Source organism: Ovis aries, chromosome X (assembly GCF_016772045.2).
Source record: "Ovis aries strain OAR_USU_Benz2616 breed Rambouillet chromosome X, ARS-UI_Ramb_v3.0, whole genome shotgun sequence".
Classification (NCBI taxonomy): domain Eukaryota; kingdom Metazoa; phylum Chordata; class Mammalia; order Artiodactyla; family Bovidae; genus Ovis; species Ovis aries.
Genome location: NC_056080.1, coordinates 46,561,404 through 46,631,293, shown reverse-complemented (window position 1 = coordinate 46,631,293; position 69,890 = coordinate 46,561,404). Strand labels below are relative to the sequence as shown.

The 69,890-nt window shown below is 42.8% G+C and overlaps 1 protein-coding gene and 1 long non-coding RNA gene across 4 annotated transcripts; both read left to right on the top strand.

Annotated features, from left to right (window-relative positions):
- Positions 1 to 10,077: 10,077 nt before the first annotated feature.
- AMER1 (APC membrane recruitment protein 1) lies at positions 10,078 to 38,906 on the top strand. Of its 3 annotated transcripts, XR_003587309.2 has the most exons (3): positions 10,078 to 10,247; positions 30,859 to 36,209; positions 36,407 to 38,906. XR_003587309.2 is itself a non-coding variant. In XM_004022029.5 (2 exons), the coding sequence occupies exon 2, from the start codon at positions 30,959 to 30,961 to the stop codon at positions 34,313 to 34,315; it is 3,357 nt and encodes a 1,118-aa protein (XP_004022078.1). In that variant the 5' UTR covers positions 10,078 to 10,247; positions 30,859 to 30,958; the 3' UTR covers positions 34,316 to 38,906. The 3 variants fall into 3 exon arrangements, 2 of the variants coding, with proteins under 2 accessions (XP_004022078.1, XP_042098418.1); XM_004022029.5 differs by having other exon boundaries at positions 30,859 to 38,906; XM_042242484.1 differs by lacking the exon at positions 10,078 to 10,247 and adding an exon at positions 10,261 to 10,405 and having other exon boundaries at positions 30,859 to 38,906.
- A 4,834-nt stretch (positions 38,907 to 43,740) lies between these two features.
- On the top strand, positions 43,741 to 59,010 carry LOC132658781 (uncharacterized). The gene is made up of 2 exons (XR_009598796.1): positions 43,741 to 49,135; positions 56,407 to 59,010. It is a non-coding gene; the product is annotated as an uncharacterized LOC132658781 (long non-coding RNA).
- The last annotated feature ends 10,880 nt before the right edge of the window (positions 59,011 to 69,890 follow it).

The following is a 69,890-nucleotide window of genomic DNA, read 5'->3' as shown; positions in this document are numbered from 1 at the left end:
CCTTATGGCAAAAAGTGAAGAGAAACTAAAAAGCCTCTTGATGAAAGTGAAAGAGGAGAGTGAAAAAGTTGTCTTAAAGGTCAACATTCAGAAACCAAAGATCATGGCATCTGGTCCCATCACGTCATGGAAAATAGATGGGGAAACAGTGGAAACAGTGTCAGAATTTATTTTGGGGGGCTCCAAAATCACTGAAGATGGTGACGGCAGCCATGACATTAAAAGACACTTACTCCTTGGAAGAAAAGTTATGATCAACCTAAATAGAATATTCAAAAGCAGAGACATTACTTTGCTGACTAAAGTCCATCTAGTCAAGGCTATGGTTTTTCCAGTAGTCATGTATGAACGTGAGAGTTGGACTGTGAAGAAGTCTGAGCGCCGAAGAATTGATGCTTTTGAACTGTGGTGTTGGAGAAGACTCTTGAGAGTCCCTTGGACTGCAAGGAGATCCAACCAGTCCATTCTGAAGAAGACCAGCCCTGGGTGTTCTTTGGAAGGAATGATGCTAAAGCTGAAACTCCAGTACTTTGGCCACCTCATGCGATGAGTTGACTCATTGTAAAAGACTTTGATGCTGGGAGGGATTGGGGGCAGGAGGAGAAGGGGATGACCAAGGATGAGATCGCTGGATGGCATCACTGACTTGATGGACGTGAATCTGAGTGAACTCCGGGAGTTGGTGATGGACAGGGAGGCCTCGCGTGCTGCGATTCATGGGGTTGCGAAGAGTCGGACATGACTGAGCGACTGAACTGAACTGAATGGCAGTGTTCCCTTTCTGTAGTTTGGCCTGAGGCCAAACTATGGTAGGGGCAACAGCAGTAATAACATCACTGTGATTATCTGAGTCATTAAGATCTTTTTTTGTAGTTTTTCTGTGTATTCTTCCCACCTCTTCTTAATATCTTCTGCTTCTGTTATGTCCATACCATTTCTCTCCTTTATTGAGTCCATCTTTGCATGAAATGTTCCTTTGGTATCTCTAGTTTTCTTGAAGAGATTTCTCATCTTTTCCTTTCTGTTGTTTTCCTCTATTTCTTTGCATTGTTCACTTCAGAAGTTTCTGTGTTTCCGACATCATATTATCCCCTACCTTCTCTCTATTTGCTCCTCTCTCCTGTCTTCACTTCCTTCCTTGACTATATTTTATCCTGTGTTCATTCAATAATTTCAATCTCTCACCTAATAACACACTAACTTTGGATCAAGCCATTGTCTTCTTCTAAGCCTGGTTTGATGTACACTATAGAAGAAATTTTAAAAGGTCTTTATCTGCTTTCACATTCTCTGCAGTAACTATTTCAAACTTTGTCCAGTAATAGCAGGTTTCCTCGAATCTCCCCAGCTACCTCTCACTTGAGGGACTTTGCCTCCCACTTACCAGAACAGGTAGAGGTCATAGATGTGCTATCATCAACTTTCTATAACAACACATTCTATTGCATCTACATAGCCTTCCCTCTTGTCTTAGTCTTTCTTCCAAGCCAAGTGTATCTCCAGGGGCTCTGGATCCCATCCTCAACCTCATCCAGGGCCTCCCACTCATCAATTATCCTGTTTCCTATATCTTCACCTTGATTGGTTTTTCTTCCTCAGCTTATAAGCAAGCTCATACTCTTTTATAAAAAGAAACCTGAAACTCAGGGCCCCCTTTAGCTACCATCTCTTTGCAGTCACACTTCTAGAGCAAGGACACTGCATATATTCTACCTTTTATTTCAGACCAAACTCTTGACATTCCATTGCAGTCTGGCATACACCCTTACACCTGCTCCAAACTGGCCTTGCCCACATCACCAGTGACTACTCAGATCCATACCCAATGACATCTTTACTACTTTTATCTTTCTGTGCCTCTGGGCATCTGACAAATACATTCTTGGTAGAAATAGATTTAAGGGACTAGATCTGATAGAGTGCTTGATGAACTATGGATGGAGTTCCATGACATTGTACAGGAGACAGGGATCAAGACCATCCCCATGGAAAAGAAATGCAAAAAAGTAAAATGGCTGTCTGGGGAGGCCTTACAAATAGCTGTAAAAAGAAGAGAAGCAAAAAGCAAAGGAGAAAAGGAAAGATATAAGCATATGAATGCAGAGTTCCAAAGAATAGCAAGAAGAAATAAGAAAGCCTTCCTCAGTGATCAATGTAAAGAAATAGAGGAAAACAACAGAGTGGAAAAGACTAGAGATCTCTTCAAGAAAATTAGAGATACCAGGGGAACATTTCATGCAAAGATCAGCTCAATAAAGGACAGAAATGATATGGACCTAACAGAAGCAGAAGATATTAAGAGGTGGCAAGAATACACAGGAGAACTGTACAAAAAAGATCTTCATGTGCAAGATAATCAAGATGCTGTGACCACTCACCTAGAGCCAGACATCCTGGAATGAGAAGTCAAGTGGGCCTTAGAAAGCATCACTATGAACAAAGCTAATGGAGGTGATGGAATCCAGTTGAGCTATTCCAAATCCTGAAAGATGAGGCTGTGAAATTGCTGCACTCAATATGCCAGCAAACTTGGAATACTCAGCAGTAGCCACAGGACTGGAAAAGGTCAGTTTTCATTCCAATCCCAAAGAAAGGCAATGCCAAAGAATGCTCAAACTACTGCACAATTGCACTCATCTCACATGCTAGTAAAGTAATGCTCAAAATTCTCCAAGCCAGGCTTCAGCAATACATGAAGAATGAACTTCCTGATGTTCAAGCTGGTTTTAGAAAAGGCAGAGGAACCAGAGATCAAATTGCCAATATCTGCTGGATCACTGAAAAAGGGAGAGAGTTTCAGAAAAAACATCTATTTCTGCTTTATTGACTATCCCAAAGCCTTTGACTGTGTGGATCAGAATAAACTGTGGAAAATTCTGAAAGGGATGGGAATACCAGACCATTTGACCTGCCTCTTGAGAAACCTATATGCAGGTCAGGAAGCAACAGTTAGAACTGGACATGGAACAACAGATTGGTTCCAAATAGGAAAAGGAGTACGGCAAGGCTGTATATTGTCACCCTGCTTATTTAACTTATATGCAGAGTACATCATGAGAAATGCTGGGCTAGAAGAACACAAGCTGGAAACAAGATTGCCAGGAGAAATATCAATAACCTCAGATATGCAAATGACACCACCCTTATGGCAGAAAGTGAAGAGGAAATAAAAAGCCTGATGATGAAAATGAAAGAGGAGAGTGAAAAAGTTGGCTTAAAGCTCAACATTCAGAAAACGAAGATCATGGCATCCGGTCCCATCACTTCATGGGAAATAGATGGGAAACAGTAGAAACAGTGTCAGACTTTATTTTTTTGGGCTCCAAAATCACTGCAGATGGTGACTGCAGCCATGAAATTAACAGACGCTTACTCCTTGGAATAAAAGTTATGACCAACCTAGATAGCATATTGGAAAGCAGAGACAATAGTTTGTCAAGGCTATGGTTTTTCCAGTAGTCATGTATGGATATGAGAGTTGGACTGTGAAGAAGGCTGAGCACCAAAGAATTGCTGCTTTTGAACTGTGGTGTTGGAGAAGACTCTTGAGAGTCCCTTGGACTGCAAGGAGATCCAACCAGTCCATTCTGAAGGAGATCAGCCCTGGGTATTGTTTGGAAGGAATGATGCTAAAGCTGAAACTCCAGTTCTTTGGCCACCTCATGCGAAGAGTTGACTCATTGGAAAAGACTTTGATGCTGGGAGGGATTGGGGGCAGGAGGAGAAGGGGACGACAGAGGATGAGATGGCTGGATGGCATCACCGACTCAATGGATGTGAGTTTGAGTGAACTCTGGGAGTTGGTGATGGACAGGGAGGCCTGACATGCTGCAGCATGGGGTCGCAAAGAGTTGGACACGACTGAGCGACTGAACTGTACTGAACTGAATACCATCTTTTATATGATTTCTGGGAGAGTCAGATCTCCTGGCTCTGGTCTCACTTTGCCAGTCCCCTCCTCTCATAGTTTTGTAAGCTCCTATTCCTTATTCTTCTCTCACACCCTTCATCATCAAGTCTGGCCAGTTCTATATTCCAAATACATCTAGAACTCAGTTACTTCTCAGCATGTCTGCTGCTTTTCCTCTGGTCTGAGCCACCGTTACCTCTCAGCTGGATCCCTGTAGGGGCCTCCATTTGGTCTCAATGCTTCCTTCCTTGATGCTACAACTCCCTAGCCATTTTACTAAGACCATGTCACCTTCTCAGCTCAAAATCTGCAAAGCTCCAATTTCATCCACCTCATTAAAACTGACTCAAATGTATTCTTTGTAGTGGCTGAATAATACTCCATTGTGCATATGGACCACAGCTTTCTTATCCATTCTTCTGCTGATGGACATCTAGGTTGCTTCCATGTCCTGGCTATTACACACAGTGCTGCGATGGAACTCATGTACACCTGTGGCGGATTCATGTCAATGTATGGCAAAACCAATACAGTATTGTAAAGTAAAAAATAAAATAAAATAAATTATTTAAAAAATCTGCAAAGTTTAGTCTTTAAATAATGTACAAAGTCATATGCCATCTACCTCCCATGTCCTCTCTGACACCCTCTTCTACCACTTTTCCCCATACTCACTCTGCTCTAGCTATACTGGCTTCCTTGTTGTTCCTCTAACATTCCAACATGTTCCCACCTTAGGATCTTTTTAGTTGTTGTTCCTTCTGCCTGCACCGCTTCTCTTCCACATATTCTCATAGTTTGCTCCCTCAGTTCCCTTGGATCTTGCTTGACTTTCACCTTTTCAATAAATGCTACCTGAACTGCCCTTTTTAAAGCAGTATTATCCCACCAATACTCCTTGTACCCCTTTCCTGCTCTATTTTTCTTCATGTCATTTATTGCCACCTCACATAAAATATACTTTACTTATGTATTTTGTTACTTGTCTGTCAGCCCTCACGGAGCTTTCATTAGCATGATGAGAAATAGACAATAACTTAGAGCGGTAGGATGGGGTGGGAGGTGGAAGGGAGCTTCAAGAGGGAAAGGACATACATATACCTATGGCTGATTCATGTTGGTATATAGCAGAAGTCAACAAAATATTGTAAAGTAATGATCCTCCAAATAAAAATAAATAATTTCAAATGACTATAAAAATAATATACCAGGAAGTGATAAATTCCGTGGGTAAGAATAAAAGGACAATTAATGGATTAGAGAATGAAGGAGGTAGGAATGGGGATTTTCTATTTTATATTTCAAGTATCCAGGGAAAGTTTCACTAATAAGGTGACACTTGAAAGATACCTGAAGAAAATGAGGCACAAACTATGTCAATATTCAGAGGACAAACATTAGGGGCACTCCAAACAGCAAGTGCAAAGTTCCCAGAAGGGAAACTTTAAAATAAATCAAACTCAGGCTGTCCTAAACAGAATCATTACATCCTCTAATCCTATTCCTATATTCTTCAGTTTAGCAGATGGTAACCTCAAGTGCCTTGTCCAAGTCAGATACTACAGGGCATTAGATTGGCTGTGTGCCTCCTCCACTACACTGGCTGCCCTGAGGCCGTAAACTGTGTATAGTTTATCACCATGGATGTGGCACCAAACACATGGTCTGGTGCAGATGAGAGTGATAAAATCATATTTTAATGGTGGGTATTGGCAATTAAGCTCAATAATAGACCTAAAGATGCCTTGTTTGACTATGTTCAGCAAACACATGATTAGCACTAAGTCTGTGCTAAACTCTCTTTTGGGCACAGAGGGTATAAGTATGAAAGAGACCCCCTTCTCTGGGAAATTTGGTGTGTCTGTGCTCAATCAAAAAGAATCTCTGGGTGGGAGAGATAAAATGGTGGAAAAGGACCTTAAGTTCACTCCCTCTAATGAGCACACCAAATCACAACTAACTGCTGAACAACCATCTATAAAAAGACTGGAACCTACTAGAAAAGACATTCTACATCCAAAGACATAAAGAAGAAACCCAATGAGATGGGGGGGGGGGCGGTGGGGAGAACACTTGCAATATAATTAATTCCCCAGGTGGGCAACCCATAAACTAGATATCAATTGTATCACAGAAGTTCTCCCACAGGAGTGAGAGTTCAGAGCCTCATATTAGGCTCCCCACCCTGGGGGCTTGGCATTGAGGGGAGGGGCCCCTAGAGCATTTGGCTTTGAAGGCCAGGAGAGGTTGAGTGCAGGAGCTCCACAGAACTGGGGGAAATAGAAATTCTACTCTTGGAGAGTGCACACAAGGTCTAGGGCTCACCAGGACCCAGGGCAAAATCATGACATCATGGGAGCCTGGACCAGACTTACCTGTGTGTCTTGGAGAGTCTCCAGCTGAGGCAGGGGTAAGCTGTGGCTCACTGTGGGATAAGGAAATTGGAGGCAGAGGTACTTAAGAATATTCATCAGCATGAATTATCCTGGAAATCACCCATGAGCCAATCCTGCTCATGGCACCAACTGTCTCACTGTTCACACTGTGTGTGCTGTTTGCTGAACCCAGGGTAAGCAAGGCTCGAGTTAAGAGGCTGGAAAGAGACCCAAGGAACTGTAGGAATTGCAGACACATTTACTCTTCCCTGACTTCCCTGGCGGCTCAGACGGTAAGGCGTCTGCCTACAATGCAGGAGACCCGGCTTTAATCCCTGGGTTCGGAAGATCTCCTGGAAAAGGAAATGGCAACCCACTCCAGTATTCTTGCCTGGAAAATCCCTTGGACGGAGGAACCTGGTAGGCTACAGTCCATGGGGTCGCAGAGAGTCGGACACGACTGAGTGACTTCATTTTCTTTTATTTTTTCCTGGCTGGCATGGCAGCCATAACACAGTCTCTCTCCTGGCTGATGCGGCAGCCATAGCAGCAGCTACAACATAACCATAATGTAGCTATAACAGAGCCATAACATAATCTCATATAACATAACCATGATGTTGCCCCAGTGTAACCCCAAAGAAGTAGCAGCCAGGGCTTTCATGGTGAAGCTCGTACAGGGGTACTGCACAAAGTAGCTGTAACCAAATGAGTACCTTGTTATGCACATGTGCAGTGCTCTAAGTGATCTCAGCTGTTACATAACTGTGCAAAGTCATTGTTTACAGAACATGGGGCAAGAAGGCATGAGAGCATGGGGTGAGAGAGCCTGACTGGCACCATCTTGCTAATTTTCCCACACCTACCTTTCTAACTTGTTTAACTTGACATAACCATCAAGGCCATCCTCCATGAATCTTTAATGACCCTCCCTCTCCCCCTGGAGAGAAGGAATCTTTTCATCTGCAGTGCTCCAGACCACCTTTGCTAGACCTCTAGTCTGCCTTTCAGCTCCTCTCAGAACTCTATCCCCAATTTCCCCCTTCTCCCAGAATGTTATCACTGTACCCACTTCTCCCAAAGCTTATGACCAGGCCTGTCATAGAGGAGGTGCCCATGGAACATTTGGGGAAGAAAGAAATGAGCACTGTAGTCATGTGAATCAGTCTATGTTTATAGAGTTGCCTCTAAACAGCCTGCACATCTGTTCTCATGGGTTTTTCACCAGAGGAACAAGGTATTGAGTAGCAGAGAGATTATCTCCACTTTGTAGGTGAAGAAACTTAAGGACATATTCTTGCTCTCCACCACCAGCCCCTGTAGTGACCAAACAAGTTGATTGTGTGTCAGCATGTATAACGGGGGCCTGGAGGGCACTCTCTTCGAGAAAGCAGTTTGAGGTATAAGTTTGTGCCATACATTGTTCCTGGGGAGAAGTGGGCTATACAAACAAGGAGCTGTGCCATCCCCCACAACATCCCTTCTACCTTAACGTGCATATATACAATCTTCACCTGAGACTTAGAAATATCAGCACCAAGAAGAAGTCCACCCATCTGGGACCTCTTTATCAGGTCAAAAATTATTTTCATTTTCTGCAATCCCTATTTCTTTTGGGCCCAGCCCAATGTCAAATATTTATCAGTCCCAAATCTGACTGCTGTGGAATATTGTTGGTAGCTGGGTACAGGATATTGAGGACTAGCTCCTCTGACAGGAGCAGTGCATCAGTGCCCCTCACATCAGTGTTATTTCAAGCCTACCACTTTACTACTCTGTACATCTCATCTTCCTGCTCCCACAGCTGAAACTATCCTGGCCTCATGTTTCCCTGGACTCTAGATTTAGAAACTGTCTCCTCCAAATTGTAATCTTTGGTCTACTCCAGAGAATCAAGGTTCTGGGTGAAATGGGAACAGGTGGCAGGCAACCAGAGGCATGAGGCAGTGAAGAAGTTTATGAAGGAGGTACTGGGAAAAAAGACACCTCCAAATCAGGTCCAATAAATGAGAATCAGGGCTTTACAAAACAGGAAATCACAGCTCCAGGGAAACATTACAGTCCAGCCATCTAAATGGGAAACTGAGGCTAGGGAGAAGAAGGCACTCGCCCAACAAAGTTGCACAATGAGACAGCCGCAGTCCCATTCTCTCTGACATTTATTTGGACCTAAGATGAGGAGAGGAGCTATGATGTTAAAATACTGATGTTTGTTGACAAAGTATAGAATGTCATGGAAAATCATGTAATATTATAAAAAAATTGAGTTGAACTGTCAGAGTTGGAAGACTCTATATGCTTGACCAGTTTTACACCCTCCTTGTGGAGATGGTGTAATGGTCTGACCCACAAGAGAAAACGGACTGACTAAGGTCATACAGCAAGTCTGAGGCAGAGCTGGAGCAGATTCCAGCCCTAGCAACTGTGTAACTTCCTTTGGTCCACACACACAGGGGCAGTAGTCCTCCTCTTACCAGTTTAGCAGCTGGATCTTTTCAAGGCAGATAGAACCCAATAGAACAACAGAGAGCACTCCTCCTGCAATGCAAAAAATGGCAGGCATCCTTCTCTAATCCCTCCCCCCTCCTCAACTGTATCACTTCCACCCCTCCTCGCCCCGCTCCCCTGCTTTTTAGACATTCACAGAGTTTTAGGGCTGGGCCTTCTGGATACTCTTGAGCTAGTGGTAGAACTGGATTCTTTGCTGCCTCAGTTCACCTGGCCCTGACAGCCACCAATGCCATTTAATGCCCTCAGGCTAGAGACCCAAGTTCAGGCTGGCCCCCTACCACATCCCAGACACATCAGCAGCAGGACTACTACAGGCCTCCTCATTCCACCTTCAACTTTGACCTCCAGTCTGAGCCCAGACAAGATTTTTCTCTCAATACCCAGGTTTTTCAGGGATAGGGAACTGCACAAAGCCTAGCTGAACATCAAAGGGCTGAGAGGGCCACTAGAGACTTTGGGGATCTCCTCAAGTTCCATAAAAAGTGGGAAATTAGGGTGAGAGTCAATCACGGAAACAGGTCTTTACAAAGAAGAAAAGTGAAAGCAGCCCTGGACTGGGAGCCCGGGTCCTGAATTCCAAATCTGCCCCAGTTACTAGCAGGATAGGTGACCTTGGGGAAGCACTTTCTCTTCTCTCGGCAGCAACAGACTTTTCAGTAACTGGTAGAAGCTGGACTCTATGTTAAGCCTCCAGTGTGCCGAAAAGGTGGAGGAAGCTGGGACGCTGGAGCTGCAATTGACTTTCCTGGCAGGTGGGTCCCTCTGAGCGGCTCCGGGGCAGGCGCCCGGGCCCTGATTCTATGCCTAAGGGTGGGGCAGCAAAGTGCAGAGGGTGCGTTGTAGTCCCCCAGGAACCCCAACCTCTCCACCCCGCCTGTCCCAGCTGGCCTCTCTGGAATAAACTACCGGTGGCGGCCAGCGCGCCGCGGCCCGATTGCACCTCGGCCACGGAAATAAAAGCGCCTGCAAAAGCGAAACCGGGCTCCAGAGAGCTCCATACTGACGGGACCAGCCCCTGGAGCTTACGGTGTCGCCAAGCAGCTACCCACCGGGCGTGAGAGGGTGGGGGACTGAGGAGTCCCCGCTAGGGGTTCTGGAGCCTCTCCGCCCCCAGCCAACACCACGCCCGCGCTTATTTGCATTTAAAGAGAAACACACCAAGGAAAACAGTGGGCGAGTCAGGAAACGCCTTCTCACCGTGGTGATTGGACCACACGCCTGCCAATCAGGAAGCCAATGCCCCACCCTGTGGCTGTGAAGTCCGGGGCGGGGGAGGGGTATGGGGGAGCAGTCCAGAGCCTGGGGAAGGGGAGCTGGTGCTGGAGGTGACTGGAGCCACGGCGGCGGCAGGGGCGGCGGTGGCGACGCTCTCAGCCGTAGCAGCCAAGGCTCCAGCTCCAGCCAGGGCGGCGCAAGAGACAAAAACCGGGCTGGAAACCGGACCGGGCCGGGTAAGCATTGCGCGCAGCAGGAGCCTCCGCCTGCCCGCCATACGGTGCAGTCTCGCGTGCTCCACTCTGGCCGCCTGGAAAGGAGCTCTAAGGGCTGGGCCGGTCGGCGTCCGGACCGCTCTGCGCTCCCCTTTGGAACCAGCTTTAAGGACTTTCTGGTGAGGGTCAGAGCCATGTCCTCTGAGCGCTAGAGACCGCGGCTAGAGGTGGAAAAAGGAAGGCAGGCCAGCGGACTATCCTGGGCCATGCCTTGGGGCTCTCGGGGGAGGAAGGGGACGCAACCCGCACGTGCTGCCCTGTGGTCTCGTGAGGGGAGAAGCCAACCAGCACCCCCAGCGGTGCTTTTGTAGGCCCGGAGCTCTACAGCTTTGTTGTAGCACATTAGCTGGAACAGCTGTGTTAGACGAGTATCGCTCATCACAGCGACCCGGCTGCCGACCCTCCCCTTCCCGGCGCATCTCCTGCCTTTCCCTCTCCTCTAGGGACGAAGCCTACGCGCTGGCCTGGGCCCGACGGGTAGTTGCATTGGCGTGGGTTGGGGTATCTACTTTGTCTCCTCCCTCGAGGAGCTCAGTTGGGCCTGTGGGCTGCTCACTTCCCTTTGGAACCTCGGCCTTGAGGCCCCAACCAGCCGCGCCCCCTGCTCCTAGGCTTCCGGGCGCATCTGGCGCCCGCCCCCGCGGACAGAGAGGCTGGCAACCCATCTCTCGCAGTACCTTGGGTTAGGGCAGCAGCTCAAGCTAGTCCTTGGGTTAGAGCTGCAAGGCCGCTTTGTCAAACTCCCCCTCGCCCCCGGGCCTCTCTCCTGTCCCTGCTCCCCCTCCCCCGCCCAGCCTCGCCTCCTGTCCCCTTGGAGGGTACTGGCCGCGCTTTTCTCTCCAACCTCTGGTTTAAAAATAGCGATAACCATGGTGTGATGTGGTGTGGTGTGTGTGTGTGGCGGGGGGCAGGGGGCGGGGGCGCGGTTCTGTGCCATAGGTCGGGGGAGCAATTATTGTAGTAGAGAAACAGCCGTTTGGGTGTGTGTGAGAGAGCTAGAAAAGCAGCCAAATCCTCCAACTTCAAATTTACTGAAAATACCCAGCCTTATGGGCCGTTGTCATTGTCTGCTGCAGACACCTCTGACTGGTGACCATCAGACTTGGTCTAGGCTCTCCTGGCAGTGAGGGGCTGTGCTAGGCGTGCCACAGCTCAGGACAGGCCCTGCAGAGCCAGCTTCCATGGGCCAAGCTTGCCTTGGCATGGGCCACGGGAGTCAAGGTGAACCTTTGGCCCTCACACAAATATCTCCTGCAGCTTTACCTGCCTGCTGCATTCACATGGGCTTGATGGAGGGTCCTGCTTTGTTGGACTCCCCAGCCACCCCTTGAGGAGTCCAGCAGAGCTCCCTCCCTCAGTGCAGCTCCCCTCATTTGGCCCCACCCACTGCTCAGTCTGAGCGGAAGTGTGCCCCTTTCTGTGGACTCTAGGCCTTTCTGAGGAACAAGAGGGAGGGAGCTATCTGTGCTGTGCTTAGTTGCTTAGTCGTGTCTGACTCTTTGCCATGCCATGGACGTAGCCCACCAGACATCTCTGTCCATGGGGATTCTCCAGGCAAGAATACTGGAGTGGGTTGCCATGCCCTCCTCAGAGGATCTTCTCAACTGTAGGATCGAACCCAGGTCTCCTGCATTGTAGGTGGATTCTTTACCATCTGAGCCACCAGGGAAGCCCAGGAGCTATCTAGGGACTTGAAAGGCTCTTCTTGGACCTTTAACACACCTCTGAGGGTGGAAAACTCTGTACACTACAGGTCCCTGGCAAAGCCTAGGTACCTATGAGAGGAGAAAATGAGACCCAGTAGATCCCTCACTTTAATGGAAGGCTGGCTGGGGACTTTTGTGACACTAGCAAGAACTGCAGATAGGACACTACAGTCACCTCCTCTCACTTTGACCAAGCACCAATACAATCCCCTACTTGCATCTGGGCATCTGTGGTTCAGAGCTAGACATGTCCTCTGCACTGTCTCAAACCAGCAGCCACCCAACATACCTGCCCTATATGACACCCCTCCCCACACTCAGACTCACTCACCCTACAATGTTCAAATTCTCTTCCCTCTCAGCTCTGGGCCTATCTCCTTAGTGTCTTTCCATCTCTTGCAATCCATGATGACCTCTTCTTTCTCAGAACTCTGAACTCCTTCAAGCTACCTGTATCCCTTGGGATTTTCTGGCTTAGGAAAAAAACTATAATTAAATTTCCCTGCCTCTACTTTGTTTCCCTGATACCATGGATGTCTGGGTTCTGCCCAAACTTCTTACAGGGGTAAATGAAACCTGAATCTCAGCCAAAGTTCCATGAAACCCTAGCAATGCATAGCGGTGATGAATGCTCGGGAAGGACTTAATGTCTGTCAAGCTTTGGAGAAGACCTTTATGTTCCCAACTGGCACTTGTCCTGATTCACATGAAAATGATTAGAAAAATGATACTCAAGTCTCATGTATTTATTGAGTATACATAATGAAGATTGAGAAGGGGAATGGGTTTCATCTACAATTTAAAAAAAATAAAGCACAATGTCTATAATCTCAGGACCTGCATTGCCCAGTCCCCAGCTAATTCATGAATCTAGAGACACCTGCCATGGAGAGAGATGAGAGATCTGTGTGTACATGGGATATTGTCCTGGGAAGCCTCCAGAAATTAGAGGGGTTTTGGTTAAGCAAAGGATAGTTGTATAAGCAAAATTAGGAATGAGAGGGAGTGGCTGGCAAGCAGGATGAGTGAAGTGACAGTCTTTTCTGGTTGAGATTGTATGGCTCCAAGGTAGAAAGGCCCCTTACAATCTCAACCAGAAAAGACCCAGAACTTCCAGATGTTCAAGCTGGATTTAGAAAAGGCAGAGGAACCAGAGATCAAATTGCCAACATCCGTTGGATCATAGAGAAAGCAAGGGAATTCCAGAAAAAACATCTGCTTCATTACTCTGCTAAAGCCTTTGACTGTGTGGATCGCAACAAATTGTGAAAAATTCTTCACATGATGGGAATACCAGACCACCTTACCTGCCTCCTGAGAAACCTATATGCAAGTCAAGAAGCAACACTTAGAACTGGACATGGAACAATGGACTGGTTCAAAATTGGGAAAGGAGTACATCAAGGCTGTATATTATCACCCTGCTTATTTAACTTGTATGCAGAGTACATCGTGTGAAATGCTGAGCTGGATGAATCACAAGCCGGAATCAAGATTGTCAGGAGAAATACCAACAGCCTCAGTTATGCAGATGATAACCACTCTCATGGCAGAAAGTGAAGAGGAAATAAAGACTCTCTTGATGAAAGTGAAAGAAAAGAGTGAAAAAACTGGCTTAACACTCAACATTCAAAAAACTGAGATTATGGCATTCGTTCCCATCACTTCATGACAAATAGAAGGGGGAAAAAGTAGAAGCAGTGACAGATTGTATTTACTTGGGCCCTAAATCACTGCAGACAGCGATTGCAGCCATGAAATTAAAAGACGCTTGCTCCTTAGAAGGAAAGCTACGACAAATCTACATAGCATATTACAAAGCAGAGACATCACTTTGCCATAAAGATCTGTATAGTCAAAGCTGTGGTTTTTCCAGTAGTCATGTATGGATGTGAGAGTTGGACCAAAAGAAGGCTGAGTGCCAAAGAATTGATGCTTTTGAACTGTGTTATTGGAGAAGATTCTTGAGTCTTTTTGGACTGCAAGGAGATTCAACCAGTCAATCATAAAGGATATAAGTCCTGAATATTCATTGGAAGGACTGATGCTGAAACTGGAGCTCCAATACTTTAACCACCTGGTGCAAAGAGCTGAATCGCTGAGAAAGACCATGATGGTGGGAAAGATTGAGGGCAGAAGGAGAAGGGGGCAACAGAGGATGAGATGGTTAAATGGCATCACTGACGCAATGAACATGGATTTAAGCAAACTCTGGGAGATAGTGAAGGACAGGGAAGCCTGGCATGCTGCAGTTCCTGGGGTCTTAAAGAATCAGACATGACTTAGCAACTGAACAACAGCAACAGCAAGGTAAAAAGGAAGCTGAGGCCCAGTGGTGTTGAGTTTCCCAAATGCCAGGTTGTGAAATGGGGCCTGATCTTGAAGGAATGAAGGAAGGAGCCATCAAAGAGTGGGGAATTGGGAAGTTCTGATATTTTTTTGTGTGCAGATATGTCATAATAAAACAGGATTTTAGAAAGGGTTTTAGAATGGGTTCTTAGAAAGGGATTGGAAGAGTGCCATAAGTTGGGCGTGTAAAAAATCATCTTTGGATCTGGAAGAACTAGGGGAGCAGGCTATCTCTAGAGGGAAACTGTATGTTGTCAGCCTCTCTGGTTTTGCAGGGGATCTTGTTGGGGCGGCGGGGAAGGACAGAGCCAGGATTCTATATACCAATGTGGTAAAGGCTGAGTGCCCCTTAGTCCTTTGCTGATCGTTTTTCTCCCAGCCTGGACAGGCCTTCAGGAAGCACCAGTTTGGGCTCCTTTTCCTACAGACGGGAATCCTGAGGCCTCAGAAAGCAGCAGAGACTTGCTTAAGTTCACATAGAATTTAGGGAGAGACTTAGCAACTAAATACCACCACCAACAGCTGCCTCCTGTGCAGCTCCTCTTATCCACTATATCCATTCAGCATAAATCAGTACAAATCACATGAATCAACCCCTCTTCTTACCTCACCCATTCATCAAGAGTGGAAAAGAAAGAAGCTTGGTTAGCTTTCTAGGAACTCCTCCCCTTTCACATCTCTTGCTTTTTCAGTCTTGTTCTACAACCTGTCAGGGGCTGAAAGTTTCAGAAGAGAAGTAGTTGAAAGAAGCTGGCAATCCAGTGTTTCTCTCATAGTATAGTGGAGGTGTTAAAAATTCCTCAAGAACTGTTACATTTACACTCTCTGAACCAGAGGATGAAGGGAATGAGAGAAATAGCAACAAGTCTGGCTTTGAAGAACCAAAGAGGAAGAAGGGGCTATAAGAGAGCTGCCTAGTGTTATTTCTTCAGTTCCCCTGCCTCAAATCCTGTCCAGGCAGATAGACTGGGTGATAAAAGTAAAGCCCTCGGAAGAGGCATTTCATAGACTTCCTGTGTCACTCATTCTTGGTTTACCCATCTCATGGCCAGGAAGTTCTTTCTCAGATGTAATCTGAGCCTCTCATTGCTATACTTAAACCAAGTGTGTGGTGTGTGTGGTGTGTGGTGTGTGGTGTGTGTGTGTGTGTGTGTGTGTGTGTTGGCAGTGGGGTTGAGAACAGCTGGCTACCATAGCTCTACTGCTTGACAATTCATGGCAATTTCATGGGCATTAAACCGTCTCTTCCACCTTCAACTTCTCTGAGTTAAATAATCAGAGTCTTTCATGTCTCCTTGGTCTTATTTTTTAAACCTGTTCATGTCGCTTGCAAGGCAGGCAGGGAAACCAGAACCACTGCAGAAGTGCAGGTGCTAGCTGAGTGAGGGTGCATTGCTCCCCTACACCTCCCCTTTTGGAATTAGAGGATAATAGGTACAATGAACAAAATGGCCTGAGGGAGTTTGGTGGAGTCAGAGGCAGGCATAATGGTGCTGCAGGCGGTGGGGATGAGGAGCTTTGCAACCTTTTGATCTGCATTTCTTGTTGCAGAGACTTCACTGCTTTCATCTACAGTTTTCTTTTTTTTTTCCCCTGCTGGGTTTTTAAGCAGATACTAACACCTCTTCTCTAGACAGTGCCCCTCAACTGGGGGCTGCAGTTCTTCTCCAGAGAGAGAGGGCTGGGCCTGGCCAGCTGTGGTCCCTCAAGAATCTGTACATTTCATATATTCATAGGCTAGGCCTAGCACATTCAGAAAAGTAGAATGCTGGGTGGGCTTGCGGGGGGAGGGTAGAAGTGAGAGGCATATGGATTGAGGCAGGGCTGCAGTTCACCTCTGTTCTGCAGTGGGCCCACCTAGACAGGCATCCAGGCCTCCCAATGAAGCCTAGAACCCCCAAAATGACATTTCCTCAACATGACTCCTGATTCAGCAGCCACTGGAAAACTAAACACAATACTGTCCTTTTCCCAGCTTCATGCAGCCTGGAGGAAGCAGATTCCCAGTCCAGTCTCCCATTTCTAAATGGGAAAACTGAGGCCCAGAACAGGGAAGTGATTTGTTTGCCAAAGGTTTCATAAGAACACAAAGTTCCTGGCCCTCAGTTTAATGCTTCTTCCTCTAAGCACACTGATCTGATCCCCTCCCAAACCTCAGTTTCTTTACTGAGGTCTCTCACTTAGGGTATGGTGCTTATAGAGGATATAGTACATATAGAGGATACCTAGGAAAGTAAGGAGTCTCCACTGTTCACTTGATCCAGCTGCTCCTCTGCAGGCTTTTTTGACTGCCTTATCACGTCTCTTTCCCTGGAGTTAGCTCCTCTCCTGTTCTTCATCTGAACAGAGGAAGAAGAAGGTGTGTTGCCTTTGATCTCATGCTTGCTGAGTTAGTACTGAAATAATGGAAGCCTTATGATGCAGGCATGACACCTTTGAATACATTCCTTTCTAAGGCGGTTTGGGAGCCTTAGAGGAGAGTGGCAAGTAGGTGGTTCCCAGAGCCTCCACCATTCCAGGCAAGCTGGAGAGGCAGCCTCAGTAGCCTGAGGAGAAAGATGCTGCATCATGAAGTTTCACCAGGTAAGCCCATTTCCACGTAGAGGCAGAGTCTGAGTGACCATACCTCCTAGACTGGATAAGCCCTGTATATTTGGGGCTGAGGCTAAGGGGCAGAGAAGTGAGCCTAGGAAAGCTGCAAGCGACATGAAGAGAGCAAGTCTTGAAGGTCAGGCAAAGGGAGTTGGCCTTAATCTTGTAGGCAGTGCTGAATAATTTAAGTCAAGGTGTGATGCACTGAAATCAGAGTTGTAAGAAAATGAATCTGGCAAGGGTGTGCAGGATGTATGAGATGGAAGTGGGGAGGCAAGGGGGTAGGATTTCAGTGCTGCAGCAGGAGGGACCAGAGGGAACGCTAAGAGACTTTTGTCATCCTCATCGCAGTAAGGGGAAATCTGAGGAACTAGAGTGGAGAAGGTAGCTACAAGAGGCCCTATCACAAGGGCCCTTTATTGAACATCTGCTTGGTACCTAGCAAGTAATCTATCTTTTATATTTATCATCTCTAATCCTTACTGTGACTCCATATGGTAGGTAGCATTCTCTTCAAAAAGGTTAGGTCTCTTTCTCAAATCTCCAGCCTGAAAAGAGTGAAGCTGGCATTTTAGTTTTGGGCTGATAAGCTCTAGCTGAATTAGAATTCAGTTGAACTAACATTGTTTGAGCTGCTGCTCTGTGCTAGATGTGGTGACTGCCGTATAAGATGAAGGAGGCTGCATTCAAGAGAAAAGAACAGACAGGCTGAGGCTGGCCAGAATGAATTACTCATGGCTGAATATGATCATTCATTTGAGGGGCTGGTGTTGAGGAAATGGGAACAGGGGCTAGAGGGCTCATTTTGGGGTCTATGCTACATCTAGAGTTGGTGAGATACCCCCCTTAAGAAGAGGTGCCTCTCAGGAAGGCTGCAAATTAGGGGAGGAGTGGTTGCAGGGATAGCTTGATTGGGGCTCTACCAGCAGCATTTACAGCTCTGCCAAAGAGTACCAAGCTAGACAGCCCTTCCTTCAGGTCCTGAAAAAAAAATGGTTTTGAGAGTAGACTTTGTCTGTGGGCTTTAGAAATGTTAATTCAAATTCCAGATCTTGTAGGTCATTCTCCTTAAACAATAGCTCAAATTATTTTCATTTTGTCTTTACCTTTTTGTTTGTCCCCAATGGCAGGTTTCTGTTTGGACCTTTGTTTTGGCCCCTCAAACTTATCTCCCAAGGAGAAGAGTAGAGGAACATGTCCCATGGTTTGGGAGTGGTGATAGTGGGGTTTCTGGATAAGAATAATAGCCACAGAAAGCTTTCTGGAATGTTCTAGGTGGGTCCAAAATAGTGGTAGCCAGTGAGGACTGGAAATGCTGAAAAGAAGGCTCAGCTGGATTGGTACAAGAGTGTGATTGGAGAGGAAGAGGATGGCTCTTGCAGGTGTGAGGGCAACTTGCACAGTCCTCACTCTAAGTCATCTTCCTTGATTAGGGGCCAGCACAGTGCAGCAGAAATGCATAGAATTGGGACTGAGAGGCCTGGAAGTTAGTGTGGCTCTGTCATCATCCCACTGTGTGACCTTAGGCAAGTCTTCTCCCAAGCCTAAACAATTTGCTTCTCCATGACAAGGACTTAACATCTCCTAAGGCAATGGCAACCCTCTCCAGTATTCTTTTTTAATGTATTAATTTATAATTGAAGGATAATTATAATATTGTATTGGTTTTTGCCCTATATCAACATGGATCAGCCATAGGTATGCTATGTCCCTTCACTCTTGTGCCTCCCTCACACCTCATCCCACCCCTCTAGGTTGTCACAGAGCCCCAGTTAGAGTTCCCTGAGTCATATAGCAGATTCCAGCTGGATGTCTATTTTACATATGTTAGTGTGTGTTTCCATGCCACTTGATCCATTCATCCCACCCTCTCCTTCCTACCACGCTGTGTCCATAAGTCTGTTCTCTATGTCTGCATCTCCATTGCTGTTGTGCAAATAGGTTCATCAGAACTATCTTTCTAGATTTCATATATGTGTATTAATATATATTTGTCTTTCTCTTTCTGGTTTAATTCACTCTGTATAATAGGTTCTAGGTTCATCCACCTCCTTAGCACTGACTCAAATGTGTTCCTTTTTATGGCTGAGTAATATTCGATTGTATATATATGTACCACATCTTTTATATCCATACATCTGTTGGACATCTAGGTTGCTTCCATGTCCTAGCTACTATAAATAGTGCTGCAGTGAACACTGAGATACATGTGTCTTTTTTAATTATGGTTCTCTCAGGGTATATGCCCAGAACTGGGATTGTTGGGTCATATGGTAATTTTATTCCTAGTTTTTTAAGCAATCTCCATACTGTCTTCCATAGTGGCTGTATCAATTTACATTTCCATCAACAGTGCAAAAGGGTTGCCTTTTCTCCACACTCTCTCCGGAATTTATTGTTTGTAGATTTTTTGATGATGGCCATTCTGAGAGGTGTGAGGTGATGTTTCATTGTAGTTTTGATTTGCATTTCTCTAATTATGAGCAATCTTGACCATCTTCGTGTGTTTTATTAGTCATCTTTATGTCTTCTTTGGATAAATGTCTGTTTAGGTCTTCTGCCCACTTTTTGATTGGACTGCTCATTTTTTTCTGGTATTGAGCTGCATAAACTGCTTGTATATTTTGGAAATTAATTCTTTGTCAGGTGTTTCATTTGCTGATATTTGCTCCCATTCTGAGGGTTGTCTTTTCACCTTGTTTATAGTTTCCTTTGCTGTGCAAAAACCTTTTAAGTTTAACTAGGTCCCACTTGTTTATTTATTTTTTTTAATTTCCATTACTCTAGAAGGTGGGTCATGGGACTTCCCTAGTGGCTCAGTGGTAAAGAATCTGCCTGCAATACAGGAGACCCAGGTTCGATGAGTTGGGAGTTGGAAAGATCCCCTGGAGGAGTGCGTGGCAACCCACTCTAGTATTCTTGCCTAGAGAATCCCATGGACAGAGGAGCACAGCAGGCTGCAATCCATTAGGGTCACACAGAGTCAGACAAGACTGAAGTGACAAAGCAGCAGCAGCAGTGGGAGGTGGGTCATAGAGGATCTTGTTGTAATTTACATCAGAGAATATTTTGCCTATGTTTTCCTCTAAGAGTTTTATAGTTTCTGGTCTTACATTTAGGTCTTTAATCCATTTTGAATTTATCTTTGTGTATGGTGTTAGGACAGAGTAGGCAATGGCAACCCACTCCAGTACTCTTGCCTGGAAAATCCCATGGATGGAGAGGCCTGGTAGACTGCAGTCCATGGAGTCGCTGAGAGTTGGACACGACTGTGTGACCTTACTTTCACTTTTCACTTTCATGCATTGGAGAAGGAAATGGTAACCCACTCCAGTGTTCTTTCCTGGAGAATCCCAGGGATGGGGGACTGTGGTGGGCTGCCATCTATGGGGTTGTACAGAGTTGGACATGACTGAGGCAACTTAGCAGCAGCAGCAGCAGCAGCAAGGTGTTAGGAAGTGTTATAATTTCATTCTTTTATAGATAGCTGTCAAGTTTTCCCAGCAGCACTTACTGAAGAGACTGTCTTTGCCCCATTGTATATTCTTGCCTCCTTTGTCAAAGATAAGTTGCTCACAGGTGTGTGGGTTTATCTCTGGGCTTTAGATCTTGTTCCATTTGTTTATATTTCTGTTTTTGTGCCAGTACCATACTGTCTTGGGGTTGAGAAGATGGCAACCCATCTTCTAGTATTGTTGCCTGGAAATCCCATGGACAGAGAAGCCTACAGCCCATGGGGTCACAAAGATTTGGACATGGTTGAGCGACTGAACACACATACCATACTGTCTTGATGACTATAGCTTTGTAGTATGTAGTCTGAAGTCAGGAAGGTTGATTCCTCCAGTTCCATTCTTTCTCAAGATGGCTTTGGCTATTCAGAGTCTTTTGTGTTTCCATGCAAATTGTGAAATTATTTGTTCTAGTTCTGTGAAAAATACCATTGGTAGTTTGATAGAGATTGTGTTGAATCTATAGATTGCTTTGGGTAATATACTCATTTTCACTATATTGATTTCTTCCAATCCAAGAACATGGTATATTTCTCCATCTAATTGTGTCATCTTTGATTTCTTTCATCAGTGTTTTATACTCTTCTATATACAGGTCTTTTGCTTCTTTAGGTAAATTTATTCCTAGGATCATTTCCTTAATTTCTCTTTCTTATTTTTCATTGTTATTATATAGGAATGCAAGGGATTTCTGTGTATTGATTTTGTATCCTGTGACTTTACTAAATTCACTGATTGGTTCTAGTAAGTTTCTGATAGTGTCTTTAGGATTTTCTATATATAGTATAATGTCTGCAAACAGTGAGAGTTTTACTTCTTCTCAAACCTGGATTTCTTTTATTTCGTTTTCTTCTCTGATTGCCATAGCTAGGACTTCCAAAACTGTGTTGAATAATAGTGATAGGAGTGGGCACTGTTGTCTTATTCCTCATCATAGAGGGAATGCTCTCAGTTTTTCACCATTGAGAGTAATATTTGAAGTGGGTTTATATGGCCTTTATTATGTTGAGGTAGATTCCTTCTATGCCCATTTTTTGAAGAGTTTATATCATAAATGGGTGTTGAATTTTGTCAAAGGCTTTCTTTGTATCTATTGAGATTATCATATGGTTTTTACCTTTCAATTTTTTTCTTTTATTTTTTAAATGTATTTATTTTAATTGGAGGCTAATTACTTTACAATATTGTGGTGGTTTTTGCCATACATTGACATGAATCAGCCATGGATGTACATGTGTCCTCATCCAGAACTCCCCTCCCACTTCCTCCCCATCCCATCCCTCTGGGTTCTTCCAGTGCACTGGCTTTGAGTGCCCTGTTTCATGCATCAAACTTGGACTGATAATCTATTTCACGTATGGTAATATACATGTTTCAGTGTTAGTCTCTCAAATCATCCCACCCTTGCCTTCTCCCACAGAGTCCAAAAGTCTTTTCTTTATATCTGTCTCTTTCGCTGTCTCACATATAGGGTCATCATTACCATCTTTCTATATTCCATATATATGCGTTAATATACTGTATTGGTGTTTTTCTTCCTGACTTACTTCACTCTGTTTAATAGGCTACAGTTTCATCCACCTCATTAGAACTGATTCAAATGCATTCTTTTTAATAGCTGAGTAATAATTCCATTGTGTATATGTACCACAACTTTCTTATCCATTTGTCTGCCGATGGACATCTAGGTTGCTTCCATGTCCTAGCTGTTGTAAATAGTGCTGCAGTGAACATTGGGGTGTACATGTCTCCTTCAATTCTGGTTTCCTCAGTGTGTATGCCCAGCAGTGGAATTACTCAGTCATATAGAAGTTGTATTTTCAGTTTTTTAAGGAATCTCCACACTGTTCTCCATGTGGCTGTACTAGTTTGCATACCCACCAACAGTGTAAGAGGGTTCCCTTTTCTCTACACCCCTTCTCTAGCATTTATTGTTTGTAGACTTTTTGACAGCACCCATTCTAACAGGCGTGAGATGGTACCTCATTGTGGTTTTGCTTTGTATTTCTCTGATAATGAGTGATGTTGAGCATTTTTTCATGTGTTTGTTAGCCATCTCTATGTCTTCTTTGCAGAAATGTCTGTTTAGGTCATTGGCACATTTTTTGATTGGGTCCTTTATTTTTCTGGTATTGAGCTGCATGTGCTGTCTGTATTTTTTTGAGATTAATTCTTTGTCAGTTGTTTCGTTTGTTGTTATTTCCTCCCACTGTGAAGCCTGTCTTTTCACCTTGCTTATAGTTTCCTTTATTGTGCAAAAGTTTTTAAGTTTAATTGGGTCCCATTTGTTTATTTTTGCTTTTATTTCCAAAATTCTGGGAGGTGGATCACAGAGGATCCTGCTGTGGTTTATGTCGGAGAGTGTTTTGCCTATGTTCTCCTTTAGGAATTTTATAGTTTCTGGTCTTATGTTTAGATCTTTAATCCATTTTGAGTTTATTTTTGTGTATGGTGTTAGAAAGTGTTCTAGTTTCATTTTTTTACAAGTGATTGAGCAGTTTTCCCAGCACCACTTGTTAAAGAAATTGTCTTTTCTCCATTGTATATTCTTGCCTCCTTTGTTAAAGATAAGGTGTCCATAGGTGCATGGATTTATCTCTGGACTTTCTATTTGGTTCCATTGATCTATATTTCTGTCTTTGTGTCAGTACTATACAGTCTTGATGACTGTACCTTTGCAGTATAGTCTGAAGTCAGGCAGGTTGATTCCTCCAGTTCCATTCTTCTTTCCCAAGATGGCTTTGGCTATCTGAGGTTTTTTGTATGTCCATACAAATTGTCAAATTGTTTGTTCTAGTTCTGTGAAAAATACCATTGGTGGCTTGATAGGGATTATATTGAATCTATAGATTGCTTTGGGTAGTATACTCACTTTCACTATATTGATTATTCTGATCCATGAACATGGTATATTTCTATTTGTGTCATCTTTGATTTCTTTCATCAGTGTTTCATAGTTTTCTATATATAGGTCTTCTTTGTTGCTTTAGGTAAATTTTTTCTTAAGTATTTTATTCTTTTCATCACAATGGTGAATGAGATTTTTTTCTTTAATTTCTCTTTCTGTTTTCTCATTGTTAGTGAATGGGAATGCAAGGGATTTCTGTGTGTTAATTTTATATCCTGCATCTTTGCTATATTCATTGATTAGCAATTTTCTGGTAGTGTCTTTAGGGTATTCTATGTAGAGGATCATGTCATCTGCAAGCAGTGAGAGTTTTACTTCGTTTTACTTCTTCTTTTCTGATCTGGATTCCTTTTTTTTCCTTTTTCTTCTCTGATTGTCGTGGCTAAAACTTCCAAACCTATGGTGAATAGTAGTGGTGAGAGTGTGCACCTTTGTCTTGTTCCTGACTTTAGGGGAAATGCTTTCAGTTTTTTGCCTTTGAGGATAATGTTTGCTGTGGGTTTATCACATATGGCTTTTATTATGTTGAGGTATATTCCTTCTATGCCTGCTTTCTGGAGAGTTTTTATCATAAATGGGTGCTGAATTTTGTCAAAGGCTTTCTCTGCATCTATTGAGATAACTATGTGGTTTTTATCCTTCAATTTGTTAATATGGTATATCACATTGATTGATTTGCAAATATTGAAGAATCCTTGCATCTGTGGGATAAAGCCCACTTGTTCATGATATGTGAGCTTTTAGATGTGTTGCTGAATTCTGTTTGCTAAAATTTTGTTGAGAATTTTTGCATCTATATTCATCAGTGATATTGGCCTGTAGTTTCCTTTTTCTGTGTTGTCTTTGTCAGGTTTTGGTATCAGGGTGATGGTGGACTCATAGAATGATCGGAAGTTTCCCTTCCTCTGCAATGTTTTGAAAGAGTTTTAGAAGGATAGGCATTAGCTCTTCTCTAAATGTTTGATAGAATTCTCCTGTGAAGCCATCTGGTCCTGGGCTTTTGTTTTTTGGGAGATTTTTGATCACAGCTTCAATTTCAGTGCTTGTAATTGAGTTGTTCATTATTTCTATTTCTTCCTGGTTCAGTCTTGGAAGATTGAACTTTTCTAAGAATCTGTCCATTTCTTCCAGGTTATCTATTTTATTGCCATATTGTTGTTCATAATAGTCTCCTATAATGCTTTGTATTTCTGCATTGTCTGTTGTAACCTCTCCTTTTTCATTTCTAATTTTGTTGATTTGATTCTTCTCCCTTTTTTTCTTTATGAGTCTGGCTAAAGGTTTGTCAATTTTATTTATCTTCTCAAAGAATCTGCTTTTAGTTTTATTAATCTTTAGTATTGTCTCTTCATTTCCTTTTCATTTACTTATGCTCTGATGTTTGATGTCTTTCCTTCTGCTAACTTTGGGTTTTTTTCTTTTGTTCTTCTTTGTCCAGTTGTTTTAGGTGTAAAGTTAGGTTGTCTATTAGATGTTTTTGTTTGTTTGTTTTTTGAGGTAGGATTGTATAGAAACTTCCCTCTTAGAACTGCTTTTGCTGCATCCCATAGGTTTTGGGTCATCATTATTTCACTGTCATGTTTTTCTAGGAAGTTTTTGATTTCTCTTTTCACTTTTTCAATAACCTATTTGTTGTTTAGAAGTGTATTGTTCAATATCCATGTGTTTGTGTTTTATATAGTGTTTTTTTTTTCTCCTGTAATTGATACCTAGTCTCAACGTTGTGGTCAGAAAAGATGCTTGATATGATTTCAGTTTTCTTAAATTTACTGATTCTTGATTTGTGAACCAGGATGTGGTCTATCCTGAGAATGTTCCATGTGCATTTGAGAAGAAAGTATTCTCCACTCCAGTATTCATGCCAGGAAAATCCCGTGGACAGAGGAGCCTGGTGGGGTACAGTCTATAATGTTGCAAAAGAGCCATGACTTAGTGACTAAACAGCAACAGCAACCAGGCCTGATTAATGGATCACTGGGAAGGAGAAATGGGGGTGAGTGAGGAAGTGGGAAATATTTTGTAAGCTGGTAAGTACCATGAGTGCTTCCCTTGTGGCTCAGTGGTAAAGAATCTGCCTGCCAATGCAGGAGATGTGGGTTCTATCCCTGGGTTGGGACGATCTCCTAAAGAAGGAAATGACAACATACTGCAGTATTTATGCCTGGGGAATCCCATGGGCAGAGGAGCCAGGCAAGCTACAGCCTATGGGGATCACAAAAGAGTAGAACATGATTTAGTGATTAAACAACAAGCACCAGGAGTGGATGAAGGACATTTGTTGATTTGAATTTCCTTTGCATTGGTACTTTAGCTAAGTTTGGATCGTTGACCTTTCTGGCTTGGGCTAGAGAACCTGGCTAGTGGAGATTCACAGACAAACCAGAGCTGTTAACCAGTCGCTGATTTGAGGAAATATTTTGGGCCTCTGAAATCAAAAATTGACTAAAATAACAACTGAAGCCTCCTGTGAGAAGAAATTAAGGCTCCTTAATTTACCATTTGTGAAAATTGAGGTCCAAGAAGGTTTGGTGACATACCCTTAGAGCCTGGGAAGCACTTTCGTCAACCCTGACTGAGGTAGTTTTGCTGCTAAAAATTGTCCAACTATAGTTTGAATAAAACGGAGAAGGCAGTGGCACCCCACTCCAGTAATCTTGCCTGGAAAATCCCATGGACAGAGAGGCCTGGTAGGCTGCAGTCCATGGGGTCGCTAAGAGTCAGATACAACTGAGCGACTTCACTTTCACTTTTCACTTTCATCCATTGGAGAAGGAAATGTCAACCCACTCCAGTGTTCTTGCCTGGGAATCCCAGGGATGGGGGAGCCTGGTGGGCTGCCATCTATGGGGTCACACAGAGTTGGACACAACTGAAGTGACTTAGCAGCAGCAGTTTGAATAAAATATATATAAAACTAGTTGCTATGTTTTTGAGCCTCTGTTATATAATGGATTTTATTTGTTACTTTATATATATCAGATTTTAATTCCTTAAAATAGCTTTAAAAGGTAGGCATTTTTAATATGCTCATTTTCCAGTTGAAACTGAAAGAACTTGCTGGATTTCCCCCAGGTAGGGAGAGCTGATTACAGTGCAGAATTGGCTGACTCTCAGGAAGTGGGGGGAGGTTGGCTGGACTTCCTGTCCTTATTACTCCTTCCTTAGACCACCTTCCACTGCATATACTAGTGCAGGATGCACCCAGAATGGGCTTGCTCCCAGGAAAACTTGGAGGAGGTCTGGGAAACTACAACTGGTTGAGGCCATGCCTCTGGAGCTACTGCATAAATCTACACACTTCTTCCCTGAACTCAGCCTTCTCTAAACTTGGCTGAGCTGGCCCCAGGAAATAGGGCTGGGAGCAAAATGTGCAAGACTCACTGCAGCTGTTTCCCCATTACTGAGATGGATTCCTGGGGCAAATTTGTGACTGGTCTCTTGCTGTATTTTGAGAGGGGAGGAGGAAGAAGTAGCTCTGACCTAGCCTTCCACTGGTCTAAGAATGGCCTGAGGCTGGCCTCTCTGGAGCAGGGATGGACACAGTCCAATTCCTGCCATGCTAGCAATAGCTTCAGCAGGTGGCCCCTGCCAGGGATCTCAGAGTAGCCTTAGAGTATTCCCTCACCCACCAGTCCAACTGAAACTTAGATAGGCATGCAGTTTGAGAAACCTTAGGCTGGAGAGGCTCTGCACTTAGCAGGACTACTTTCTTGGCCGAAACTAGGAAGGGAGCCAGCCTCAGCCTGAGGGAGCTGCAGAATCTGTCCCTTTGCAGTCCCCTTTGCCTTCTGCCCCACCTCACTCTCCTGAATTGTGGTCCCGAGCAAGGGTAGCATAGCCCACTGGGAAAGGACAGCATTGGGACCTGGTGAGGTAGTAAGGAGTATGAAAAAGAGGCCTGAGTCAGATGGCTAGATGGGGCTGGGCTTAAGGGGCACTAGCTACAGGTGATTCCTGCCAGCTTCTGTCCTACTACCTTGTGGGAGACAGAGACACTATGGGTGGGGTACCTGGCTCTGGAAGGGACAAAGCAGGGAGGTAGGAGACAGCATAATTTCACCTCTGACCTTTACCAGCGAAGATGGCCCTGGGCCTAGTTAGGAGGAGGACCTGAACCTGGGGGAAGAGAATTTGATTCCCAGGGATACAACCCTGCCTAGTTCACCCACTCCCACCACATATACAGAAGGCTTTTTAAATTGCCCTTAACATAAGACTTTGTATAAATCCACAAACATCTTTAAAATCCCTTAACACTTGGCTCTTCCTCAGCATGGGCCAAGGCAGCTGGTTCCTTGGACTTCCTGTAGTTGAATGGCTTTCTCAAATGAGTGGCCTTTTACACATGGTCTCGACTTAGTGACTAAACAACAACAGCTACTTCCTAGGAAACTGAGATCTCACTTATATAACAGGAATGCTAGTCTTTCTCATTTGCTTTGCACTTTACAGCTTACAAAATGCTTTTGGCATTCATTGTCCCATCTAACCTCACATCACTGCAGTGGACCACAGATAGAGAAGCTATTTTGATCTCCATTTCACAAGTGCCCAAGGCTTAGATGGATGCTTTGACATGATCTGGAACCCAACTCTGTGGACCATGGCTCCTTCCGCAGCATGCTGCTGATCCCTATTACAGAGAAAGGGACAATGTAGAGAGCTATGGGCTGGCCTCTGCTCCAACAGAGCAAAGAAGCAAGGGTAAGAGAAAGCCCAAAGGGACTACCCTCTAGCCAAGGCATCACAGTTCTATAAAGCAGCCCTGTTTGAGATTGTTTGCCTAATTCTTCTGTTTGCAGGAATTCTAGCTTGAAAACCCATAGGACAGTTAAGCCTTCAATTCACAAGAATGGGTAAGCCTATAAGGTTTTTGACTTAGCCTTTGGTTTTCCTTGATGCCCAGCCACACTTACTAGTTTTGCCCATCCTTTCCTCTAAATAATTGACAGTTTCACTCACTCCTGTCTAAAAAGGCCCAGATTGAATGCCTCCTTTTCAAGGCATTCTCTTTTCTGAGCCCAGAGATTATCTTTTTGCCTTTCAAGTTTATCCTGGGATATGATCATAAGTTATGAAGAGTGATATTTCAGCACTCAGCTTAACCAGTAAGGAGGGCTCTTCTCTAAGGTCTGCATCATATTGTGCCTTCAGACTGTTATATAGAAGATTCTCTATCTGTTAGCCTAGGAGCTTCCCAAAAGCAAGGACTGGGGTTTTGAACCCTTCTGGCAGCTTAATAATTATCATTTAACCAAGTGTTCTAGTGAGGTTCCTTTCAGTAATTCCACAGAGGGGAATAGAATTTCACTAACAACTCCACTTATTGCCACCCCATCTCCTCAATACCCAAACCATAATGACAACATTGTCAGTAATTTCAGGGCTGAGATAAAAACATCTGTGCTTTGGAAAGTGAAGGACTCAGATAGATGATAGGGTCCCTATTCCCTTTAGACCCCAGGGCAGAGGACTCGGAGTGTGTGTGTGTATATCATTGTGTATTTGAGGGGTAGCACTGTTTATTGTGGTGCTATCAGGAACAATGCCATGTTAAAATATGTCACACAGAATCAAAACACAAAAACCTAACCTGAGCAAATTGCAATACAGATTTCTGCAGAGAAGAGATCAGGTGATGGTATTTTTTTCTCTTATTTTGGGGGTAAACAAACATTATCATGCTACAAGTTTAATATTCAGTTCTGCAGAGTGCTTCTGAGGGAAGCTTAGATCACATTGATGAGTCAAGTGTCAGGCAAGCATGTCACAAGGCACAAAATTACTATTTGCAAAACAAGATCAGGGCTCCAGGAAGATTCTGCTAATGTGGTCAGAGGATAGAGTGTAGCTGCCAGGCTCTCTCCACCCCCAGAGTGCTAGTTCTTAGTTTCCCAATGTAGGTGAATGTGAGAGTGTTTTTACTGTGGCAACCAGTCACAAGGCTGACGTGCTGGCCAGCTACTCTTAGGACAACAGTGTTGCTTGCCCCTCTTTTTTTTCCCTCTCTCTGGCTCCCAGCAGCTATTCTGTCTCCCTTCCCTACCCAAGCTCCTTAGGTGCTGGTGGCCACCCTGCAAAGAGAAGACAGTGGTGAGGGACTTTCCAGGGAGGGGTCACTAGGCTTTAGCAGGCTGGTCACTGATCCAGCTGTTAATCAGCTATAGTCACTGGAATGGGTACATCAGACCATGGGGATGGGGGTGGAGAGGGGGATATGTTGGGATAGGTGGTGGCTAGCCTTTCTTTTTTTTCTATCTCTGTGACATTTGGCTATTTAGAGGACTGGGAGCCTAGACCAGAAGGGTGTGTCTTGAATCAGGTTTGTTTATTGAAATAGCTGTTCAGAGCCTAACTGACCAGGGACATGAGTCGTGTTGAGTTGTGACTTCAAGGAGTTCCCTTTCTAGATAGGAAGTTAGATTGGGGTCAAAATAATGAAAGGACCATAGAAGAAACAATCTGTCTCATGGTTCTCATGGTGGTTTCGGTTGCAGAAAGTGAAAGTGTTAGTTGCTCAGTCATGTCTAACTCTTTGCAACCCCATGGACTGTAGCCTGCCAGGCTCCTCTGTCCATGGAATTCTCCAGGCAAGAATACTAGAGTGGGTAGCCATTCCCTTCTCCAGGGTATTTTCCCAACCCAGGGATATGAACTTGGGTCTCCTGCATTGCAGGCAGATTCTTTATTCTCTGAGCCATCAGGGAAGCCCCTGTGGACCACATTAAAATCTGTTACCAGCAGAACAGTCACTAGAGAGTCTAGGTTAGACCTGTCCCTCACATAACCTCTATGAGAGGGAGGTATTTCTAGGCCTCTTGGACAGAGTATACTGAATCCCAGAGAGTGCCTTGCCCCAAGGCTATCATGCCATCTTAGCTGATTCTGTATTGCAGCTCTGGAATGTGGCTCTGCAAGGCTCCTGTTCTGGGCTTTTGAAGGTCTGAGCATGGTCCTACAGGCAATTTAGGTAGCCTGAAGGAAGAAAGTGAAACTTCAGGTCTACTTTTCTACCCAGTCCCAGGCAAAATGTCAGTGAGAGCTCTGGCTAATATGAAATCGAGGACTGGTTCTTACAGAACCCAGTGAATACTTAATGGGCTGTTTTTGCCAGCTGCTTTTCAAAACTTCTGTGTCATTAGAGCTGACTTCCCCTCCACCTTCCTACACCACCCCTCCTGTGGCCAATAGCACTTGGGCCTTTTTCATATCTGCAATTCTCCATGCCCAGTGTACTCCCCTGAACTTAAGGTGACCTGAAGTGAGTAGACCCAGCAAACGGGGTAGGGATCATGGCTGCCTGTTGCTCAGTATATGGTTTTGCTGCTTTGTGGCCCAGAGGGGTCTGACCCAGCAAGCCAGCATATGGAGTGCATTAAGGTTTTCCCTACATTTTCTTTCTTTGTGGTTCAATTTAAGCCTGAAACCACAGACACCTGTGAAAACAAACCCAGCCTGGATGCTTGCTCACCAGTACTCTCTCTCTTTGTCTCTCTTATCTTCAGCCCCAGCTGTGATGCTTCCTGACTGATGATGTTATAACAGTGCCGAGAAGCCAAAAGGCTGCATTTTTTAGCTGAATACACCTGAGTTTTCCCCATCATCATGGAGACCCAAAAGGATGAAGCTGCTCAGGCCAAGGGAACAAGAGTCTCTATGGATACCCAGGATCAAGGGACAGAGAAAGGGGCCAAAAACAAGGCCTCTGAGACAACAGAAAGGCCCGCATCAGAGCCACCCTCATCTGGTCCAGGTAGGCTGAAGAAAACTGCCATGAAACTCTTTGGTGGCAAGAAGGGCATCTGTACCCTGCCTAGTTTCTTTGGAGGGGGACGAAGCAAAGGTTCTGGGAAAGGCAGTTCTAAGAAGGGTCTTAGCAAGAGCAAGACCCATGATGGCCTGAGTGAAGCAGTCCATGACCCTGAAGACATTGTCAGTGAAGGAACTGGCCTCTCCTTACCTTTGCCTGAGTCATCATGCCGACTTCCCAGCTCTCAGAGTGTCCATGGGTCTTTGGAGACAGACTCCAGATGCAAGAGGTCTGTGGCTGGAGCCACAGAGAAAGCTGGGGCTGAGAAGGCTCACGTTGTGCCCAAGCCAAAAAAAGGCCTGAAAGGTTTTTTCAGTAGTATCCGGCGTCACCGGAAGAGCAAGGTCTCTGGGCCTGAACAAAGCAATCCAGGAGCCAAGGAGTCTGAGGGGGCCAGGGCCAGGCCTCATGAGTATGTGAGCTCAGCCCTTCTGTCGCACACTGATGAGGTCTTCCAAGCCCCAAGAAAAGAAAATGCCAAATCCCAAGATGTCCCTGGGCCCAAAGTTTCTTCAATATCAGAGACTTCTCTGGCAGCCACTGAGAAAGCAGCCTTTAAAGATCCAGAAAAAACCTTGGAGACCTTTGTCTCAGCACTCTTGCAGCCCAAACCTGCCCCTGAAGCCAGTGGTCCAGAGGAGCTGCATAGTCCAGAAACAGGGGAGAAGCTTGTGGCAGGAGAGGTAAATCCACCCAATGGCCCTTTAGGGGACCAGCTGAGCCTCCTCTTTGGGGATGTCACATCTCTGAAGAGTTTTGACTCACTGACAGGTTGTGGTGACATAATAGCAGAACAGGATATGGATAGTATGACAGATAGCATGGCCTCTGGAGGCCAGAGGGCCAACCGAGATGGAACCAAACGAAGTTCCTGCTTGGTAACCTACCAAGGAGGGGGCGAAGAGATGGCCTTGCCTGATGATGATGATGAGGAAGAAGAGGAAGAGGAGGTGGAATTAGAGGAGGGAGAAGTCAAGGAGGAAGAAGATGATGATTTAGAGTATCTGTGGGCAAGTTCCCAGATGTACCCAAGGCCCATACTAAATCCAGGCTACCATCCCACCACATCCCCAGGCCATCTTGGCTACATGCTTCTTGACCCAGTTAGGTCTTATCCTGGCTCAGCCCCTGGGGAACTTTTGACTCCTCAGAGTGATCAGCAAGAGTCCGCCCCCAATAGTGATGAGGGTTATTATGACTCCACTACACCAGGACTTGAGGATGATTCAGGTGAGGCCCTGGGGCTTGTCCGTAGGGATTGCTTGCCCCGAGACAGCTATAGTGGTGATGCCCTCTATGAGTTCTATGAGCCAGATGATAGTCTTGAGAACTCCCCACCTGGGGATGACTGCCTTTATGACCTCCATGGTCACAGCTCTGAGATGTTTGACCCCTTCTTGAACTTAGAGCCCTTTTCTTCCCCTCGGCCACCTGGAGCAATGGAGACAGAGGAAGAACGGCTAGTGGCCATCCAGAAACAGTTGCTATATTGGGAGCTACAGCGGGAGCAGCGAGAGGCCCGGGAAGCATGTGCCCAAGAGGCTCACACCAGAGAGGCCCATGCTCGAGAGGCCCACACCCGGGAAGCTTATGTCAGAGAGGCCCGACCTCGAGAGGCCTACGCCAGGGAGGCCTGTGGCCAAGAGGTCTGTGGTCGAGAGGCTCAAGTCCGAGAGACCCAGGTGCGGCAGGAGAAGCCCATCATAGAGTATCAAATGAGGCCTTTAGGCCCATCAGTGATGGGTCTGGTGGAAGGGGCATCAGGGACCTCTCAGACTTCCCACAGAGGAACCACATCAGCTTTCCCTGCCACTGCAAGCAGCGAGCCAGACTGGAGGGACTTCCGTCCTTTGGAGAAGCGTTTTGAGGGAACCTGCTCCAAGAAAGATCAAAGTACTTGCCTGATGCAACTCTTCCAGAGTGACGCTATGTTTGAGCCAGACATGCAAGAAGCAAATTTTGGAGGATCTCCCAGGAGGGCCTACCCTACTTATTCACCCCCTGAGGAGCCAGAGGAAGAGGATGTTGAGAAGGAAGGGAATGCTACTGTGAGTTTCTCTCAGGCCCTCGTGGAGTTCACCAGCAATGGGAACCTCTTCTCCAGCATGTCTTGCAGCTCTGACTCTGATTCATCCTTCACTCAAAACCTTCCTGAGCTGCCTCCCATGGTGACCTTTGATATCGCTGATGTGGAACGGGATGGGGAAGGCAAGTGTGAAGAAAATCCTGAGTTCCACAATGATGAAGACCTTGCAGCCTCCTTGGAAGCTTTTGAACTGGGCTACTACCAGAAACATGCCTTCAACAACTACGGCAGCCGATTCTACCAAGGCCTACCCTGGGGTGTGAGCAGTCTCCCTCGATACTTGGGACTACCTGGCATGCACCCTCGTCCTCCACCTGCTGCCATGGCCCTCAGCAGGAGGAGCCGCTCCCTTGACACTACTGAGACCCTGGAGCTGGAGCTCTCCAATTCTCACCTGACCCAAGGCTATATGGAGTCTGATGAGCTTCAGGCCCAGCAAGAAGATTCAGATGAAGAAGAGGAGGAGGAAGAATGGGGCCGAGACAGTCCCCTATCTCTCTATACTGAACCTCCAGTAACCTACGACTGGTCTGCCTGGGCTCCCTGTCCTCTCCCAGTGGGGCCTGGCCATGCCTGGATAAGTCCTAGCCAGTTGGATGGGCCTTCTAGCCATCCATTTGGGCAGGCAGTCTGTTGCATATCTCCTCTCACCATGTCAATGTTGCTCTCAGTATCAGGGCCAGAGCCAAGGGCACCTGGGGAATCCAAGTCTCAGCTAGCTCGGCCTTCACACCTACCCCTGCCCATGGGCCCTTGTTATAACCTCCAGCCAAAGGCCTCCCAGAGTGTGAAGGCCAGGCCTCAAGATGTGCTGCTGCCTGTTGATGAGCCCAGTCGTTCCTCCATTTCTGGAGGCTTCAGCCCCAGCCCTGTGCCCCAGGCCAAGCCTGTGGGCATTACTCATGGCATCCCTCAGCTGCCCAGGATCCGGCCTGAGCCCCCAGAGCCCCAGCCCATTCACTATGGGGCTTCCAGCCTTGACCTGTCAAAGGAGAAGGCTGAGCAAGGTGCCTCTCTCCCCACCAGCTGCTCCTCCACTGCTATGAATGGGAAATTAGCTGAGTAGTCATCATCAATTCTGGAGTGAGGGGCATGGGGCCTGAGCATGTGAATGGGGATCAGGGTTGGGCAGAGGGGTGGGGGTGGGGGTTACTGTTTAACTTGAAAATCCTTTTGGCCAAGGAAAGCTCCTATGAGTTTCCACCTTTGTTTTCCCACTTCCCTTCTGTGGCCACATTCAGCTCAAGTACATGTGCCCTGGGAGATTGCTGCTTCTATGCTCCAATTTTTGCTTTTGGGTTTTTACCTTGTGACCCATGCAGGGTTTGAGATGCTCTAATTTTGTGCCTATCCCAATTGCCAAGGTGGTGATTTTATATATGTATAAAATCTCTGCAATTTTTCCATCCAGTAGATGAGCAGCCAGGTCTACACTGCCTCCTACTTGGGGACAAGGAGCTTGTTTGCTATTAGCAGTGTAAAATTATGGTACAGATCCTCCCCACTCCCACTTCCTTTGGTCTTGGCATAGCTGCCACCATCACATCAGATAGCATAATCTAGTAGCCCCAGCTAGCTGTCTTCAGAGAGGATCAAGTAGCATGTGTCTCACTGCCTGTTGCTATGGACTTAGGCATCATAACCAGTGAGGGTCTTTTAACCTGGCCTGCTATAGCTTGGGTTGAAGACAAAAATGCTAATTTCCTTAATGTAATGACCAAATTCATCTAGTTGCAAACAAGACAAAATAGGGTTATATTGTAGACACTACCATAGGTCTTGAGCTCCGGAATGATAGGATTTTTTTTTTTCTTTCTTCGTTTCTTTAAGCTTGTGACAGCCTGAATTGCAGATGCTTTTGAATTTTGGTTCTTTTTTTCTCCAAAGGAAATTTTCGTTATCTCATTACAAGGAACACATTCTTTTAATTGAGATACGGGAAGAGAAGTGGCCTAAACTAGGCTCGGCTGTAGGGAATGGGATTTTTACAGGTTGTGGGGGAAGGATAGGAAAAGGAACTCATTCATTCTTTTCATCAGGAGAGAGGATTTTATACATTGCAGAACTCATGTCAGCTCAGCTTCTTAAAAGGGAAAATTGCTTTCCCCCAAAGACAAAAAGTTCCTTAAGCCTTGCCCACCCTTTCACTGGATGCTTTAAAGAGGCTTCATGCTAGCATTCCCAAGAGACAGGACACCAAGGGTATTTAGGTTGCTGTTCCAGTTTTTCTAAAGAGCCTTCATTTTCCAATTAGCCAAGTTCCTAGTATCATCATAGGACTGGGCGTCTTGAGAGGAAAGACTGTGATCTGCCCTCACTCTGCCAAGCTGAAGGACTCTGATTTGTGTGGTAATTACAGCTCCTTATGGAAAGAATGGCACCCTTATTTCTGCATTCACACAGTTTTCATGTTAAACTAGCTTGGAAATATTGGTGAGGAAGAGTTGCTGTCAGGAAGACATTGCAACAGGCTAATCTTACCAGGCTCTATCTCTCATTAATCACCAGTATGGAGGGGTCCTTTTAAATTTCACCATTGGAAATGGTATATGAAACTTTTTACCTAGGTATGTTGACCCAAATTATTATCCTTGCTTCCTTGATCCTGTCCCCATCTTCTACCCATCTCCATGCTTATTAAGAGTTAAACAGGGCTCTTGCTATTCCAGAAGAGATGCTGTTGCCTGCCACCCCAAGTCAAGATGACTTTGTGGGAAAACTGCCCCTTGGCCATGGGATGTGTGTGCTGGTCTTTGTCACCATTTTTCGGATTGGGGTTGGCCCAGTGCCCCTCCCCACAAAAAGTAAACCTGGATGGTAGAAGGTATACCCCTGGAAGTACCACATGAATTTGCATGGCACTGACACCAACACTCAAGGGATGCAGACCAGCTCTCCAGGCTGACTTTGTCTGCATTGTGAAGAAATCTGTCAGTCATGAAGCTGGAGAATCAAAGAAGGTGAGAAAGGCCCTCCTCAACCCTAGCATAGCATTCCAAGAGAGAAGTGCCCCAATTCTGGCTTCTCACCAAAGTTGCCCTGGGAGGGTGGGGCTAAAATTGGCCTGGCTCTTTGGCAGGAAGGAGACACTCACCAAATGCCTTTACAACAGAGGAACGCTCACCACTTGCCTCTTCTGTCTCTGCTTGTCCTTCAGGGCAGCATAAGCTCCTGTTTGTATGTAGACTGTGCCAACCACAGCAGGTAGTAGAACCATCACCAACCACCAGAGCCTGCTGGATCACCAACCTGTCTGAGAAGAGAAAAAGTAGGTGGTCAGCCTTTGGCCAAGGGCAGAGAGCTGCCATCTCTAACAAGAGGGCAGTAAGAGATGCCACCTCTGAAGAGGGCAGTCATAGCCCTGACACACATTGCTGGGCTTTGGAAGGTCTCATATCACAGTAAGTTTTAGGACTCAGCATCAGCTCATGGTTTGAACACTGTTGCCTGCAAGTCCTTTCACTGTCCTGGCCAGCCCAGACATAGGATCCTCACCACCAGAAATAAGGCAGTCAGGGTACATGGCTGCAGAAGCAGACTCCTTTGAGTCTACTCTAGATCCAAGCAGTTCATTTCTGAATCCCAGCTGTGGCCCAGAAGAGGAAGGAGGACCAGCTGGAGACTCGTGTGACAGCACAGGGTGACACTGGGAGAGCCAGCCAAGCTCTAGGCCTCTCACCAAACATACACCAGTGTTTGCTTGGCTAACACCGAATATGTCCCAGACTACTAAATGTGTAGATGTTAAGTCCACAAATGAACACCATTTCAGCATTGCAAGGTCAGTGTTTTTGGATGTGACTTCACAAGAAGGTACCACTTGAGAGAAGGTGACTGCTCTTATCTTGCCCAGCAAGCAGGCTTATATATAGTGTCAGATAGCTCTGATCCTGAGAATTCCCAAATGAGACTGATCCTTAGGGGACCAATGACTGTGGATAGAGAAGACCACCTAGAATGTCACTCCCAGGGCTGTCAGTTTCTCTGTTTTAACGCCTTCAAGGAAACCCTGCCTTGGGGCTCTTTTAGGGCCTGCCCCAATCATCTGGATTCAACTTAGGCACCAGTCCACGAGCCTTCTGGGCCAAAGGCTTTGGTCAACACCAGTTTTTCTCCCTCAATACTGTACCAAGGAGGGAAGTAGCTTCCCACACCCAGGGTGCATTCCCCTCATCCTGCTGCCAGTGACTTTCCTACCCTTGCCAGTGCTACCACTCCACCTGCCCTCGGCCCTCAGGCCCAATTGCTAGAGGGAGACGGGGTTTAGCAGGGAAACTTCAAGTTTACCCATGTGTATGTTGCATCCAAGTTGTTTTTAATATATATATATATATATATCAAAAGTCAATTATCTATTTTTGTATTGTTTGCATTTTATATTCATGGAAAACAATGTATCAATTGTTTTTTTCTGATATATTTTATTTTTAAGCGGTGCTGTTTACAGTTTTAGACAAAACGAAGATGACACAAAAATTGCTGCTGCTTGTGCAGAGGGCTGGCATCTCAATTGCCCAGGACCCTCGCTCTTTCCCCTCTCCCCATCCCTGATGTATCGCACTGTCCATCCCCTCCCTCCATGATAGGGACAGCATAAGATGCCCAGGTATTAAGATAAATGCCAGGTGACTCAGGCATGTGGAACCTGGTAGATAGCATGTCTTTTTATGGTTTTATTTTTTTTCTTTCAGACTCACCCTTCCCTGTGTGTAGATCTTCTAGTACTCATGTCTGTGTCTTTCTGTTTCCTCTTTATGTTTTCCGCTCTAGTTTCGAAACCAGAATGCCCATGTTTTGCTATTTGTCATGTTGGGTTTCTCCAAAGAGCATTTTGGGGGTATTCTCCACCCAGTAAGGAGGGCAGGAAATTTCTCAACTATTCCACCTTTCCCCAAGAAGCTGGGGGAGACAAATGAAAGTGATGCTTGAACCATCAGGAATTGGCCATCTCATTGAGGAAACCCTTACATGGGACTTTCCAGGAGCTCAGTTGATTGTGACATTCACCCAGAAGAGACGTTGGGGAATTCCTTGATCCCTCTTGCTGCTTTGGGGGAATCTTCCTCTACCACCATTCCCACTCCCCTGCTGTGCTCCAGCTCACACGTGGATGGAACTTTGGGGGAACAGTGACTATTAGGGTGATGGCTTGCTGGCCTGATTCCCTACTTTTCCATTATATAGTCACTCCAAAGAAGAAAATTCACATGGCATGTGTGTGTGTAAGGACTGGACCTACTGAGAGGCGGGGCTTTAATTATTATTCTTGTTACTATTGGTGCTTATTTTCCCTGATGTATACGGGGGCAGGGTGGGGTGGGGTGGGGTGCAGGGGGAACCAAGAATGTATACTTAGGTCATGTTAAATAAAATGGCTGGGGGACAAAGGGAACAAGTTGGAAACTGCAGTACATCCTTACCCCAGGTATAAGAGTTCTTTCTCTCCTGGTGAAAAATGGGAAGCATGGCCCCTGGATGTGCCCTAGCTTCCCCTTCCCTATCCCTGAGACATCATAGAATTGCCTGGATTGTGACCTATCCAATCCTAGTTCTCATTGATGTCTAGATATCTTGATGCACTGCCTGTTTGTAACAACGAATATTTCTTTTACTGAATGTTAATAAACTGGGTTCAAGAGGGACCCCCGGTCACTAAAGCGCATTCTTGTGGTTTGTTCCACATTAGTATGCCTGTGACCCATGGTTGCTGGGTTTGCCCTTGAAGGGAAATGAAGAAAGCAAAGGGATGTGAGCCGGTCAACTAGCAAGGGGGAAAGAAGACAGAGCTGAAAGTAAAGGAAACTTTAGCTTCAGTTCATCCAAACCATGCCCTGCATCTCAATCTGATGATGTAGCACTCTCCATCATATTGTCCGTGGCCTGAAACCTGCCAGGGAGCTGGCTAGCACTTCTGAAATTAATCTCAGTTCATGTAAATGTGTTAGCCTCCCCACCATCTGGGAGGCAGAGGTGTGAACCTCTTACCCATGGCTCCAGCAAAAGGATACACTTAATGACTCAGGCCAACCTGAAAAGAATAGCAGCCTTTACTCAGGCCTATGGACAGAGCTGCTGGCCAGGCTGCCCCAGAGATGGTCAGGCCTATGGGCAGAGATGCTGGCCAGGCTGTCCCGCCTATTTAATTGTGGGGCTGAGTGGGGAGCATGTGGCTTCTGCCCTATTGCAAGTCATCTCATCTGTTGGCACCAGAGGTGTACCACAGCAATAACTCAGTCACCTAGGTCATATCCTAATTTCCAGGCCTTTTCTAGCCTAAGCAGTAATCACTCTCCCCCTTTCTATTACCTGTGCCATCAACTAGGAGAAGGTGACTGTGTTAATGGCTCAAATTTCTCTAATCTAAACTCTTAACATTTGTCCTTGGTAAGCAAAGGTGTCTGGCATCTCTTGGTGGGCTTCCTTGAGTTCTGCCCAATTGTCATGTCCAAGCCAGGAGGACTAAAATAGTTGCTTGAATGTGCTGTGGATAGTGCTCCTAGGCTCCTTGGGGCCCCTTTTCAGACTAAGATGCTTATTGGCCCCCAGGACCTCATGAATCAAGCAAAGCCAAAATAGGCACATATTAGTAAGAGAGAAAAAGGAATATTCTGGGAGGGAAGTTGATAATGATGTATAGAAATGGAATTCTCTGTCCTGGGGTCTCATGAAAGGAAGCATAGTTGCTCAGGGGACTTTTGGGGCAACGCCTTCTGGAAAGGCCTTATTACATCCATGGGAAATTCATGGGGGTCAGGGAGGCTTAGATTTCTTATAATTTTTGCCCCTCATTAATCAGTGAGGACTTGGGCAAATCCATTCTCCTTGTGAGTCTCAGTTTCCCCAATAATAATATATGGGTGGAATGGGCATACATTAGGCTTTCCTGATGGCTCAGCAGGTAAAGAATCTTCCTGCAATGCAGGAGATGAGAGTTCGATCCCTGGGTCGGAAAGATCTCCTGGGGGAGGAAATGGTAACCCGCTCCAGTGTTCTTGCCTGGAGAATCCCCATGGACAGAGGAATCTTGTAGGCTACAGTCCAAAGTATTGCAAAGAGTTGGTCATGACTGAGTGACTAAGCACACACAGCACATGGGCATAAATTTGACTAGACTAGTTTCCATATGTAAGACAGAAGACTGGGCTACCCCCAAGTGACCTATGGAATTTTGTCAACTACCTAAGTCCAACATGCCCCACCCTATTCTAATTCAGTTGGACTTGGGGGAAGTTCTGTTGTGGTTCCCAGCATGACTGATGTCTTAGACCTCTTCCTGTTCTACTGTGACTACTGGCTACCTTCTCTGTGACCTCCTGGGGAGTCCTTAGCAATACTGGAGAGAGCTATTGGTGGAGGGAACCTCTAAAGACCTTTCTTAGATCATCAAGAAAACTGCCTTGGTCAGCTCTAGTGCTATTCTGTGGTCTGCTTGGGCGCTGGGGTTGTGCGTAGTGAATGGCCCTTCGTTGTTCCTCATTTCTGTTTAGAGCAGATGGAAATCTGATAGACAAGAGACATCTGTGCAAGTCTTTTGGAGGATACTGTAGACAAGCTGCTAGCTCTCTACTGCCTCTACCCTGACTGGATTCTGGGCCCCAGTGACTGTGTTCCTCTTCTCTCTGGATAATTTCTAGACTTTGTTCTGTATGACTTTTGGGGGGCAGACCTAGCCAATAGGAACAAGTGGCCTGGAAATTCCTTCTATCTCCATTATTTTCTAAAAGGCCCCTGAAGCATTTGGGCAGAATGGATGACTTTATCCCAACTTTACAGATAAGGACATGGAGGCAGTGAGAAATGAAATGACTTGTTCATGGTGATCTAGAACATTGACTGCAAGTCAGGATGGGTAAGAGGATGGGCAGGCTGGGGTGAAAGATGTGGTGTAAGAGAATACTGCTAATAATTTTCCAAGCACAAAATAAACAATATAATTGATATGTGCCATGCACTAGACACTTTAATTGCATTATCTTGTGTAATGTTTACCTTAACTGTATGAGGTTGACATTATTGTATCTGCATTTTCAGATAAGAAAATAGCCTCAGAAAGGTTAAGACCCTTGCCAAAATTCACACAACCAGGTCATTAGACTTCGAATCTGCTTTTTCTGTTTCATTTGTAGTGAAGCTGCTGTTTTGATGTACGTTGGGGTTCTAGGAGTTGAATCTCAGCAGCAGGCCCAAAGTCAGAGCATCCTAAAGCTAAACTAGACCTCTGGCTGCCTCTTTATCCCATTGAGCCCAGCCAAGCTTCCTAGCTCCAAGCCCAGGTTAGAGGCCCTTGTGAGCCCAGGGAGCAACTACTTTCCCCCATTCCCACCTCTAGCCTTGGGTCTCTGAGAATTGTTCCCAGCCAGGTGGGCCTATCCCTTCTCCCATTTAAATCTGCTAATAAGCAGCCTGGGGAAAAAAAGATGACTAGCAGAGTGAATCAATAGATGTGAGCTTGGAGAACTGGCATCTGGCCACTCAGACCTTCACCATCAATTGGAGCATTTCCTCATGAAGAGTTAATTGCAAATCACTTAACAGTCACAATGAGAAACAGTCTCATTTTCTGGGAGAATAATTGCTGTCTGATGGGCTCTTGAAAGCTACTCTCCTCTATTCCTTCAGTTTCTCTCCTGCTTTTCCACTTCCTCCCTCTTGATGCCTGAACATATTTTCTCTCAGCCCATGGAGAACCTCATGAGATTTCCAATGGGCTCCTATGTAGAACCCAGTCCCAACATGAAGTGCATGCTCTGTCTGTCCACAAATGCTATGATTAAAATTAATATTTATGTCCTTCAAGAGGCAGAAAATGGAATGGACATCCGTGTCCATCCACAAACTCAGATATGGGCAGGCAAGAAAATAGTCCTTGTTTGTTTTATTTAAAGTAACTGAATTCTGACTCCAAACCTCCCATTCTAGCAGAGAAGCAGAAAGCTCCATGTTTTTGACTTGGGACCAACTTAAGGTTGGCACTGGAATCCAAGGGGGTACTTGTATTACCCAGAAATTAAGGCAAGGGCAACTAATCTCTAATCTATTCCAGTCACCACTGATATCCTTATTTTCCATGCCTGCAGTGATGGAAGAGAAGCTGAGAGCCCCAGGGTCCTAGGTCCTACCTCCCTCTGGGTGCCTTAAAACCATCTCCTCCTCATCTCTGAGGCACTGCCCTAAGCGTTTTTTGTGCTTCTCTACTGACCCAGACTTAGGAGCTCTCCATTCCCACATGGGGCTGGGAGTGGGAGGGATCCTTCTTCATTTTTTTTTTTCTTTCAGGACTTTTCCTTGTCCTTTATGATTATATATCAATGGTGTTTTCATACTTTTATAAAAGAGTGATGGATTCAGTGATGTCAGCCTGCTTTGGCTTCCTACACTGTGAAATCCATCTTGCAAGAGGTCTTTTAAGGGCCTGGTTACCTTTCTCCTTCAATAAAGCAGTATTTTGTGGCAGGGTAATTTCTGGAAATATTCATGTTTATTTGTTTGCTTCCCCTCTATATCCCCATATCCCCGCTACCTGGAGGTAAAGTGAAGTCGCTCAGTCGTGTCCGACTCTTTGCGACCCCGTGGACTGTAGCCCACCAGGCTCCTCTGTCCATGGGATTCTCCATGCAAGAATACTGGAGTGGGTTGCCATTTCCTTCTCCAGGGGATCTTCCTGACCCAGGGATCGAACCCAGGTCTCCTGCATTGCAGGCAGACGCTTTATCCTCTGAGCCACCAGGGAAACCCGGGTTTAATCCCTGGGTTGGGAAGATCCCCTGGAGAAGGAAATGGCAACCCACTCCAGTATTCTTGCCTGGAGAATCCCATGGACAGAGGAGCCTGGTGGGCTACAGTCCAGGGGTCACAAAGAGTCGGACACGACTGAACGACTTCACTTTCACTTTACCTCCATGTAGCCGGGATATGGGTTATAGAGGGGAAGCAAACAAATAAACATGAATATTTCCAGAAATTACCCTGCCACAAAATACTGCTTTATTGAAGGAGAAAATTATTTCACTCTCCTACAATTTAGGACACCAAGATTTTAGTCCCTGTTCTACCTGCAATTGATGGAAAATTCATATCTCAGAACCTCAAGTTCTTCATCTTTAAACGAGTTGAAGAACACAGAGTCTCAGACTGTGGTCCTTTCCTCACCCTTTCCTTTTTGATGCTTAAATTCTTCCTATATCATCTGTCTTGCTCCTGCTCACCTTCACTGGCATAGATTCCTGGGGCAGTTTTAATGCCTAAGCTGTCCCTATTTATGTTGAGGTGGAATAGGCCTAGCTTAGTCCCTGGGAGTCACACAGATCCTTTTTGCTATCTACTCTCTTTGCCCCATAACAGTCCTTCCAGATCTGAAGGCAGAGATGGTATTCTTTGGTTCAACAAATGTTAAGTACCTATTCTAGGTGCTGAGGGTCCAGCAGTGAATAAGCACGATTAAAAAAAAAAATCCCTCTCCCCATCCCCCCCCCCCCCCCCCCCCCCCGCTTATGGGACTTACTTTTTTCTGCAGGTGGGCAGATAATGAAGCAAAATAAAGTTATTGTATGTCAGATGGTGATAGGTACAATGGAGGGAAATAAATGAAAGACAGGAGGTTCCAATTTAAAATAGAGTGGTCAAGAGAAGACTCACTGTGCAGGTCACATTTGAGAGAACTGAAACCTCAAGGTAAGAGAAAATAATAAATACCAGGAACAACCATGAGTCCAGTGTACCTGAAGTGGAGTCAGTGAAGGGATGAGGTCACAGAGGTAATGTTGGAGTGTCACAGAGGTAATGTTGGAGTGAGGGAGATGAGAAGACTGTTGAAAAGACTTTGACACCTGTCCTGAGTTAGAGGGGAGGAGAGAATGACATGGAGAAGGAAATGGCAACCCACTCCAGTGTTCTTGCCTGGAGAATCCCAGGGACAGGGGAGCCTGGTGGGCTGCCGTCTATGGGGTCACACAGAGTGGGACACAACTGAAGCGACTTAGCAGCAGCAGCAGCAGAGAATGACATGGCCTGATTCTTGTTATCTGGTGGTGTATCTTTTCCAGGCAAAACAGTGTTACATCCTTCCAGTCTTTCCTCATATGTCCTTGGTCTAAGTCCCTTCCCCAGCCTTCTCAATCCATGCTGAATGCACTCCACTATTAGTGGCCCTCTTCAAGTGTGAGTCTCAGAACAAGACTCTTTAGACAAATTCATCTAGGTCCTTTTTTATTACTCCTGAACACCTGTAAGAGGCTAAGTGGTATGAGTTTTCAGTCAAACAGACCTTGATTCTCTTTTTGGTTCCACAACCTACTTATGTGAGCTTGGATAAGTGAGACCTTCGCTAAGCCTCAACATCTTCATCTATAAAATGGAAGAAATAATCTATACTTTGTGGGGATTAGCAATGATGTGTATAAAACTTCTCTATCCAGTGCCTGGCCCATGTGGGCCCTGCCCAGATGATGGTCAATCTCAGTTGTCATTGTGGCCTGTACCCTTGGCACATAGGCAACCTCAATTTGGATCCTTAGTAGGTGTGGACCCTATAGTGGTTGAGAATCTAGTCAACCTGGTCACCCTCTGTGAAGACCTAAACTGCTCAAGAAATATGAGTATGGGCCCTTAATATTTCTCTCACTGAGTTTTGTGAGTGCCTGTTGGTGGCTAGACTTAAGCATCCCAGAAAAGCCAGAGCTGTCAGCATCCAGGATCAAGGTCCCATGTCCCACCCCAAGGGAAGGTAGAACTGGAGACTTCAAGGAGGATAAGTGACAAGTTTGTTTCTTTTATCAGAAATTGGAAATGCCTGGTGCCAGGAAACCTATAGCAGGCTGTACCTGGAAGAGCATGCTAAGGTCTGAGCTGTATAATTAAGACCATCATCTAAGTAAGGAGCTTAAGATAGGCATGAGAAACTCAGGTGCAAAGGGAGGAAGAAAGTGAGGAACAGTGGGACCAAACAGGTGGGCAGGAAGGAGATAACAATGGATGGTGCTTGGTGTCAAGGCTGAGCTTTTATGAGTTGCCAACAACTGTTTGTGTAGGCATGTGAACTGTATCTACATACAGGGTGCAAACAAAGGACTAACCAAAAATACTTTCCTCAGGGTCCCTCCCTTGAGGGCTGCTTTCAGGCCTTAAAGACAAGTATTTGTAGGATATTTATAATGCCACTTCTGGGGCTAGACTTAGAGGTATGCCAGTCTGAAGTACCCTACTTACCTGAAGTTGAAAAAATAATGGCTTGGGACAGGCATGTGTAGAGAGCAGCCAGGCAAGTCCTTGAGATTCTGAATAGGTCTGTCAACAGACCTGAGCATGTTTTCTCCCCTACTAAATGGAGTCATTAATGTCTACTCAGCCTCTCTCTCCAACCAATCCTGTGCTTCAGCAGAGACTGCCTTCATTTTTTCCTACTGGAAAATGTGTGCATGCTAAGTCGCTTCAGTCATGTCTGACTCTGCGACACTATGAACTGTAGCCCACCAGGCTCCTCTGTCTGTGTGGAGTCTCCAGGCAAGAATACTGGAGTGGGTTGCCATGCCCTTCTCCAGGGGATCTTCCCTACCCGGGGATTGAGCTAGCCTCTCTTATGTCTCCTTCATTGGCAGGCGTTTTCTTTACCACTAGGGCCACCTGGGAATGCAGTAGATAGTAAATGTGAAGGCACTTTTTTAAAAGTTGTAAAAGGCTACAGAAAAGCAAAATTATAGTAGTATTCAAATGCTTTGGTACTGGTTGTCTGCCCTCTATGAGCTCATTTTTCTCACAAAGTCAGGGCCCTGTGAAAAGGCATTTGTACCTACCAGTAGCCAGATCCCCTCTGCTAAAAATGACATTCTATTGGGTTGAAGTACATGAATTATCCAGTCATTGGATACAGTGACTTAAGAGTTTTATTTTTGACTTGTATGTGTGGGGCGTATTTTTTTTAATTGCCATAACTAAAGGAATTAACTTTCTTAATGCTCCCAACCTCTCAATCTCAGTTTATCCCCAACTTCCTCATTCAATCAGATAAGAATATGAATTCCTATCCTGTCTTCCTCCTGCCTTCCTCCTAAAATAGATATGCAAATTATTTGGAAAACTGTAAAGCAAAGTGCCAAAATGGTTGTCATTATTACTGGCATTTTCTGTGCAATTTGGATTCTTCAGGAGAAGGCTTCATGTTCAAATTGACCATTACTACCCTCATCCTGAGAGCCTTTACTAAATGTTATAAAGGGATGTAGAGATGAGCAGTGGTATGTTACAGCCAACTTGTACCAACTCTTAAGAACAAATTGTGCATGCACATCTCTTCCCAACTCCACATTCAGTGACATCACATGGTAGTGGTGCTTTAGTTACTAAGTCATGTCCGACTCTTGCAACCCCATGGACTATAGCCTGCCAGGCTCCTCTGTTTGTGGGATTCTCCAGGCAAGAATACTGGAGGGGATTGCCATTTCCTTCTCCAGGGAATCTTTCCAACCCAGGAATCAAACCTGGGTCTCCTGCATTGCAGGCAGATTCTTTACCGACAGAGCTAAGAGGGAAAACATCACATTGGTAGATGAAATTAGCAATGATGAAAGTAATTCCCTCTATGGAAATGGGCAAACACTACAAATATGAATTTTTTTTCAAAAATCTATAATTGTTTCAATCATAAAGGATCTGCCAATTTAGCAGTGGTGTGTGTGTTTCCATGTATGTATGTCTGACTGCACATGCATACATTTTGTGTGAAAGTGGTAGGGTAAGCAGGCACATGATTACAATAGATGAAAATACTAAGTTGAACCATGCTGTTTGTGCTAGTCAAAACTAGGTGAGTATTGGCAGTTTCATATAGTTCAACCTAACAGAATGTCATCTTTAGCAGAGGGGAGTACTTGGAATGGAAAAGGCCCCCTGAGGCCCCTCAGATGGCCTGAGGCTGAGCTGGAGTTAGGCCCCAGGGCTCTTAGTTCCTTGTCTTAACCCTAAAGACTCCATTACCACTTTATTTTCCTCTGATTCCTTACCAAAAGGCTCTGATGTGAGAAACACAGCACTGATGGGCTAAGATATCCACAGGTCTTTTGCCTCATTGTCTCCACTAAGTTAAAGGTCAGAATCCAGGTCCATATATCCTTATGCCATAGCCTCATTATTCCACTACACACTTTCTCTCTTCCTCATTCTTTCTCTTCGCTCCACCCTTACCAGTCTGCCTGTGTCTTATACCCTAAGAGTGCCAGATTTTGAATATGTCCAAAAGAGAGCAAAGGGAAGTTATTATAACAGTTGGAAATAGGATCTATGAGGAAAGGTGAAAGGAAGTGTTCCTTGAGAAAAGAAATGTGCCTGTCAACAGAATAATAGTCTTCACATATCAAAAGACTGATACACAGGTGATGCTATACTGGTGTTTTACATTTCCCGAAGGCAGAAAAATTCAACATATCACTTAATGGCATTATCAGCCAGCCAGACTCCTAAAAAGAGTCATTATTGACTCCTTTCTTTTGCTCAGTCACCATATCTAATAAGTCACTAAATTCTCTTGATTCTACCCCCTAAATATCTCCTGAATCAATTACCTCCTTTCCATCTTGGCTGCCATGGTCCTAGGTCAGGCTTTCACCCCTAATCTCCATGAACTCCATTTTACTCTCAGCTACTGCCACTAGAATGTTCTTTAGAAATCACCAAACTACTCAGGTCATGCCTCTTGTGAAGTCACTATTGCCTATGAAATTAATACTGACTTCCTCACTTGACATTCAAAGACTTCTATCTTATGGCTCCAAATTTTTTATAGTCCTAACTCTCACCACTCTATATACTAGAGTGGTTTCCTCAATAGGCCCCATTTTAACCACCACAGGGTCTTTATACATGCTCTTCTTTCATACTAGACTTTCACCACCTTTACTCATTGAAATCCTTCTTATCCCTCATGACAACTCCTAAATGTCACCTCATCCTGATTTCCGCATCATAGGAGGTTCATTTACTGTTCTGAACCCTATTCATTTGCCTCTTTGTATTGTTATCCAACTTAGTATAGTAGAGTAGCAGCTTTTAAGTAGGACTGCTTAGGTTCCAGTCCTGAATTTGCTAATTACTAGTCATGTGACTTCCTTGGTGGCTCAGATGGTAAAGAATCTGCCTGCAATGTGGACGACCCAGGCTTGATCCCTGGGTTGGGAAGATCTTCTGGAGAAAGGAATAGCAGTCCACTCTAGTATTCTTGCCTGGTGAATTCCATGGACAGAGGAGCCTGGTGAGCTATAGTCCATGGGATCACAAAGAGTCAGACATGACTGAGCGACTGACACAGCCGTGTGACACTGAGCAAGTTGCTTAAATTTTCTTGCACATATTTAAAATGGGCAACTCATTAGTACCTCTTTCAGAAGGTGTTATACAATTTTAAACACTTATTAACTTAAATTCATGATGCTATGAAAGTGCTGCACTCAATATGCCAGCAAATTTGGAAACTGAATGCTTACTAGCTATAAACTGAAACATAATAAATAGTAAATGCTATTGTTATGTTTATATTCTTGTCTCATCTCTCTGACTAGCCTATTATTCCTTAAGGGCAAAAGTAATATATTACTGTTCTTTATGACAGGTAGTTGGAGAAGGCAATGGCACTCCACTCCAGTATTCATGCCTGGAAAATCCCATGGATGGAGGAGCCTGGTGGGCTGCAGTCCACGGGGTTGCTAAGAGTCGGACACGACTGAGAGACTTCACTTTCATTTTTCACTTTCATCCACTGGAGAAGGAAATGGCAACCCACTCCAGTGTTCTTGCCTGTAGAATCCCAGGGACCGGGGAGCCTGGTGGGCTGCCATCTATGGGGTTGCACAGAGTTGGACATGACTGAAGAAACTTAGCAGCAGCAGCAGCAGCCTGACAGGTAGTAATGATTTTTTTAAAATGTTTTACGGGTGTCTTCTGGGCAAAGGAGCCTGGTGGGCTACAGTCCATGGGGTTGCAGAGTTGAACACGACTGATCAACTAACACACACTGGTCCAGATGTGCTTCATTTAAAGTACAATGATAAATTCTGGAAATAACATAAAACATACCAGAGGAGAATGTGAAAAGTGGTAAGAAGAGGTGAACTGGTTAGGGATCATAGAATCAGAGGAATGTAGCACAACAGCAGAATATCATACATCCTCCAATTCATGAAAAAAAGGTGACATAGACCTGGCATTTCCTGACCCCAAACCTAACAACAGAAGGTTGCCAAGGAAGGTTTAAACTTCGACAGGGAGTCTGGATGATGAAAAGCAGTAAAAGGAATCATTTTCCTTCTCTGCCAGGCCTCAGAGTCTACTGTTAAGAGACATCAAGCAACTAGGTGATACCAGCAAGGGGTATCCTAGCAAAACAAATGGCTCAGCCTGGGATATGCTCCTCCTTCTTGCAGGACAGTGACTATTTTCACCCAGTCTAGGTTCACCAGGTAGCCTGGCCTGGGGGATTCTCTCTAACCCCCAAGCAGCAGCATCAGAAATAAATGGGAATTCCATCAGGACCAGATAGACCAAGAAGACTAAAATAGTATAGTAAAGACCCAAAGAAAACTACCATCAAAGCCACAGCTAACAAAGGTAGTCCAGGCTACTGTTAAACCTAAACAGGGTGACTTCCTTCCAACATAAAACATTTATATAGCACTTAGAGTCTCCTAACACACTATACAAAATATCCATGATAAAATTAAAAAATCACCTGTCTTACAAGAGCCAGGAAAATCAAACTTTAAAGAGAAATGACAATCAACAGATGCCAACACTGAGATAGATGTTGGGAATTATATGAAAAGGATTTTAAAGCAACCATCAGGGTTGGGAACTCATGTACACCTGTGGTGGATTCATGTCAATGTATGGCAAAACCAATACAGTATTGTAAAGTGAAAAAAAATTAAAAAAAATTAAAAATAAAAAAAATGCTTCAGTAGCCAATAATAAATTATCCTGAAGCAAATGAAAAATCAGAAAGTCTCAAGAATGAATTAGAAGTTATCAGAAAGAACCAAATAGAAATTTAAAAACAAACAAATTAAAATGTGGGTAGGCTCAAAATTGAAGAAGATAACAGAATCAGTGAACTTGACAGTTTAGTGGCATTTATGCAATCTGAACAACAGAGACAAAATAGGTAAAAAACAATGAACAAAACCACAATACTGGTGGGACTAAATAAAAGATATTATCATTTGAGTCACAGAAGGAGAGAAAAGAGAGTGGAAGTGAAAGAGTATATGAAGAAATGATAGATGAAAACTTCCAAATTTTGGTGAAAGGCATAAACTTACATATTCAAGAAACTGAATGAACCCCAAATAAGATAAATCCAAACAATATAATTAAAAGCTGGAAACTAAATAAAAGAAAAAAACCTTGAAAGCAGCCATAGAGAAATAATATATTGCTGTAGGGGAAGAAGAATTTGATTTTATTTTAAAAATTATTAAAGAAAATCAGAAGTATATTCAATTTATTTTTTCTCATTTTAGTAAATAAAAACTCAGTGGTTCAAAAATAATTATTTTCATATTGAAATATGATTTAATTATTTATGTTTCGGGTATATAGCATATTGCTTTAGTATTTTTAGATTATGCTCCATTAAAAGAATTTACAAAATAATGTAAGCCCCTATGTCTCCCTGTGCTGCACAATATATCCTTGTTGCTTTTCTATTTTCTCATAACCCTGTACCACTATTATGCCTCTCTGCTCTTTACTCTCCCCACTGGGAATCATTAGTTTCTTTTCTATATCAGTGAGTCTGTTTCTATTTTACTATTTATATCAGTTTTCTTTATTTTCTTAGATTCCACATATAAGTGATATCTCTGATTTAATCAGTAAGCATTATATTCTCTAGGTCCATTCATGTTGTTGAAAATGGCAGAATTACATTCTTTAATATGGCTGAGTAATAGTCCATCATATGTGTGTTAGTTGCTCAGTCGTTTCCAACTCATTTGCCGCTCTGTGGATTGTAACCCATCAGCTCCTCTGTACATGAAATTATCCAGGTAAAAATACTGGAGTGGGTTGCCATTCCCTTCTTCAGGGGATCTTCCTGACCCAGGGATCGAACCCATGTCTCCCATATTGCAGGCAGATTCTTTACCATCTGACCCACCAGGGAAGCCCATTGTATATATACGACATATCTGCCTTTTTTTTTTTTTTTTTTTGCCAAACTTTGATGATAGCCATTCTATCAGGTGTGAGGTGATATTTCATTGTGGTTTTAATTTGAATTTCTTTAATGGTTAATTATGTTGAACAACTTTTCATGTCCATGTTAGCCATCTGTCACCTTTGGAAAAATGTCTACTCAAGTCTTCTCATTTTTTGATTGGATTTTTTGGGTCTTCAGTTGTATGAACCATTTATATATTTTTTATATTAGCCATTTGGTAGTGATATCAATTGCAAATATTTCTTCCATTCCATATGTTGTCTTTTCATTTTGCCAATGGTTTCCCTTGCTGTGCAAAAGCCTTTAAGTTTAATTAGGTCCCATTTGTTTAATTTTGCTTTTATTTCTTTTGCCTGAGGCAGATTTTGGAAAAATGCTATGATTTATGTCAAAGAATGTTCTGCCTATGTTTTCTGCTAAGAATTTTAAGTTTTATCTTCAATCTTTAATTCATTTGAGTTTATTTCTATGTGGTATAAGGAACTATGCTAATTTCATTCTTTTACATATAGCTGTCCAGTTTTCCTGGTACCACTTACTAAAGAGATTGTATTTTCCTTGTTGTATATTCTTCTAAACTTTGTTATGGATTAATTGACCATAGTTGTGTGTATTTATTTCTGGGCTCTCTATTCTGTCCTTTTGTTCTATGTGTCTGTTTTTGTGCCAGTACCACACTGTTTTGATTACTGTAGGTTTGTAATTCAGGGAAGGTGATACCTACAGCTTTGTACTTTTTTACTTTTTTCTCAAAATTGCTTTGGCAATTTGCGGTCTTTCATGTAAAGACTTAAAATATAAATTTTAGAATTATTTCTCCAGTTCTGTGAAAAATGTCATGGGTGTTTTGAGAAAATTACATTAAATTTATAGATTGCTTCGAGAAATTTGGGCATTTTAGCAAAGTTAATCATTCCAATCCAAGAACACTGGATACCTTTCCATTTCTTTCTATAATCTTTAATTTCCTTCCTCAGTGTTTTATAGTTTTCAGAGTATAAGTCTTTCAACTCGTTGGTTAAGTTTATTCCAAGGAATTTTATTCTGTTTGATGTAATTTTTAAACAGGATTTTTTTTTCACTTTCTTATTCTGATAGTTTATTATTAGTGCATAGAAAAGTAACAGATTTCTGTGTATTAATCTTGTCTCCTGAAACTTTGCTGAATTCATTTACTGGTTCTAATAGTTACCTGGTAGAAACTTTAGGGTTTTCTATATAAAGTATCATGTAGATGACAGTAGTGACACTTTTACTTCTTCTCTCCCAATTTGGATGCCATCTATTTCCTTTTATTGTCTGAATGCAATGGCTAAGACTTCTGATACTATATTAAATAGAAGTGGTGAGAGTGGCCATCCTTGTTTCTCTTTCCTCAATTTAGAGGAAAGACTTTCAAATTTTCACCATTGAGTATGATGTTAACTGTGGATTTGTCATAAATGGCCTAGCTAATGTTTGAGATATGTTCCCTCTATATTAACTTTGATAGGAGTTTTTTTTTTTTAATCATGAATGAATATTGAATTTTCTCAAATGCTTTTTCTGCATCTGTTGAGATGATCATGTAATTTGTATTCTTCCTTTTATTGTGGTGATGTGTTACATTGACTGATGAATATTGAATCATCCTTCAGCCCCTGGAATAAATCCCACTTGATCATGATGTATGACTACTTTATATATTGTTGGATTCATTTGGTTAATATTTTGGAGGGAATTTTGTTTGTATATTCATCAAAGATATTGGCCTGAAATTTTCTTTTTTTTTTAATTGTATCTTTTTCTGTTTTTGTTATCAGAGTAGTGGTGATCTCATAGAATGAACGTAGGATTGGTCCATCCTCTTCAATTGTTTAAAATAGCTTTAGAAGGATAGTATTATTTCTACATTCTATCTTTGGTAGTATTCCCCTGTGAAGCCATCTGGTCCTGGAGTTTGGTTGCTGGGATTTTTTTTTTAAAATTACAAATTCAATTTCACTTCTAGTGTTTGATCTTTTCAAATTATCTGTTTCTTCTTGCCAGGTGTATGTTCCTAGAAATGTGTCAATTTCTTCTGGGTTATCCAATTTGTTGTCATATAGTTCACAGTATTCTCTTATAATTTCTTGCATCTTTGTGGTATTGTTTGTTACTTTTTCTCTTTTATATCTCATTTTGTTTACATCTCCACCCTTTTTCCTTCTTGGTAAATCTAGCTAAAAGTTTATCAGTTTTATTTATCTTTTGTTATATCTTTTAAAAAACAGCACTTGGCTTCATTGATTTTTTTAAATTGTTATTTGTTTCTATTTCATTTATTTTCTCTCTGATCTTTAATATTTCATTTTTTTTGCCTATTCAGACTCTTTTCTTCTTTTTCTGATTGTTTAGGGTGGTACTTTAGGTTGTTTATTTGAGATTTGTCTTGTTTCTTTAAGAAGCCCTGTAACACTATAACATTTCCTCTTAGAGATGCTTTTTTTTTTTTTTATCTTACAGATTTTGGAGAGTTCTGATTCCATTTTTTTTCTGTCTTGAGGTATTTTCTGATTCTCTCTTTAATTTCCTCATTTAGCCCTTTGCTTTTTAGCAATGTGTTGTCTTGTCTCCATGTGTTTGTTCTTTTCCCATATTTCTTACTGTAACTGAGTTCTAGGTTTATAACATTGTCATCAGAGAAACTGCTTAATATATTTTCTATCCTCTTAAATTTGTTAAGCCTTATTTTGTGGCCTAACATGTGACATAAACTGGAGAGTGTTCCATGTGCACTAGGAAAGAACGTGTATTTCCACTGTTTTGGGATGGAATGTCCTATCAGTTCAGTTCAGTCACTCAATCGTGTCCGACTCTTCACGACCACATGAATCGCAGCACGCCAGGCCTCCCTGTCCATCAACAACTCCCGGAGTTTACTCAGACTCACGTCCATTGAGTCAGTGATGCCATCCAGCCATTTCATCCTCTGTCATCCCCTTCTCCTCCTGCCTCCAATCCCTCCCAGCATCAGAGTCTTTTCCAGTGAGTCAACTCTTCGCATGAGGTGGTCAAAGTACTGGAGATTCAGCTTTAGCATCATTCCTTCCAAAAGAACACCCAGGGCTGATCTCCTTCAGAATGGACTGGTTGGATCTCCTTGCAGTCCAAGGGACTCTCAAGAGTCTTCTCCTACACCACAGTTCAAAAGCATCAATTCTTTGGTGCTCAGCTTTCTTCACAGTCCAACTCTCACATCCATACATGACTACTGGAAAAACCATAGCCTTGACTAGATGGACCTTTGTTGGCAAAGTAATGTCTCTGCTTTTCAATATGCTATCTAGTTTGGTCATAACTTTTCTTCCAAGGAGTAAGCATCTTTTAATTTCATGGCTGCAGTCACATTCTGCAGTGATTTTGGAGCCCAGAAAAATAAAGTCTGACACTGTTTCTACTGTTTCCCCATCTATTTCCCATGAAGTGATGGGATTGAATGCCATGATCTTAGTTTTCTGAATTTTGAGCTTTAAGCCAACTTTTTCACTCTCCTCTTTCACTTTCATCAAGAGGCTTTTTAGTTCCTCTTCACTTTCTGCCATAAGGGTGGTGTGATCTGCATATCTGAAGTTATTGATATTTCTCCCAGCAATCTTGATTCCAGCTTGTGCTTCTTTCAGCCCAGCTTTTCTCATGATGTACTCTGCATATAAGTTAAATAAGCAGGGTGACAATATACACCTTGACACACTCCTTTTCCTATTTGGAACCAGTCTGTTGTTCCATGTCCAGTTCTAACTGTTGCTTCCTGACCTGCATATAGGTTTCTCAAGAGGCAGGTCAGGTGGCCTGGTATTCCCATCTCTTTCAGAATTTTCTGCAGTTTATTGTGATCCACACAGTCAAAGGCTTTGGCATAGTCAATAAAACAGAAATAGATGTTTTCTGGAACTCTCTTGCTTTTTAAATGATCCAGCGGATGTTGACAATTCGATCTCTGGTTCCTCTGCCTTTTCCAAAACCAGCTTGAACATCTGGAAGTTCACGATTCATGTATTGCTGAAGCCTGACTTGGAGAATTTTGAGCATTACTTTACTAGCGTGTGAGATGAGTGCAATTGTGCAGTAGTTTGAGCATTCTTTGGCATTGCCTTTCTTTGGAATTGGAATGAAAACTGACCTTTTCCAGTCCCGTGGCCACTGCTGAGTTTTCCAAATTTGCTGGCATATTGAGTGCAGCACTTTCACAGCATCATCTTTCAGAATAGGTATCTATTAATTCTAGCTGGCCTATTGTGTCATTTAATATCACTGTTACCTTACTGATTTTCTGTCTGGATGATCTGTCCATTGATTCCAGTTGTGTTACAGTCCCCTACTATTATGGTATTATTGTAAATTTCTCCCTTTACATCTATTAGTATAATTAATAGCTTTATATATTTAGGTGCTTCTGTATTACGTTCATATTTTTTTTTGGTTCGTATATCTTCATGAGTATAATATTCTCTTCTTATATTTATCCCTTCATCATTATATGTCCTTCTTTATCTTTTGTTATAGCCCTTGTTCTAAAGTCTATCTTGTCTCATATGAGTATTGCTACCTCTGCTGTCTTGTTCTTCCTGTTTACGTGAAGTGTCTTTTCCCATCCCCTCACTTTCAGTCTGTGTGTGTCTTTATGTCTGAGGTGAGTCTGTTGTAGGCAGCATATAGATGGGTCTTGTTTTTTTATCCCATCACCCTGTGTCTTTTAAAAAAAATAAATTTATTTATTTTAATTGGAGGTTAATTACTTTACAATATTGTATTGGTTTTGCCATACATCATTGACTGAATTATTTATTCCATTGATATTTAAAGTAAATATTCATAGGTATGTACTTATTGCCAAGTTATTCTTTTCTGGTTTTATTTTGTTGTTGTTGTTGTTTTTTGATCATTACTTCTTTTTGTTTCTTTCCTTGTAACTTGACACTGTTTTCCCGTGATAGCTCAGTTGGTAAAGAATCTGCCTGCAATGCAGGAGACCCTGGTTTGATTCCTGGGTCAGGAAGATCCGCTGAAGAAGGGATATGCTACCCACTCCAGTATTCTTAGACTTCACTTGTTGCTCAACTGGTAAAGAATCTGCCTGCAATGTGGGAGACCTGGGTTCCATCCCTGGGTTGGAAAGATCCCCTGGAGAAGGGAAAGGCTATCCACTCCAGTATTCTGGCCTGGAGAATTCATGGAGTTGTGAAGAGTCAGACATGACAGAGCGACTTTTACTTCACTAGTTTTATGCTCGTGTTCCTTTATTTTTAGTTTTTTGTATATATTGTAGGTTTTTGATTTTTTGTTACCATGTGTTTCATATATATTGACCTGGTGGTGGTTTTTTCAAGTTCAAACTGGCTGTTATTTAAATTCAGGCACATTCTAAAATATCTATGTTTTTCTTCCCTTCCTCATATTTTGTGTTTTTGATGTCATATCTTAAACCTTCATGTTTATCTGGTACTGATTTTTGTAGTTGTAGTTCCTTTTACAGTTTATATGATTTTTCCCTTTTGAATAGATTCTTACTTCTTTTCCATTTAAAGAAGACCCTTCAGCATTTATTTTAATGCAGTTTTAGTATTAATGGAATTTTACATTTTTGCTTGTCTGAGAAGATCTTTTATTTCTCCTTCAATTCAACATGATAATCTTGCTGGGTAGAGTATCCTAGGTTGCAGGTTTTTTCCCCTCATCACTTCCAAAATACCATGCCACACTACCTCTGGTCTACAAATTGTGTGCAGAAAAATCAGTATTCCCTTGTATATGACTTTTTCTTTTTCTTACTGCCTTTAGAATTCTTTCTCACCTTTAATTTACCATTTTAATTATTAAATGTCTTGGCATAGGTCTTTCTGAGTTCATCTTGTTTGGGACCCTCTATGCTTCTGTACCTGGATATCTGTCTCCTTCTTAAGATATGGGATGTTTTCAGCTGTAATTTCATCAAATACAATTTTGATCTCTCTCTCTTCTCCTTCTGTGACCCCTGTAATGTTGATATGCTTATTGTTATCACAGAGAACTCTTAAACTGTTCTCATGTTTTTACTTACTCACTTTACAGACATTTATTTTTTTTTATAATCACTCATTTAAAATAAGATTTTTTTTGCTATACAGTAGGTCCTTGTTGGTTATCCATTTTAAATATAGCTGTGTGAAACAGTTCTCATGAAAAAAAATTAATTTCCTGTTCTAACCATTGATTTCCATTATTCTATCTTCCAGATCACTTAGATGTTCTTCTGTGTCACTTAATCTGTTCTTCATTCCTTCTATATGCTTTTCATATCAGTTATTGAATTCTTCATTTCTGATTGGGTTTTTAAAAAGTTTTCCAGTTCATTATCAAAATTCTCACTGTGTTCATATATTATTTTTTCCTAATTCAGTTAATGTTCTTATTACCAATGATATAGAGTAAGTGGAGCTGGGGCTTTGCTTGGCTCAGGCTGGGGCACAGAGCTAGGTGGTTGTGGGAAATGAGTCAGCCAGCCACGTGATTTCAATCTGTGCTTTCTGCCCTGCCTTGAGGGAAAAAGCATGGTTCACATGCTCCTCAAGAGCAAAGTCCAGGCTTCCTTCAGTTTCTTGTTAGTCCCAGCCCTCTTCCAACCAGCCAAGGGGTCTCATCTCCTCTGTGTAGGACTCTAGAACTGCAGCACCCAATCTGTGGCTCAAAGCACTCATTCCCCAGGTAGATTTCCACCCATATATTCTCTCTTTTCCTGTGAGTCTCCTCCCAGGTGTATAGGTCCTGACCTGATCATTTTTATTCCCTTCCTACCCAATTACCCGTGGATCTTTCTTACAGTCTTGGTTGTACAGAAGTTTCTGCCAGTTTTCAGTTAGTTTTTAGTGAGAATTATTCCACATGTAGGTGTAATTTTGATGTGTGTTTAGAGGGAAGTGAGTTCCCCATCCTCCTATGCTGCCATCTTGATCTATTCCACAGGAGAGCTAGAATTTGAATGGCAGCAGATTTCTCATCCAAAACCATGAAGGACAAAGGGAAGTGGCAGAATATTTTTCAAATGCTGAAAGAAAAGAAGAGTAAATTGTGAATTAAGTGTCCTGTGAATAGGGAAATAAAAGCATCCTTGGAAAACCAAGACTAAAATGTTTAGTAAGGTTAAAAATATAAGATCAATATACAAAAGTTATTCTCAACTCCGTGTAATGACAATGAACCTGTGTAAATCAAAATTAAAAACTCAATAACAGCATTTACAACATAAAGCAGAACAGAGACTTAAAAGTGAAATGTAAAGCTATAATGTAAAAAATAGAAGAAAATTTGGGGAGATCTAGGGCTACACCATGAGTTCATAGACTTGATAACAAATGTGTGATGTATAAAAGGAAAAACTGTTAAACTGGATCTTTAGAACATTAAAAACTTTTGCTTTGCAAAATACAAGAGGATAAAATGATAAGTTACATAAAGGGAGAAACTTTTTTTTTGTTGTTATGGTCATAACTGTAAATGTGAAGTGGCATTACATTGCACTTTGGAATTGTGTTTTCCTACTGAATAAAGAATGATGTTGAGCATTTTTCTTGTGTTTATTTACCACTGTAGATCTTCTTTGAATCAACATCTATTCAAATCCTCTGTCCATTTAAAATTAGATTATCTGCCTTTTTCTGGTTGTAAGTTATGTATATATTCTAAATACTAGGCTCTTTTCAGATATATGAAGGCCTTCCCTGGTGGCTCAGCAGTAAAGAATCCACCTGCAATATAGAAGATGCAGTTTTGATCCCTGGGAAGATCCCCTGGTGGAGGGCATGGCAACCCACTCTAGTATTCTTGCTGGGAAAATCCCATTGACAGAGCATCCTGGCAGGTTACAGTCCATAAGGTCACAAAGAGTTGGAATCACAGCTGAAGCATGAGCATGTGTCACAGAGTCACTTCACAGCTGAAGCGACTGAGCATGTGTCAGATCTATGAATTCCAGTCTACAGCCATACTACCTTGAATGCACCCAATCTCATCAGATATATGAATTCCAAATATTTTCTCCCATCTGTAGGTTATTTCTTAACTTTCCTGATAGTCTTTTGACTCACAAAATTTTAAAATCTTGATGAAGTCTAATTGATTTTTTTTTCTTTTGTCACTAGTTATTTGGCTTTAATATATAAGTGTGCATGCATGCTAAGTTACTTCAGTCGTGTCTGACTCTTTGAGACCCTATGAGCCATATCCCACCAGGCTCCTCTGTCCATGGGATTCTCCAGGCAAGAGTATTGGAGTTGGTTGTCATGCCCTACACTGGGGATCTTTACGACCCAGGGATGAATATAAAAACCATTGCTTAACCTAAGATCATGAAGATTTACTCCTATGGTTACATATTAGTAACAGCGGAAATGTATTGTCCCATAGTTCTGGAAGCTAGAAGTCCATGGTCAAGGTGTCAGTTGAATTGGTTCACTCTGAGATCTATGAGAAAAATTATGTTCCATGACCCTTGCCAAACTTCTGGTGGTTTGCTGGCAATAGTTGGAGTTCTTCAACTTGAAGAGGTACCATTTAGTCATCATCTTCATGTGGTATCATCACTATGTGTATGTGTGTCTCTTTGCATATTTTCCCTTTCTATAAGGAAACAAATCATGTTGGATTAGGGCCCGCCTAATGGACTCATTGTAAATGGACTCTTTACTACCTCTGTAAAGACCCTGTCTTCAAATGTGGTCACATGCTAAAGTTTATAAATGCAACAATTGAAGGGGAGCAATGCAATTCAACACATTACAGTTTTTATCTAAAAATTTAATAATTCGAAATTAGTTTTGGTCTTACGTGCAGGTATCTCTTCCATTTTGAGTTAATCTTTGTGTATTGTGGGAAGTAAACATCCAAATTCACTCTTTTGCATGTGGATATTCAATTGTCACTGTAGAAGGGACTGACTACCCACTCCAGTATTATTGTCTGGGAAATCTCATGGACAGATTAGCCTGGCAGGCTACAGTCCCTGGGGTTAAGAATCCCCCTACAAATCTAGAGTTGCAAGAGGTGTAGGTTTGATCCCTGGCTCAGGAAGATCCCCTGGAGGAGGAAATGGCAACCCGCTCCAGTATTCTTGCTTGGAAAATCCAATGGACAGGGGAAGCAGATGGGCTGCAGTCCATGGAGTCACCAAGCGTCAGACATGACTTGGTGAATGAGCACAAGGTAATGACCTCATAAGATGAGTTGGAAAGTGGTCCAGTAGAATTCAGTAAGAAATCATCCTTGGCTTCTTTTTGTAAGATTTTAGATGACTAAATCACTCTCTTTTATCTAATATGTCTATTCATGTTTCCTATTTTTTCTTGAATCATTTAAAATAATTTGTGTTTTCATGGGAATTTATCCATTTCATCTAGGGTAACTATTGGCATGCAATTGTTCATAGCATTACATTATAATAGTTTTTATTATGCAAAATTATGTTAATGTCCATCTCTGATTTTAGTAATTTGAAATTTATTTTTTTTCTTGGTCACTTGAAGTAAAAGTTTGCCACTTTTTTACCTTTCTGAAGAAAAAAGCGTGTTTTTTTGCTTTGTTTGCAGATTTCTTTGTTGTTTTTATAGTCTCTATTTCATTTATTGATGTTCTTTTCCTTATTTGAATGGAAAGACATGAAAAGGCCTTCATCTATCACTTCTGTCTGACTTTGTGATGCTTTTCTATGATCATGAAAGCTAAGCAGAGTTGAAAACAGGCTAACTGAATATTTAAGGCTTGCTCTGACATATACACTGAACTCATTTGTAACAGCTAGAAAATGTACTAGTTTCAGGCATTCAAGGATATTTTTATTCATTTATTAATTGGTCATTAAGCTATCTGAGCAGGAACTTCAGTCACCACATATGTCAAATACAGACTTCACCGAGTTAGATGAGGAAAGCCACTAAACAAACAGTAACAAAAATAAGAGCCATGAAGACAAATCTTGTGGAAGAGAGCAACTAATTTCCTGAGTTGCCACATTAGTTTTTTATTTTTATTTTTTTACCAAAAATTATGGCACATTAAAGAATTATTTAATTCTTTAAAGAATTAAAGAAAAGCATTAAAACAATGACCCACTACATATAGATTTACTAAAGAGAAAGATGCTTCCCTGGTGGCTCAGATGGTAAAGAATCTGCCTGCAGTGTGGGAAACCTTGGTATGATACTTGGGTTGGGAAGATCTCCTGGAAGAGAGCATGGCAACCCATTCCAGTGTTGTTGCCTGGAGAATCTCCATGGACAAAGGATCCTGGCAAGCTACAGTCCATGGGGTCGCAAAGTGTAGGACATGACTGGGTAACAAAGCACAAAGAGAAAAATAATGAAAGTTTAAAAAAGAACCAAATAAAACGTCTAAAGTTGAAAAGTTAAATAACTGAAATTAAAAAAAAATTATTAAAGGTGCTCAATGGAAGATTTAACCTGGTAGAAGAAAGAATCAATAAACTTGAAGGATGTATCACTTGGTATTGTCCAGTCTGAAGGACAGAAAGAAAAAACAATGAGAAAGAATAAAGAGACCTGTGGGACAATATCAAGGGTATGCATAGTGGGAGTCCAGAAGGCAACCAGAGAAAGAGAAATAAAGAATATCAGAACAAATATTAGCTGGGATCATCCTAATTTTATTGAAAAACAGTAATCCACACATCCAAAATGCTCAGTGAACTTCATGTAAGATAAATTCAAAAATATCCACACCTAACCACAATTAAACTGCCAAAAACAAGGACTCTTGAAAATGGAAAAATGACTGTCATACACAAGAAAATCACAAAAATAACAGATGACCTGTTATCAGAAACAATGGAATTAGTTGGACAGCATAGCCAAAGTGCAGAGAGAAAGAAAATAAACTATGAAACAAGAACTGTATATATGGCAAAGTTATCCTTAAGAATAAAGGAGAAATTAAGACATTCACAAATTAAAACAAAGAATTTGTTGCTTGAAGATATGCCTTACAAGAAATACTAAAGGAAATTCTTTAGCTTGAAAGGAAGTGAAATCAGATTCTAATTTGAATCCCCATGAAAATATTAACAACTCCAATACATGTAATTATGTAGGTAATAATACAAAGCAGAATTGTATACTTGTTTACTTTTTTTTTTACCAATTAAAAAGTAATTTTATAGGATGATGTCAGTGAAAAGGATAGGCAGTAGGCCTCCAAAAAATTTCCCTGTTATAAAAGCAAGGTAAAACCTGGTAAAATTTGTTAAAATCAACATTTCCAAAACACGGAAGTTAACAAAAGACTTTTAGAAACCTGAGTAGTGTTTATTCAAGAAACACAGTTGAATCTCAGTAAGAAGAGTGAGCTGTATGGTATTATAATTTTCTGTATGGTATTATAAGTTCCAGGCTCTAGATGTGAAGTTGCTCATTTGTGTGCAACTCTTTGCAATCCCATGGACTGTAACTTGCCAGGCTCCTCCATCCATGGAATTTTCCAGGCAAAAGTACTGGAGTGGGTTGCCATTTCCTTCTTCAGGGGATCTTTCTGACCTCAGGATTGAACCCAGGTCTCCTACATTTCAGGCAGATGCATCCAGGCTGTAACTTCTCTCCAATTGTGCCATAAACTTAAAAAAATACCAGCCCATATTCCAAAGCATCTTAACAGCCACTAGAGGAAGTAGAATGAAACAACTCTCTCAAATAATTATTATCAAAAAATTGTTATCTGTTTGTTGGTTTACTGCAAGATCACCATTACAAGACCAACTCAGCTATCAGTTCAGTTCAGTCTCTCAGTTGTGTCCAACTCTTTGCAACCCCGTGGACTGCAGCACACCAGGCTTCTCTGTCCATCACCAACTCCTGGAGCTTATTCAAACTCATGTCCATCGAGTTAGTGAGGCTTTCCAACCATCTCATCCTCTGTTATCCCCTTCTCCTCCTGCCTTCAATCTTTCCCAGCATCAGGGCCTTTTCAAATGAGTCAGTTTTTTGCATCAGGTGGCCAAAGTATTGGAACTTCAGGTTCAGCATCAGTCCTTCCAATGAATATTTAGGACTGCTTTCCTTTAGGATTGACTGGTTGGATCTCCTTGCAGTCCAAGTGGCTCTCAAGAGTCTTCCCCAACACCAAAGTTCAAAAGTATCAGTTCTTCGGTGCTCAGCTTTCTTTATAGTCCAACTCACACATCCATACATGACGACTGGAAAAACCATAGCTTTGACCAGCTAGACCTTTGTTGGCAAAGTAATGTCTCTGCATTTTAGTGTGCTGACTAAGTTGGCCCTAACTTTTCTTCCAAGGAGCAAGCGTCTTTTAATTTCATGGATGCAGTCACCATCTGCAGTGATTTTGGAATCCAAAAAGATAAAGTCTCTCACTGTTTCCATTGTTTCCCCATCTATTTGTCATGAAGAGATGGGACTGGATGCCATGATCTTAGTTTCCTGAATGTTGAATTTTAAGCTCTATCCACTGGGATTTGGTCCCGAGGCTGCCCTAGAGGACTTCAGTGAGTCCCAGTCAAGGCCAGGTGCAGAGGTGGTGCAGCTGCTTGGCTCGCAGGGGTCTGGCAGCACCAGGTACTCAGGGGAGTTGGCGGCTAGGGTAGTAGGAATTATAGTGCTCTAAAATGGTATGGCAACCAATGTTGGCCAATATACTCCAGTATTCTAGCCTGGAGAACCTCCCTGACAGAGATGCCTGGCAGGCCACAGTCCACAGGGTTGCAGAGGTCAGACATGACTGAAGTGACCCTGTGTGTATAGACGCAAGACATTTTTGCCTGAGGAAGCTCTGACCCAGTGAGAGTTGAGCATGAAGGTGGTGCAGCTGCTTGGCTTGTGGGGACCCTTGCAGTGCCAAGTGTGCAGGGACATGGACTGCCTCCATCACAGGAGTTATGGCCCTATCACAGTCTTTTTTCGAGTCTCTTGTAGCCGGCAATCAGAAGGCCTCTTTGGCCAGTCTTTCTCAATAGCTCCACCAGTTCAGGCACTTAGTAGGCTCCCTTGCCTGGGGTCCTTCTCTGTTGTTCCTCACGAGAAGCACATAGAGTGGCCCCCTGGCTGGGGTCTTACTCTGTAGATCAGTGCATCAGGCACTTAAAGAGGCACCCTGGGTGCAGTCTTACTCTGTAGTTCAGTGAGTCAGGCGTTTGATGCGCCAGCCTCTTTATTGTTCAGCTGCCAATGAACAATAAAGGCTATGGTGATGGCTCCAGCCCCTATGCATGACTCAGCACCATTGCTTTACCTCCATGGCTGCCTGGCCTTTCCCCACAGGCATTGTCCACTACAATCTCCTCCCACACAACCCCTCAATCCATCTCCTCACAGTCATCAGCAGCCTTCACCCTGGGATTGCTCCATAACCCCCAAACTCCTGCTCCCAGCTGCTGTGCCTTCTAGGGGACCTGTCTCTCTGTCCAGAGTGTGTATGTCTGTGTCAAGGACTGTCTGATTCTCATTCCATTTAGGCTGCCACAGATCAGCTGTTTCACTCTCGGTCTTAAATGTTTCTCCTCTGACTCAGACAGTTGCCCTGGTGTGGGGATCAGACCCCTGCTTCAGTTCCCCCACCCCCTGAAGGCAGATATAGTCCTAGTAACACTCCTGTTTTTACCCCTAGTTCCTTTGTCCCAACAAGTTTTGTGTGGTTCTTGATATCTTTACCACTGTCAGGTACTCCTGTATGCTCTCAGCTGGTGTTCTGCGTGTACCTCTGTGTCTGAAGATGTATTCCTGATGTATTCATGGAAAAAGATGTACTCCATGTCCACCTACTCCTCCGCCATTTTGTCTGTCCTGATCTTCTGTCCATTTTTTAATTAGGTTTTTGTTATTGTTGTTTTTGATGGGCTTCCCTGGTGGCTCAGAGGTTGAAGCGTCTGCCTGCAATGCAGGAGACCTGGGTTCGATCCCTGGGTCAGGAAGATCCCCTGGAGAAGGAAATGGCAACCCACTCCAGTATTCTTGCCTGGAGAATCCCATGGACGGAGGAGCCTGGAGGGCTACAGTCCATGGGGTCGCAAAGAGTTGGACACGACTGAGCGAATTCACTCACTTGTTATTGTTGTTTTTGATACTGAGCTGCATGAGCCATTTGGATATTTTGAAGATTAATCTCTTGTCAGTTGCTTCTTTTGCAATTATTTTTTTTCCAGTCTGTGAGTTGTGTTTTCTTTTTGTTTATGGTTTCTTTAGTTGTGCAAAAGTTTTTAAGTTTAATTAGATCCCATTTTATTGTGTGTTTTTTTTTTCATTACTCTAGGTGGTGGATTGAAAATGATCTTGCTATGATTTACATAAAAGTGTGTTCTGCCTATGTTTTCCTCTAAGAGCTTTATAGTATCTGGCTGTACATTTAGGTCTTTAATCCATTTTGAGTTTATTTTTGTGTGTGGTGTTAGGGAGTGTTGTAATTTTATTCTTTTACTAGTAGCGGTCCAGTTTTCCCAGCATCACTTATTGAAGAGGTTGTCTTTCCTCCATTGTATGTTCTTGCCTCCTTTGCCATAGGTTCAGTCAGTTCAGTTCAGTTGCTCAGTCGTGTCCAACTCTTTGCGACCCCATGAATCGCAGCATGCCCGGCCTCCCTGTCCATCACCAACTCCCGGAGTTCAAATAAACTCACATACATCGAATTGGTGATGCCATCCAGCCATCTCATCCTCTGTTGTACCCTTCTCCTCCTGCCCCCAATCCTTCCCAGCATAAGATTCTTTTCCAATGAGTCAACTCTTCAAATGATGTGGCCAAAGTACTGGAGTTTCAGCTTTAGCATCATTCCTTCCAAAGAACACCCGGGACGGATCTCCTTTAGAATGGGCTGGTTGGATCTCCTTGCAGGCCAGGGGACATGCAAGAGTCTTCTCCAACACCACAGTTCAAAAGCATCAATTCTTTGGTGCTCAGCTTTCTTCACAGTCCAACTCTCACATCCATACATGACTACTGGAAAAACCCTAATATTGACTAGACGGACCTTTGTTGGCAAAGTAATGTCTCTGCTTTTCAATACGCTGTCTAGTTTGGTCATAACTTTCCTTCCAAGGAGTAAGCATCTTTTAATTTCATGGCTGCAGTCACCATCTTCAGTGATTTTGGAGCCGCTGAAAATAAAATCTGACACTGTTTCCACTGTTTCCCCATCTATTTCCCATGAAGTGATGGGACCAGATTCCATGATCTTCATTTTCTGAATGTTGAGCTTTAAGCCAACTTTTTCACTCTCCTCTTTCACTTTCATCAAGAGGCTTTTAGTTCCTCTTCACTTTCTGCCAGAAAGGTGGTGTCATCTGCATATCTAAGGTTATTGATATTCCTCCTGGCAATCTTGATTCCAGCTTGTGCTTCTTCCAGTCCAGCGTTTCTCATGATGTACTCTGCATAGAAGTTAAATAAGCAGGGTGACAATATACAGCCTTGATGTACTCCTTTTCCTATTTGGAACCAGTCTGTTGTTCCATGTCCAGTTCTAACTGTTGCTTCCTGACCTGTATATAGGTTTCTCAAGAGGCAAGTCAGGTGGTTTGGTATTCTCATCTCTTTCAGAATTTTCCGCAGTTTATTGTGATCCACAGTCAAAGGCTTTGGCATAGTCAATAAAGCAGAAATAGATGTTTTTCTGGAACTCTCTTGCTTTTTCAATGATCCAGCGGATGTTGGCAATTTGATCTCTGATTCCTCTGCCTTTTCCAGAACCAGCTTTAACATCTGGAAGTTCACAGTTCACGTATTGCTGAAGCCTGGTTTGGAGATTTTTGAACAGTATTTTACTAGCATGTGAGATGAGTGCAATTGTGTGGTAGTTTGAGCATTCTTTAGCATTGCCTTTCTTTGGGAGTGGAATGAAAACTGACCTTTTCCCGTCCTGTGGCCACTGCTGAGTTTTCTAAATTTGCTGGCATATTGAGTGCAGCACTTTCACAGCATCATCTTTCAGGATTTGAATTAGCTCAACTGGAACTCCATCACCTCCATTAACTTTGTTTGTAGTGATGCTTTCTAAGGCCTACTTGACTTCTCATTCCAGGATGTCTGGCTCTAGGTGAGTGATCACACCATCATGATTATCTTGGTTGTGAAGATCTTTTTTATACAGTTCTTCTGTGTATTCTTGGTTAGGTGACCATATGTGAGTAAGTTTGTCTCTAAGATTTCTATCCTATTTCATTGATCTATATTTCTGCTTTTGTGCTGATACCATAATGTTTTTTGTTATTGTGCTTTGTAATATGGTCTCTTTTTGAAGTATGAATTTCTCCAGATACATACCCTGGAGTGGGATTGCTGGATCATAAATACTACTTCTATATTTACTTTTTTAAGGAATCTGCATACTGTTCTCCATAATGGTTTTACCAATCTACATTCCATGAGCAGTGTGGGTGGATATCCTTTTCTTTATACTGTCTCCAGCATTAGTTGTTTGTAGATTTTTTGATGATAACCATTCTGACTGGTGTGAGATGATATGGCTAACGTCATTTTGATTTTCATTTCTCTGGTTAACTAGTGATGTTGAGAATCTTTTCATGTGATTTTGGACATCTGTGTGTCTTCTTTTGGTAAATGTCTGTTTAGGTCTTCTGTCCATTTTTTGATTGGCTTGTTTAATTTTTTTGTTGAAGTGCTTGATCTGTTTGTATATTTTGGAGATAATTTCCTTGTCAGTCAATTTGTTTGCATTTTTTTTTTCATTATGGATGTTGCTTTTTTGGTTGTTGTTTATCATCTGCTTTGCACTGCAAAAGCTTTTACTTGTAATTAGGACCCATTTGGGCTTTTTTGTTTGTTTTAATTTTCTTTAGGAGATCAAGGAGTATCATGCCTATATTTTCTTCTAAGAGTTTCACAGTATCTGGTCTAACATTTAGGTTTTTAATATATTTTCAGTCTTCTCTCTAGATTATTTTGCCACATAGCCCATTTCAGAATATTGAGTAGAGTTCCCAGTGCTATATACCTGGTTCTTATTAGTTGTTTATTTTATATATAAAAGTGTGTATGTGTCGATCCCAATCTCCTAATTTATCCCTCCCCTGGATTATCCACTGGTTAAGTTTGTTTTCTACATCCATAATTCTACCACTATTTTGTAAATAGGTTCATTTGTACCCCTTCTTAAAAAGAGTTCGCATACAAGTGATATATGATATGCATCTTTCTTTGTCTCACCTCATTCAGTGTGATAATCTCTAAGTCCACTGATGTTGCTGCAAATAGCATTATATTGTTCTTTTTTGTGGCTGAGTAATATTCCATTGTATATATGTTCCATAACTTTTTTAAGTATTTAATATATTTGAGTCTATTTTTGTGTATAATTTGAGAGAATGTTCAAATTTGATTCTTTGACATGTAGCTGTTCAGTTTCCCCATCGCCATTTATTGAAGAGACTGTCTTTTCTTCATTGTATATACTTGATTCTTTATTGAAGATTAATTAACCATAGGTGCATGGGTTGAATTCTGGATTTTTATCCTGTTCCACTGATCTATGTTTCTGTTTTTGTGCTAGTACAATACTGTTTTGATTTCTGTATCTTTGTAGTCCAATGTGAAGTCAGAGAATCTGATTTATCTAGGTTTATCATTCTTTCTTAGAATTAATTTGGCTCTTCAGGGTCCCTTCTCTTTCCATACACATTTTAAAACTTTTTGTTCCAGTTCTGTGAAAAATACCATTGGCAGTTTGATAGGGATTTCATCGAATCTGTAGCTTGCCTTGGGTAGTATAGTCATTCTGACAATATTGATTATTCCAATCCAAGAACATGGTATATTTTTCTATCTGTGCCATCTTTGATTTCTTTTATCAGTGTGTTATAGTATTCATAGTGCAGTTATTGTGCTTCATTAGATAGGTTTGCTCCTAAATATTTTATTATTTTTGATGCAAGATAAATGGGATTGTTTCCTTAACTTCTCTTTCTAACCTTTCATTGTTAGTGTTTAAAAATTCAACAGATTTCTCTTTATTAGATTTGCATCCTGCAACTTAACTGAATTTGCTGATGCACTCTAATAGTTTTCTGGTAGTGTCTTTAGGATTTTCTGTGTATACTATCATGTCATCTGCACACAGTGACAGTTTTACTTCTTTTCTAATTTTCATTTCTTTTATTTCTTTTTTTTTCTCTGATTGTTCTGGCTAGGACATCAAAACTATAACTATATTGAATAAAAGTGAGAGGAGACATCCTTTTCTTCTTCCTGATCTTGAAGGGAATTCTCTCAGATTTTTAACCATCAACAATAATGTTTGCTGTGGGTTTGGCATATATGTCCTTTATTATGTTAAGGTAAATGAAACTCGTGCCTATTATACAGAGTGAAGTAAGCCAGAAAGAAAAACACCAATACAATATACAAATGCATATATATGGAATTTAGAAAGATGGTAACAATAACCCTGTATGTGAGACAGCAAAAGAGACACAGAT

Coding starts and splice junctions, on each gene's coding strand:
- AMER1 (XM_004022029.5), top strand. CDS start 30,959: ATGGAGACCCAAAAGGATGAAGCTGCTCAGGCCAAGGGAACAAGAGTC.